The sequence below is a fragment of the Anomaloglossus baeobatrachus genome, chromosome 2 (genome assembly GCF_048569485.1).
Source record: "Anomaloglossus baeobatrachus isolate aAnoBae1 chromosome 2, aAnoBae1.hap1, whole genome shotgun sequence".
NCBI classification, from domain to species: domain Eukaryota; kingdom Metazoa; phylum Chordata; class Amphibia; order Anura; family Aromobatidae; genus Anomaloglossus; species Anomaloglossus baeobatrachus.
The window spans coordinates 23,467,180-23,539,268 of record NC_134354.1 but is presented as its reverse complement, the minus strand read 5'-3'; positions in this window follow the sequence as shown (position 1 = coordinate 23,539,268).

Sequence of the window (72,089 nt, the reverse complement as noted above, 5' to 3'; positions counted from 1 at the left end):
CTCCATTTGCAAATGGCATCGATGTTCATTTGGAGATACTCCTGTATCATCCTCTCCAGCCGTTGACTATGTGTCAGACTTGTTGTCTCTGGTGGCCTTGCAAAGGAGGGTCTAAAAAAATTATGAAAAGATTCCATAAAATTGCTGTTACCAGCACCAGATACGGTCCTACTGGTACGGGTAGACTGTTGAAGATGACGAGACCGTCCCATGTTTGTCAAGTTACAACTGGGAGAATCATTCCCTGCACCTGCACGGTTGTTTGGTGGAAAAGCCGAGCTAAGATCGAGTAACAGCTTCTGCTGATACTCCTGCATACGTGCGTCCTTTTCTATGGCTGGAATTATGTCACAAAATTTGGACTTGTACCGGGGATCTAATACTGTGGCAATCCAGTAGTCATCATCACTTCGAATTTTGACAATACGAGGGTCATGTTGGAGGTAGTGCAACAAGAAGACACTCATGTGTCTTGTGCAGCCATGCGGACCAAGTCCACGCTGTGTTTGTGGCATAGAGGTGCTAACCGTTCTTTCTTCCTCTAACATCTCCCCCCAACCTCTTTCAACAGAAATTTGACCAAGGTCTCCCTCATCCGCTGAGTCTTCCATGTCCTTGGACAGTTCGTCCTCCATTTCTTCATGTTCTCCTGCACCTTCCTCAACATTTAGCCTGCTACCATGTGCCCTTGTTGATCCCTGTCCCCCATGGTCCCATGCCTGCCGCGTTGGTGATGATGAACGTCTGGACCTTGGTGATGTTGTTGTCCCTTGCGCATATGAATCCTCCTGTAGTTCCTCCCCTTCCTGTTGTCCCACCCCCTGACTCCGAAAAGTGTTTAGCGTGTTATCCAGCATGTAAATGACTGGAAACATATTCGTCGCCATGTCGAAACTGTGCAGAAGGGTGCATAGGTCCTTGATCTGAGACCACTCCATCAGGGTGATCTGCCCCACCTCTGCATCTCGTTGGCCCAGGCTATACGTCATGACGTATTGCACCAGGGCTCGGCGGTGCTGCCACAGTCGCTGTAACATGTGGAGAGTTGAATTCCAGCGTGTCGCCACATCGCATTTCAGGCGATGAACCGGCAGGCCGAAAGACTTCTGGAGCGATGCAAGTCGCTCAGCTGCGGCGCTTGAACTGCGGAAGTGAGCAGACAGTTTTCGTGCCCTGTTCAGAAGGCCATCTAGGCCGGGATAGTGTGTTAAGAATTGCTGGACAACAAGGTTCAACACGTGAGCCATACAAGGCACGTGTGTCACCTTGCCCAGGCGAAGGGCCGCACCCAGGTTTGCAGCATTGTCGCACACGGCCTTACCAGGCTGCAGGTTGAGCGGAGACAACCATTTATTAAACTCGGACCGCAGAGCTGACCACAACTCCTCAGCTGTGTGACTCTTATTCCCAAGACATGTCAAGCTAAAGACCGCCTGATGCCGTTGCGCTCTGCTGCCAGCATAGTAATGAGGCGTGCGTGATTCCTTCTGCGCAGTGAGAACGCTGGTGGCCTGACCAGGCAGGCTTGGGGCGGAGGTGGAGGACCCAGATGAGGTGGAGGAGGCAGAAGCAGTGGCGGAACTTGGACAGACAGAGGATTGACACACAAGTCGTGGGGACGGCAAGACTTGTGCAGCAGACCCTTCAACATCTATCACCATAGTTACCCAGTGCCCAGTCAGCGACATGTAACGTCCCTGTCCATGCTTACTGGTCCAAGTATCGGTGGTGAAATGCACCCGTTCACACACAGAGTTTCTCAAGGAAGCGGTGATGTTGTGTGCGACATGCTGGTGTAGCGTGAGCACACCTTTCTTAGAGAAGTAGTGGCGACTGGGCATCTGGTACTGGGGCACAGCGACAGACATAAGGTCTCTAAAATCCTGTGTGTCCACTAGGCTTAAAGGCAGCATTTCGGTAGCCAAGAGCTTACAGAGGGATAGAGTCAACCTCTTAGCTTTGTCATGGGTCGCAGGAAGTGGCCTTTTATTTGACCACATCTGAGGGACAGAGATCTGGCTGCTGTGTGTAGACGGTGTTGAGTAGGGTGTCCCTGGAAAAATGCAGGTTTGTGAGGAAAGTGCAGACGGAGACATGATGTTGCCTTCATCCAACGTTGGTGCTATCGATGTCTGAGAGAGCTGTACACACGAACTTGTTTCCCCTTCCAAACCAACTGACGACCTACCAAGCAAACTGCCTGTTGCGGTTACAGTGGTGGAAGTTGTGCGTGGAAAAACAGGTGTGACAGCTGTCCCCACAGTCATAGAAGATGAAGAGCGCGCGGATGCACTGGAAGGGGCAGGCGGTAGATGGTTCGCTCCGCTAGGCCGCATTGCAGCAAGGTGAGCTTCCCACCGGGACATATGATATTTATTCATGTGACGATTCATGGAAGAAGTTGTCAAACTGCTGAGGTTTTGACCTCTACTAATAGAACCATGACAAATTTTACAGATCGCATAATTTGGGCGATCTTTTGCTATGTGAAAAAAGGACCAGGCTAGGCAAGGCTTAGAGGGCATGCGACCTGTTGATCCACCCCGACTAGTGCTCAGAGGCAGAGTGGTGGCTGAGGATGCAGTTGTAGACGTGCTACCAGTACTCCGACTCTGTCCAGGAAGGCGCAAGGTAACTTCGTCATCAGTTGCATCCTCCTCCACCACCTCTGTTGACCTCCTCGAGTGCCTGACTGTGGGTTGACAGTAGGTGGGATCTAGAACTTCATCATCAATTGTTGTGTTTGCACTCCCCTCCCCCTCAGACCGAGCCTCTTCTTCCCCTGACCGAATATTTAAGTTGTCATCCCAATCGGGTATCTGCGTCTCATCTTCATCAGTATGTTCCTCATTGTCTATAACCACAGGTGTTATAGTTTGTGACAAAGGGTCAACATTATGCTCAGAAACTTGGTCCTCGCGGCCTGAATCAGAGTCACAAAGGTTCTGGGCATCACTGCAGACCATTTCATGTTCTGTACTCACTGTAGCTTGGGAGCAGACCTCTGATTCCCAGGCTATAGTGTGACTGAACAGCTCTGCAGACTCAGCCATCTCATTTCCACCATACTGTGCAGGGCTGATGGAGACTTCAGAGCTGGGAGAAAGCAAGTTTGATTGGGATGACAACTCAGAGGACTGGTGTTTTTTGGATGCGGTAGATGAGGTGGCGGAGAGGGCACTTGTTGGACCACTTGAGATCCATTCAAGCATTTTCCTTTTTTGGCCATCATCTACCTTTGTTCCTGTTGTTCATGTCCGTAAAAAAGGGAGCACATCGGATTGTCCACGGTAAGTACTAGACATCTTACTTTTGCTGGTAGATGGTCTATCTTCAGCAGATGATAATGGAGCTTTGCCACCTTCCCCACGGACAAACCCTTTTTTTCCTTTTCCACCACGCCTCTTCCCCTTTCCACCAGCATCTGTCATTTTGCCACTCATGTTGATTGCGACAAGATTGTGCACTTAAAATGTGGTAGTAAAAATTGAGAGGTGGTGTAGATTGCAGCGGTGGTCTAGCTTTATTAACAGCAGAATAATAAAGAATAAATATCCCTGACAATGCAACTACGGCCCTTAAACTGGCAGCATAAATTGCTAGTATAATGGCTTAGTTATAATGAGTTGGAGTGTGCAATGCAGGCAGACGTGCTGCAAATATCTTTGCACTAGTGGGACTAGACAAAAGTCCAATAGCCACGTTTAGGATGACACTAGGTACACTGAGTGTTTGCTAGTATAATGGCTTAGTTACAATGAGTTGGAGTGTGCAATGCAGGCAGACGTGCTGCAAATATCTTTGCACTAGTGGGACTAGACAAAAGTCCAATAGCCACGTTTAGGATGACACTAGGTACACTGAGTGTTTGCTAGTATAATGGCTTAGTTATAATGAGTTGGAGTGTGCAATGCAGGCAGACGTGCTGCAAATATCTTTGCACTAGTGGGACTAGACAAAAGTCCAATAGCCACGTTTAGGATGCCACTAGGTACACTGAGTGTTTGCTAGTATAATGGCTTAGTTATAATGAGTTGGAGTGTGCAATGCAGGCAGACGTGCTGCAAATATCTTTGCACTAGTGGGACTAGACAAAAGTCCAATAGCCACGTTTAGGATGACACTAGGTACACTGAGTGTTTGCTAGTATAATGGCTTAGTTATAATGAGTTGGAGTGTGCAATGCAGGCAGACGTGCTGCAAATATCTTTGCACTAGTGGGACTAGACAAAAGTCCAATAGCCACGTTTAGGATGCCACTAGGTACACTGAGTGTTTGCTAGTATAACGGCTTAGTTATAATGAGTTGGAGTGTGCAATGCAGGTAGAGGTGCTGCAAATATCTTTGCACTAGTGGGACTAGACAAAAGTCCAATAGCCACGTTTAGGATGCCACTAGGTACACTGAGTGTTTGCTAGTATAATGGCTTAGTTATAATGAGTTGGAGTGTGCAATGCAGGTAGAGGTGCTGCAAATATCTTTGCACTAGTGGGACTAGACAAAAGTCCAATAGCCATGTTTAGGATGCCACTAGGTACACTGAGTGTTTGCTAGTATAATGGCTTAGTTATAATGAGTTGGAGTGTGCAGAGGACAGGAGGGTACAGTGCCAGGGTTGTGGGGCTCTGGGTAGAGGAATGGAAGCCTGCCTTTCTATTCCCTCCTAATGGGGAAATGCAGCGACGAAATCCCTGACCTTAGCTACACAGATGCTGTCTCTGTTTTCAGGACCTGTCACCTATGGCTCTGACCCTGCCGGTATGAGCCCTTAAAAGGAAATATAGAAAGTGCTATCCCTAAGCTTTCCAGCGCTGTGTATGGAGCGCATACAGCAGTATCGGCGATAGGACAAAGGACGGAGCTGCGCCAGTGATGTCTGACACCAAGGACGCAGAAGAGATAATGGCGTCCGGACGGGCAGATACTCGTTTTTATAATGCAGGGACATGTGACATGGACATCCTATCACACATGCCGTTGCTTCTCTGGCTAAAAGTACACTTAGCTGTGTGTGTGTCTGGGATTGGCTGCCATAATGGCCCTCCCCACTACACGCGCGCGCTTAGGGAAGGAAGACAAGGAAAAAAAAAAAAATTGGCGATCGCCATTATACAAACAGCAGTGATCTGAAGGCGCTGTTCACGCACACTATACACTGAAATGTCATAATAGTGTGAGTCACAGAGTGACTTACACTATTACAGCGGAAAGCCAGCTAGGAATTAGCTGTTTCATTGCTGTTAGAACCATTATCGAACGTTTCTAGAACTATCGAGCTTTTGCAAAAAGCTCGAGTTCTAGTTCGATCTAGAACAGGCCCCAAAATCACTCGAGCCTAGAACTGGAGAACCTCGAACCTAGAACCGCGCTCAACTCTACTCCTTACCTCTCCAGATTGCACCAATGATCTGTCCGCTCCTAGCCAAGGCTAAACAAGCAGTCCTTCTGCAGTTAATGCAAAGTAAATATAGTATTACATGAAGACCTTTTTGTTGATAGCTTTTTAGACTAATGGCTATGCCTAAACAGTGGGTCTGCACTGTAAAAACATATTTTTGCTGTTTTAGAAGCTTTTTGACCTCAACCTTAGGTTTGGCCTCCCATTGAATGCAATGGGGTTCAAAATCGCTTGACGAACTGCATGGTGAACATCGGGAAGATTGGCAAACTGAACTTTGAAAGGTTCGCTCATCTCTAGCTGTAACTTGTAGGATTGCTTGATTAAAAGAAGGCCAAATGTGTTATGGCATACAGAAAGAAAAGAATACTGAACTCCTCCGGGATTAGGTTTTTTTTAAAGAAAAACATTTTAAAAAAAATTAAAATGCCATCCTGAATACTGCGTTGTATTGCTTCATAATATGGTGCCCATTAGATTCTATGGAAAGATGCTGTTTTTTGTTTTACTCCCAGATCATTGCTTTTAGGAGAGGATATATTGCCCAGGGCCGGATTATAGAAAGGGCATATGGGGCATCAATTAGGCTTCTTCCAATGACTATGGACTGGTAAAATCACAACTGGATCATGAGGACTGGTAATCTGATAGGTGCAAATTAGTCCCCAATTCCAATGTTACAATGATGATGAGTGTCATTGTGCCCATCTGTTTGTTGCCTCCAAAGAATCCATGGATTTTATTATTGATCTGCCTTCGTTTTCGAGAAAGACTGTAGTTTTGGTAGTTGTGGATAGTTTCAGTAAGATGGCGTATTTCATCCCGTTACCAGCACCTCCAAATGCCAAAACTCTGGCTCAGGTATTCATCCATGAGATCGTGAAGCTTCACGGGGTTCCTTCTGATGTGGTCTCAGATCGGGAAACCCAGATTGTTTCCAAATTTTGGAAAGTCTTTAGTGCTCGACTGGGGGGCGGTTGTCTTTCTCTTCTGCTTTCCTTCCTCAATCGAATAGGTAGACCGAGCACACAAATAAAAATTTGAAACCTTAACTCGGTGACGGTGTTTTGTCTCCGAGAACCAGGAGTATTGGGCATCTTATTTACTATTTGCTAAATTTAAATAATCATCACCAGGAGTCTACTGGCAAGTCACCATTCTTTGATACATGTGTTTTTTATCCGCAGTTTGGTACCTTTAGTGGTAGGAGTGCTTCCTGAGGAGGAGCATTTTGTCTCATCAAACTCTTCTGCATGGCAAGGGTTCAGAGTAATTTGAAGCTCATGGGAGAGAGATACAAATGTATGGCTGATAAAAAAAACGCTTGGCAGGTCCGGACCTAAGTGTAAATGACTATGTCTGCTACCAGGAACATAAAGTTGAAAATTCGTTCCTGGAAGCTGGGGCCTAGGTTAATCGGTCCCTATAAAATAACCGCCGTCATTAAAGGGAACCTGTCAGGTCACCTATGCACCTAAACCCCCGAGCTGTTCTGTTTGCATATTGCTAATCCCTGTCTAACTGTCCCTGTATCTAGTAGCAATATAAGCATAAGGATCGGCACTCACAAAACAATTCTTTATAGTTGAAGAATTTATTCCATATCTTTCAATCCATTTTCATTCTATTTTCTTTCAAAAATTAAATGCAAGATGACGCACGTTTCGGTCTAGAGATGCAGACCTTTTTGAAATCATATAGATATATGGATTTCGTTGGTGGGGGTCCCTGGGCAGAAAATCTGGTGGGGGCCCCATAACGTTGACATTTTTAGCCATAACAGTAGAGCGCGAACTGTAGCATTTAGATATAAATCCAATGAGCATGTATCTTATCCTGTTCTGCTACATTCAGATTTACAGTACTACAATACAGATACAGTCCAGGATAACTCAAAGCCATCCACTTATACACAGAAAGTAGAGTTACTAACATATTTTTTATTGATCCCAATGTTAAGTCTGTGAGGGCCGGCTCCAAGTTTTTGTGGCCCCGGGTGAGTCTCAGTGGGCCCTATCCACACACAGACACGCACATGCAGGGATACATACATATACATATTTGAAGACAAATTCACAAAAATACATATAAACAGACAAATATATGCACAGTCATATACACTGACATATATGCAGACACAGATGCATTACAGGTATTAATATGGGGAAGTTGCCAGCAGCCTCACTCACCTCTCCCGCTTGTTCACGTCCAGCTCCTCCAGGACATGTGACTGTGTTGCATGAGGGTCGTCGCTAACAGACATGAATACACACCGTGCACACTGACACAGCATTGCTGTATATACATCACAGGAGGGGCTGGGGGGCTACAATATATACATTACAGGAGGGGCAGGGGGCATAGACATTACTGTGGGGGGGTATAGATGTTACTGAAGTGGCAAACAGCTCTGGTGGCCTACACATTACTGGGATGGGTGGCATAGTGCTCTGGGGGACCCATATAGTTCTGGGGGGCCACAAAGACTGCTCTGATTCATACACTCACACAGCTCCGACAAACGCGCACGCACACACACACACACACACACACACACACACACACAAACAGCTCTGACACACACACACAAACAGCTCTAGTTATCGCCTTTTTTATCTCCTTTTTATACAAAAGCTTTAACATGTTGGGGGCAGCTGCGATATGTGCACACATGGCTCTGGGGGGCAACACACACAGCTCTATGGGACAGCACATACAGTTCTGAGGGGCCAGCACACCACCGGAAGGCAGCGCTGTGTTGGAAGACGTGGGCTGGCGCTGCGGCTCCTCTTCATCTGTGGGACTCAAGCACACTGTGCGGTAGCCCCGCCCACAGATGAACTTCAAACCAGGAGCGTGCAGCGAACGCTGTGGACTGCGTGCCATTGTGGGTTAAAAGGACGGATGCCGCACTTTCCTGCCGAGCTCTGCGGTCCCCGGAACTCGGCCCAGGGGCTGCAGAACTGACTGGCCCAAGGCTGTTCAGGGCCATGGCACTAGTTAATAAAATGGCGGCCACACAGATGGTGGTGGGTAGGGCCGTATTTGGCCTTCATGCTGCCCTAGGTACTGTAAGTGGTCGCGCCCCTCACTGACAACATAAAACTACGAGTCTGTGCACACGACATTATTTAAGGCGGATCTTCTCTGTAACGCACTTGAAAAAGTGGTAAAATGGTAAATGAATGAAGATCAGCACTTGCTGCGCACACGTTTATAGGTTTTTAGGCTTCTTTCAACAGCTTCAGGTTTTCAAAGACACTATGTGGTTAAAACAGGCAACCAAACCATTTTTCAGGCTCCCGGGATGTGACTGACTAGTACAAAATACAATTTCAACTTAAGAAAACAAACAGAAAGCAAAAAAAAACCACTGGCGAGTCCTCGTAGCACACAATGAGCGCACTGGGAGGATTCACAAATCGAGTGACACAGAGTGACTGCAGACGTATCATTCTAGATCAGACAACCCTTTTAAAATTTGCTTCAAAATATATTTTTAATATGCAAACGAGGTGGCTTTGATGCACCAAAGCAAAGACCCCACCAGCGATGCACTAAAGCGCCCTCATTTGCATGTTAAATAAAAGTAGAATTTTTTTAGCAAATATTATGGACGCATTCTGGTCATTTTCTCCCTTGAAACTGTGTAAATGTTAGTGCAGTGTAATGTCTGTGATAATACTCACCGATCGCTGATTTTTCATGTGCTGGACTCCATAATGACGTCACATCCACAGCTCGTCTCTGCAGACTTCCCTCTTCTCAAACTTCCTTATTCTGCAGCACATCTCAATATTGTGCCCTGAAAAATAACATTGTCATTATAATGTTCCTGAATAAAACAGCCACTAATGCTGTGTATTAATAAGTCCTATGCTGTGACCCTGAAAAAAATAATTGCACCTCACTGTTCTCCCTGTAAAACGAAAATAACACTACCCCACACTGTGCCTCTTAATGTACATGGCCTCCACGCTATCCTCTCCTATAAAATATTCCCACCACACAGTCCCCCCATATATACTATGACCGCCACACCGTCCATCCTTACATACTATGACCGCCACACCGTCCACCCTTGTGTACTATGTCCACCACACCGTCTGCCCTTGTGTACTATGACCGCCACACCATCCGCCCTTGTGTACCATGACCGCCACACGGTCCGCCCTTGTGTACTATGACCGTCACACTGTCCCCTATTATACTAAAACGCCACAATGTCCCCATTATATACTATAACCGCCACCCTTATAAGTTATACCAACTACACCTTCCTCAATTATGAAATATGATCTGCACACTGTCCTCACTTAATGCTGCCCCCTCCTCACAATATCCCATGCATGCTGATTCATCTCCATATGGACCCCTCACACTGCCCCTCTCCATACTGAACCTCCCATGCTTCCCCTTCTCCATGATGGGACCTCCATGCTGCCCCACTCAATATACTTAGACCACCACACTACCTCATGCCTTATGCTAAGAGCCCCCACACACTACCCCTCTTTTCATACTGAGTCTCCTATATTGCTCCCCTCCATACTGAGTCCACACATGCTGCCCCATTTCCATACTGAGTCTTCCCACTGCCCCTCTCCATATTGAGCCCCATGCTGCCCCTTCTCCATAATGAGCTCCCAATGCTGCCCCCTTTTTCCATACTGAACCCCCAACATACTAAGTCCTTATAGTTTTCCCCATTAGTTTTGTCCCTTGCACTATCCCTCACTCTAGAAGCCCCCCTAAACCCACCCCCTACAGCAATAGCCCCTCTAAAACCATTTCCTACAGCCATCTAAACCTCATGTTCTCTAATAGCCCCCTTCCCCGTCTGTCTCCCCCTCCCCACACATACTGTCTGCAGCATTAGTCTGTCACCCCCTCCTTACATGACCAATCTGCTGCATTAGTCTGTCACCCCCCTCCCCACACATGCACAGTGTGCAGCATTAGTCTGTCACCCCCCTCCCCACACAACCACAGTGTGCAGCATTAGTCTGTCACCCCCCTCCCCACATGCTGCACAGTGTGCAGCATTTGTCTCTCACCCCTCCACGCCGTGGAACTCCTCACCCAAGTCCCCGCGTGTAGCGCCACCTCCCTTGCAGAGCGATGTGACCCCCGAGTCCGTGAGAGGCTCGAGCCACCACCCGCAGTACGAGCACGGATCCGAGCGGCTCGGTGGTCGCAGCCGAGCCCGCGGGGCGGTACAGAGGTCTATACATGTACAGTAATGGAAGAAGCTGAACAGAGGTCCATATGTTGCGGGCGGAGGGGTGGGAACGCCGCTCGCCTGGGATCGCTGGCACTCGGATCCGGTGCTTCTGCTCCTCGGTGGCTCGAGCACGGGGCCAGACCCGGGGCTCGAGCAGCGCCTCCTCGCCCACGAGTGAAAAGGGGAGGTTTTTGGTGGAGATTTGAGGATGTCGGTCATGACGCCACCCACGGGTTGTGGTGATGGTGTACACCACCGCTGCTCGTGACAGGGAATCCCGGGAACGATGGCGGAGAGCAGCTGAGGTGTTGGCCCCTCCGTGGGTAGGGGGCTGTTGGTCCCGGGGCCCCGGTTGGAGAGTAGGGAGGAGGTATAGGTGCAGGTGCCGATGCGGGGAGGCAGTGTGGGCACGGGTGCAATGTTGCGGTGCCGGATGGCACTGTTGTACTCACTCAGACACAGAAGGACAGAGTCTCTGGTAAACCAAATGGCTGGATGGACGGGGCCCACAGCCGGCTGCGGTGTTCTGACTCTCCCCGGACGGGTTGATGGTGGCTGTCGTTTTCCTGCACCTGTGTAAGTGTGTTTGACTCCTATGGCTTCCCACAGGTAGTCCGCTCCCCGGCGTGTACGTGTCGGGAGAGCCCATTTGCCCGCAGGCGCTGGCCCTTGGATCTCTGGCCCTTAGCGGTGGCACTTATCCGGACGGGTTGGACTGTTGCCTTCTGACAGGACTTGGTTGGGAATGAATCCCTGAGGTCCAGACTGCAATCAGATAATTTGACCTTTACGGCGGCTCCTAGCCTGGTCGGGGTCTGAGTACCCTGCCTTGGTGTTTGGCTTCAATCTGCTCCCTGGTTCGGTACTGGCGGGCCACCGCCCGACCCCGGTCCTACGGTTCCGCTGACCTACGCCAACTCCTGCAGACGGCCACCACCGTCTGCCGACCTTGCTGAACGTGCCTGGGCTCCAACCCAGACACTAACAGTTTTCACTCCTCTCACTTTCACTGTCTAACACAAACTACTGTCTTTTCCCGCCTCCAGGCCTGTGAACTCCTCGGTGGATGGGGTCAACCGCCTGGCTCCGCCCCACCTGGTGTGGACATCAAGCCTGGAGGTTTTATTTTCTGAAAAGATAATTAACAGGGAAAAACAAACAAACAGTATGCATTTTCCTTTCTCGACTTTTCATTGGGGGACACAGACAGTGGGTTCTATGGTGTCTCCAGGGGAGGCTTTACACTAGGTTTAAAAAAGAGTTAGCTCCTCCTCCCACAGCATATAACCCCAGCTAGGCGGGAACTAGCTCAGTTTCTTTTAGTGTCAGCAGGGAGGCTGACACGTCTGGCCTGAGCCCCAGGCCAGCTCATGTTTTCCTAGCTTCCATATACATTCAAGATGCTTATTTACATATTCCCATATGTGTCTCTCATCAACAGTTCCTTCGCTTTGCCGTAGGACACCATCATTTCCAATTCAGGGCCCTCCCCTTTGGGCTGGCCACTGCGCCTTGGGTCTTCACAAAGGTCATGGCGACCGTCATGTCCATTTTACACCCCAGAGGCATCCTGGTCGTTCCCTATTTGGACGACCTTCTTGTCAAAGGGAGCTCTCTTCACGTTTGCTCAGAAAGCGTGCAGATTTGCCTAGACACGCTGTCAAGGCTAGGGTGGCTTATCAACTTCAAAAAGTCATCCCTCATTCCTCATCAGCGCATCACCTTTCTAGGTATGCTGATAGACACGGCTCAGTCCCGGGTTTTTCTTCCAGAGGACAAGAGGTCTTCCCTGATCCGGGCCGCCCAATCCCTCCGCTCTCGCCGTCACACATCCCTTCGGAATGGAATGAGAGTGTTAGGCAAGATGGTGGCGGTCATAGAAGCCGTGTCCTTTGCCCAATTCCATCTGCGCCCTCTACAACTGGATCTTCTATCCTCCTGGGACAAGAATCCAGCTTCCCTGGACCGGTCAGTCCGCCTATCTCGGTCTGCGCTCAGGTCCCTCGTCTGGTGGACTCAAGCCTTATCCCTATCTCAAGGGAAGTCCTTCCGCCCGGTCCACTGGCAGGTAGTCACGACGGATGCCAGCCTGATAGGCTGGGGGGCGGTGTTTCTCCACCACACTGTTCAGGGACTCTGGTCTCCTTCCGAGTGCTCTCTGCACATCAATGTTCTGGAGATCAGAGCCATATTTTTGGCCCTTCAGAATTTTCAACTCCTACTATTGGGCCTCCCTGTTCGGATCCAGTCAGACAATGCCACGGCCGTGGCTTACATCAACCGTCAGGGAGGAACTCGCAGCAAGGCAGCGATGAAGGAGGTATCCAAGATTCTTCTTTGGGCAGAGAAGCACATCCCCATTATTTCAGCTGTCCATATCCCAGGGGTAGACAACTGGGCCGCAGACTTTCTCAGCAGGCGACCTAGCGGCAGGGGAATGGTCCCTCCACGACAAGAGTGTTCCATCAGATCACTCTTTGTTGGGGACTCCCGGATGTGGACCTCATGACGTCTCGAATGAATGCCAAAATACGTCCCTTCATATCTCGGTCGAGAGACCCGCTAGCGCTCGGCTCCGACGCCCTAGTCTTTCCATTGTCGCAGTTTCGCCTGCCCTACATCTTCCCTCCGTTTCCTCTCATTCCGAGAGTAATCAAGAAAATCAAAGCGGAGGGAATCCCGGTGATCCTCGTGGCCCCGGACTGGCCCAGGAGAGCCTGGTATCCAGAGCTCCTCCAACTTCTCAGCGACACTCCCTGGCGTCTTCCCGACTGCCCGGATCTTCTGTCGCAAGGTCCAATATTCCACCGGAATACAGCACAGCTGCATTTGACGGCGTGGCGCTTGAATCCCTGATTCTAGCCAAATCAGGTCTTTCTTCCAGGGTAGTTCATACCATGCTTAATGCTCGGAAGCCTTCCTCTGCCAGCATTTACCACAGGACCTGGAAGACCTATCTTTCCTGGTGTGACCGTCATAATCGGTCGCCCCTGACCTTTTCAATCCCTAATGTTCTTGCTTTTCTGCAAGACGGTCTGGACTCGGGTCTTGCTCTCAGTACCCTTAAAGGACAAGTTTCTGCCTTGTCGATTTTTTTTCCAGAAGCGGCTGGCTTCTCGCCCTCAGGTCCGTACCTTTCTTCAAGGGGTAGCGCATTTGGTCCCTCCTTATCGCCACCCCTTAGATCCCTGGGATCTGAATCTGGTTCTGGGAGTCCTTCAACTTCCTCCTTTCGAACCTCTGAGAGAAATCTCTCTTCAATGACTGTCTTGGAAAGTTGCCTTTTTAGTTGCTATTACCTCTATCAGGCGAGTGTCCAAACTGGCAGCTCTTTCCTGTCGCTCACCTTACCTGATATTCCATCATGATAAGGTGGTCCTTCGGCCTTACCCGCCTTCCTTCCGAAGGTCGTATCCTCTTTCCACCTGAACGAGGACATTGTGTTGCCGTCATTCTGCCCGGCCCCGGTCCACTCCTTTGAGAAAGCCCTTCACACTCTCGATCTTGTCAGGGCTCTGCGGATCTACATCTCCAGAACAGCGCCGTTGCGCAAGTCCGATGCCCTCTTTGTCCTCCCAGTAGGACACAAAAAGGGCAACCCGGCGTCTAAATCCACGATTTCTCGATGGATCAGGACTGCCATCTGTGAGGCATACAAAGCACGAGGTGCCATTCCCCCTCAATCTGTGCGGGCCCACTCAACACAAGCAGTGGGTGCCTCCTGGGCTATCCGCCATCAGGCTTCGGCGGCCCAACTTTGCAAGGCCGCTACCTGGTCCAGTGTGCACACGTTCACAAAATTCTACAGAGTGCATACGCATGCCTCCGCGGATGCTGCTCTTGGAAGACAAGTCCTTCAGGCGGCAGTGGCCCATTTATAAGTGGCCACTGCTCGGTTCTTGACAGTGTTTTGATATGAGTTCACTGCAGTTGCAGTTGTTAGTCAGCTCTTAGTCTGATGTTATACGTTATACACTGTTAATAGTTCAGTTCCCACCCAGGGACTACTTTGGGACGTCCCACTGTCTGTGTCCCCCAATGAAAAGGCGAGAAAGGAAAGGACATTTTTGTGTACTCACCGTAAAATGTCTTTCTTGGAGCCTTTCATTGGGGGACACAGCTCCCGCCCTTGTGGTTTTGGTTATCCTTTTCCTACTGCTTTTACACCAAACTGAGCTAATTCCCGCCTAGCTGGGGTTATATGCTGTGGGAGGAGCTAACTCTTTTTTTTAAACCTAGTGTCAAGCCTCCCCTGGAGACACCATATAACCCACTGTCTGTGTCCCCCAATGAAAGGCTCCAAGAAAGACATTTTACGGTGAGTACACAAAAATGTCCTTTTTTCAAATCTTCCCTGACGGGAGGCATGTTACTTCAAACGCTACCAATGGTAGTAAACATTTTTAATAACAACGGACGGGTCCCAGTTCTTCTGCTTTCCCACCCAAACAACCTAAACCTTTAAGCTGCCCCTAAGAAGCGGGCAGCACCCCTTTTCCCCAGTCCAGAAAACAGAACCTGGTTCAGGTTGCCCAAGCGGGATTGGGTACGGTGTCTCACACCCGACTGTCATTCAGTGAGCCCCACGTCCAGGGGGACCCCTGACCCCGGAGGATGGTCACCGGTCCTGGTGGTGACCGGACCCCAGCCTGCTCTGCTGCGGGTCCTACCTCCAACCTGCCTCTCCGGAGGCGGTTAACGGGACTCCAGCCCGGAATTATTTACAAGCCCACCAGTTTGTGGGTGGCCTGTTAGTTCTCGGCCATGTTCATGATTTCTCATGTGGAAAGGGCTGTTAGGGTTTAAGAAAACATAACTTAGGGTCCCAACGGGGGACAACAGTTCTGCAACGGGGGTCCGCTGCCTTTACTGCTCATCCTCATACTCCTCGCCTGGCTCTGGGCGAAGAATCACATCCTCCAACCCCTCCAGCACACGGCAGGTGCGGCGGGAGAGGGCCGCCCGACACCCGTTGTTCCCGCTCCGTGGGATGTAGGTGGCCTCCATATCATACAGGCCGAATACTCCCTCCTCCTCTGAGACAGGCTCTATGTCAGTCCCTGAGCTGCTATCATCTGACTTCAAGTGGCTGGTGGCGGGGCCCAGCAAATCTGTTACGGTTTCCAGCTGGGCCCAGAACAGCGGCTCCTCTGCGGCAGGCGGGTCATCGTCAGTTGTAGCACAGGGGCCCACCCTCGGCACCGCTGAACTAACCGCTCCTGCGGCCTGCACGGGGGCTTCAGTGCTCTGCTGGCTGGCGATCTCTCTGACATCCGGGCCCCGGCGGGGCAACATCACGGACTCCGCTTCCGACGTTGAGGGCAGTGGGCTGAGCGGGGAAGCAGGGGCAGCCAATATGGACGGTGGGGGAGACCATATAAGGGCCGGGAGCAGACCGGGCTCTTCAGCCGCAGCGGCCGGTCCCTCAGGGACATAAGGACGTGGGTCAATTACCAGCTCCTCTAAAATGGTCTCCACTCCATGCGCCCCGCACGACCGCAGCCAGCTTCTCCACTTCAGCGGTCCATCGGTCTAGCAAGAGACACACTTGGGCCCGGTTGCGGCAGCACAGCAACATCACTTGGGTCTTCATCCACGCCGCTGTTCTGGGCGCGGGCTCTGGGGACTTACGCTTTTCTGATGGGGCGGACATGCTGTATGCTTGGGTCCCAGTACCAAAACGACTGGCAGAGTCCTGGCGTCCCTGCCCATTATCCCTTCGGTTACATGAGACAGGCCTTCACCCGCCCCCCTTGGTTCTCTCTGGTACCTCCTTCTCATGGGGGCGGGGCTTCACCTTCACGCCTTCCCTGCTCTGGGAAGATGACTCGAGCGGGAACTTCCGCGCCCAAGATGGCGGACTTTCAAATTTTTCGGCCGGACAACGCCGGCGGGGACTGCAAGGCGCACTTCTACTAGTAAGTAGACGGGTAGGATCCTGTTTGTGAAGCCAAGTTGTCGCGGGCGGAGGGGTGGGAACGCCGCTCGCCTGGGATCGCTGGCGCTCGGGTCCGGTGCTTCTGCTCCTCGGTGGCTCAAGCACGGGGCCGGACGCGGGGCTCGAGCAGCGCCTCCTCACCCACGAGTGAAAAGGGGAGTTTTTTGGTGGATATTTGAGGATGTCGGTCGTGACGCCACCCACGGGTTGTGATGGCGGGCACCACCGCTGCTGGTGATGGGGAATCCCGGGAGCGATGGCGGAGAGCAGCTGAGGTGTTGGCCCCTCCGTGGGTAGGGGGCTGTTGGTCCCGGGGCCCCGGTTGGAGAGTAGGGAGGAGGTATAGGTGCAGGAGCCGATGCGGGGAGGCAGCGTGGGCGCGGGTGCAACGTTGCGGTGCAGCGCGGTGCCGGATGGCACTGTTGTACTCACTCAGACACAGAAGGACAGAGTCTCTGGTAAACCAAACGGCTGGATGGACGGGGCCCACAGCCGGCTGAGGTGTTCTCACTCTCCCCGGACGGGTTGATGGTGGCTGTTGTTTTTCCTGCACCTGTGTAAGTGTGTTTGACTCCTATGGCTTCCTACGGGTAGTCCACTCCTTAGCGGTGGCACTTATCCGGACGGGTTGGGCTGTTGCCTTCTGACGGGACTTGGTTGGGAATGAACCCCTGAGGTCCAGACCGCAATCAGATAATTTGACCTTTACGGCGGCTCCTAGCCTGGTCAGGGTCTGAGTACCCTGCCTTGGTGCTTGGCTTCAATCTGCTCCCCGGTTCGGTACCGGTGGGCCACCGCCCGACCCCGGTCCCAAGGTTACGCTGACCTACGCCAACTCCTGCAGACGCCCACCACCGTCTGCCGACCTTGCTGAATGTGCCTGGGCTCCAACTCAGACACCAACAGTTTTCACTCCTCTCACTTTCACTGTCTACCACAAACTACTGTCTTTTCTCGCCTCCAGGCCTGTGAACTCCTCGGTGGGTGGGGTCAACCGCCTGGCTCCACCCTACCTGGTGTGGACATCAAGCCTGGGGGGTGGCAACAAGGATTTTGATTGACTGGTGTCACCTCACCAGGGAAGGGGGTGTGTGTGTGTGATGTTAGTGTACTGTGAACCCTGGGGGTCCAGGGCGTCACACATACATGTACAGTAATGGAAGAAGCTGAACAGAGGTCCCTACATGTACAGTAATGGAAGAAGCTGAACAGAGGTCCCTACATGTACAGTAATGGAAGAAGCTGAACAGAGGTCCCTACATGTACAGTAATGGAAGAAGCTGAACAGAGGTCCCTACATGTACAGTAATGGAAGAAGCTGAACAGAGGTCCCTACATGTACAGTAATGGAAGAAGCTGAACAGAGGTCCATACATGTACAGTAATGGAAGAAGCTAAACAGAGGTCCATACATGTACAGTAATGGAAGAAGCTGAACAGAGGTCCATACATGTACACTAATGGAAGAAGCTGAACAGAGGTCCATACATGTACACTAATGGAAGAAGCAGAACAGAGGTCCATACATGTACAGTAATGGAAGAAGCAGAACAGAGGTCCATACATGTACACTAATGGAAGAAGCTGAACAGAGGTCCAAACGTGACGCCCTGGACCCTACGGGTCACAGGTAACAACACCTACCACATTACACACACACCCCCATCCCTTGTGAGGACACACACAGTCACCCGAAAGGGACACCTGATGCCTCCCTCAGGGCCACTAGGGCACACCAGGTGGGAGGAGTCAGGCGGAAAGGTTCGCCCACCGAGGAGACTACTGTCCTGAGGCAGGAGATACAAAGAGTCTAGTGAGAGATTAGTTGTAGAGTGACAGAGACAGGAGGTGTGGAGGAGCAGAGCTGTCAGAGACCTGGGTTTGAGCCTGAGATCCCCGTAACGTCAGGCAGGCAGACGGTGGTGGCCGCCTGCAGGAGTACCGGTACAGCAACCGGCGGAACCGTAGGGACCGGGCCAGGGTTGGAGCCCGCCGGCCCTGAAGCGGGGAGTCAACCATTTACCGGACCACTAGAAACCGAGTACTCAGACCCTGTCCTAGCTTAGAAGCCACTGAGTTTAGGCAAATTAACTGATTGCAGTCTGAACCTCACCCAAAGTCCCGAAAGAAGGCAAAAGCCCACCGATACCGGGTGAGAGTCACTGCCAAGGGCCAAACATCCGACTGGCCAGCGCCTGCGGGCAACCGAGGGCTCCTCCGGCAGCTAAACGCCGGGGAACGGGCTACCACTGTCCAGGCAGGGAAGCCGAAAACCACAACAAGAGGTGCAAGGGAAAGGGGCCACCATCAGCCTCACAAGGGACACAAGCAGCCGGCTGCAGGACCCGACTATACCCGAACTTTGGTTTACCAGTGACTCTGAGTGTGAATTAATCTTGAGTACACCAGTGCCATCCGGGCACGACACCGCACCGAACACGGCACCCTGTACCCCGACAACCACACCGTCGCCAGCCCCCTGGAAGAAACTGAACAGAGGTCTTTACATGTACAGTAATGGAAGAAGGTGAACAGAGGTCTTTACATGTACAGTAATGGAAGAAGCTGAACAGAGGTCCATACATGTACAGTAATGGAAGAAGCTGAACAGAGGTCCCTACATGTACAGTAATGGAAGAAGCTGAACAGAGGTCCATACATGTACAGTAATGGAAGAAGCTGAACAGAGGTCCCTACATGTACAGTAATGGAAGAAGCTGAACAGAGGTCCATACATGTACACTAATGGAAGAAGCTGAACAGAGGTCCATACATGAACAGTAATGGAAGAAGCTGAACAGAGGTCCATACATGTACAGTAATGGAAGAAGCTGAACAGAGGTCCATACATGTACAGTAATGGAAGAAGCTGAACAGAGGTCCATACATGTACACTAATGGAAGAAGCTGAACAGAGGTCCATACAAAAACAGTAATGGAAGAAGCTGAACAGAGGTCCATACATGAACAGTAATGGAAGAAGCTGAACAGAGGTCCATACATGTACACTAATGGAAGAAGCTGAACAGAGGTCCATACATGTACAGTAATGGAAGAAGCTGAACAGAGGTCCATACATGTACAGTAATGGAAGAAGCTGAATAGAGGTCAGTAGCCAAGGCCATACTTGTAGTGTAGGTTGTCCAACATCAAAAACCTGTTTACAATGCGTTCTGTTACTATGCCTGTTAGGCTGTCTGTGGGGGTGCAACACCCTCAGTGATGCTCAAACTAAAATTCGTAACAAATTCCAGTCATGTTAGAAGAAGAAAAGGTTGGCAAGAAGTTGGGACCTGTTGAAGCGTGAGGACACGCGCAAACGGCCGCCATTGTTTAGAGCACCCCACATTCTCCTTCCCACTGACTTTCAACAGATGAAATAAAGGACTGATTTTATAGCCAGTGAGATCCAACCTTTTCTTCTTCTAGCATGCCAAGGCCATACACCTGTTAGCTAGTGGAAGTGTCATCTTAGGAATGGACAGGTGTTATCGTATAGAAATCTGGGGAGTGAAGGAGGATTTATGCCAAGGTGTTAAGGGGGCTTTACACGCTACGATATCGTTAATGTTTTGTCGTCGGGGTCAAGTTGTTAGTGACGCACATCCGGCGTCATTAACGATATCGCAGCGTGTGACACTGACCAGCAACCTTAAGCGACCTCAAAAATGGTGAAAATCGTTCACCATGGAGAGGTCGTCCCAAACTCAAAAATCGGTAAGGGTTGTTTATCCAGGTAGTTCATCGCTCATGCGGCAGCACACATCGCTATGTGTGACACCGCAGGAGCGAGGAACGTCTCCTTACCTGCCGCCGGCCGCAATGAGGAAGGAAGGAGGTGGGCGGGATGTTACGTCCCGCTCATCTCTGCACCTCCGCTTTGATTGGCCGGCCGCTTAGTGACGTTGCGGTGACGTCGCTGTGATGCCGAACGTCCCTCCCCCTTGAAGGAGGCATTGTTCGGCAGTCACAGCGACGACGCCGACCAGGTAAGTACGTGTGACGCTGCCGTAGCGATAATGTTCGCTACGGCAGCGATCACAAACAATCGCATGCGCGACGGGGGCGGGTACTTACACGCTCGATATCACTACAAATTGCTAGCGATATCGCTACCGTGTAAAGCCCCCTTTACTCCCTGCTTGACCTTTTATGAATAAAACAAAATAATAGAAGACATTTTTGAAAACTGTAGCCAGGAAGAGTGAAGCAGTGAGCGATAATCACCAGGAGCTCAGCCTGACGTGTACCTGCACTTTACACCTTTATCTATAACAGCTGGAATTGCTGTACCTGTAACCACTTAAAACTATAGCACTTACATATTATCTCTCCTGCACAAATGAACACCCCCCCAAAACACCAGAAAATCATTTGTTCCTTTCTTCACCCCTCCAAAATCAGATTTAAAAATTGACTAGTTTGATATAATCCAAAATGGTACCAATGAAAAGTGGATACACGTTACCACCACATTACATGCACCCCATGCTCTTAAGGGGTGGAATGTAAAATACTTATCCATGAAGATACAAAATAAATCTACTACTACTAGCACATGATGGTGAATGGTTTTGTTTATTGCTGGTAAATATCTTTTTAAATTCTTAGGTTCCTCTCTGCCACTAGTCGTGTGAGCTCCACCGAGGGCAAAAGGACTATAAGTTGCCATTTTCTTGTTGTATTTATCCATCGGCACTCAGGAGAGGAAAAACCCCCGTGGGGAAACCTCTAGGGAACCATGGCCTACGGATAAGTGCCCTTCCCTGGGGGCACAAGGCAACATGTTGTCTTGTAGTGCCGGTCCACGGTCATATTATTGACTCCTGGTAGGATTTTCATGGTGTACAGCTCCATGGCTTAAGGATAAGAGCCCTTCCCTGGGGTCCCAAGTCAACATGTTGTCTTGTAGTGCTGGTCCACGGTCATATTATTGACTCCTGGTAGGATTGTCATGGTCTACAGCTCCATTGCCTAAGGATAAGTGCCCTTTCCTGTGGGAACAAGGCAACATGTTGTCGTGAAATGCTGGTCCACGGTCATATTATTGACTCCTGGTAGGATTGTCATGGTCTACAGCTTTATGGCCTAAGGATAAGTGCCCTTTCCTGTGGGAACAAGGCAACATGTTGTCGTGAAATGCTGGTCCACGGTCATACTATTGACTCCTGGTAGGATTTTTATGGTCTTCAGCTTCTTCTTGTATTTGGACTCTGCAGATGCAGCAACAACCCCTAGCCCTGATTATGGCAGGGCGTAGGAGTGGATATGGCTACACTGCAGGTCATGGCCCTCAGGATACTCCTAGTGCTGGTGGAATAGGAACCGGTGAACAGCATTTCTCAGAGCTGTTCACTTCCAGGATTTTATCCTCCTCCAGATCCTGTGGAAAGCGTCCTTCAAAATACTGCCAAATGTCCTGCCGGGAGAGATAATAGGTTAGAAATAATTGTTATATGCCAATAGGATACATAAATTGGGACTGTCCTAAAGGGATAACATGTAAGTGGCAGTCAGTAAGAGGCTTCCACACTACACTCTGCTGACAGATGCATAGAATAAGAGATGGGCCTTAAAAAGTCCCCTTATCCCCATCCCATTTACACTGACTCACCTGCGATGGGGTTTTACAGATCTTCGATTAGATCTTACAGGCTTTGGTATTGATTTTATGACCTTCCATCCGTCATTGGCAAACGTGAATCCACAGAGTAGTTTTTGATCTGTTTCGGCTATTGGTGGATGAAAGGCTTCAGTGTAGGACAGGACGTCTTTCATTGTATCTGATGTCATCACTGGTGGCTGCGGGGAGAAGATACAAGAGTGAGATGTTCATAAAAAGAAACAACAGAAATGTACTGCTGCCACCATCTTCTCTGGGTCATATACTTACAGGGGATAGCTGGAATGGAGGACATGATCTGGCTTCCTCTATATCTGTCCAGTTGATCTCCTTAAAGAATGGATGATCTCTTATGTTGTCCACAAATTTCTGTCGACTCTCTGGTGACTTATCCAAGAGCTGGGAACATATAATGAAGATGATTATTCAGTCTCTAGTCGACCTCCATTTTCATTGTTTATTTAATTAAATACAGTATATCTGCTGTATTACTGAGATGTGTCTTTATACTCACCCCCTCAATGATGGATTTGAGTTGGGGATCCAATCCCTTTGGAAAGAGAGGATCATCATTGATTATTGTCTCAATGATGGTCTCAATAAATTTACCTTCATAGAATGGATACCTGCCAGTAGCCATCTGGTATATCACCACACCAGCAGAGAACCAGTCCACTGCCGTGTTGTAGGGCTCCTCTTGAAGAATCTGTGAAGACATGAACAAGACAATAAGAACATTGTCTAGCCAGCAGAAGACATGGAGATGTCCAGCCTTGTACACAGTGATCACTCAGGGACATGTAGATGATTCCTTACCTCAGGAGCCATGTAGAAAAGGCTTCCGACACAATCTGAAGTTTTTGTATCGCCAAAGATGTTCATTACTGCGAGACCGAAATCAGCAATCTTCAAGTGACCGTTGCTGTCCAGTAAAATGTTCCCCGGTTTTATGTCTCTGGAAAGAGTTTACAAAATGCCATAATGTAATTATTATATTAGCCTGGCTGATGACATATTATGGCCTGAGATATCAAATGTCTACAGGGGGCATGAGGATGAGGGTATGAGTTTATATACCAGGTCTAGACAGTGGAAGACGTGCTACACCTACCTGTGTATGATGCCTCTAGAGTGGAGAAACTGCAGCCCACAGATCAGCTCAGCTGCAATAAATCTAATGAGAAAAAAAACAACAGAAAACCATCAATATCCAACATTTCATCAACTAAACTAAGAAACTAATAATGAAGTAAAGCCAGATGAGCCTGACAACCATTATCTTCATCTAATATATCCATGATATGTCTTACCTGGTGACTGCAGTGGGAAATGGGGCATTGGTTGACATGATGTTTCGAAGGTCTCCTCCACTGAGATATTCCATGACATAGAATAAGTAGTCCTGTGATAAAACAGAGGAGATAATAGGTGTTACTGGTATAGTCTAGATATGAGATACTGGTGGTAATGTTATAATACATGTAATACTATGATAGTGGCCTAGAAGAACATTGCACACAGATGGCCATATAGACAGGCATTCATATAATATATTGAAGACCCAGAGCTGTTAGATCCTCAGCCTCTTACCTGGGACTGGAAGGTGGAAAAAGCCTGAGAAATGAATGGACTCTTCCTAGTCATCTCCAGGACCTGTCTCTCTATCAGGACATCATCTTTTAAGTTCTCAAGTAGGAACCTCTTCTTTACCATCTTCACTGCCACTTGTTGTTGTGAGGCTTGATGTGTGGCCAATATTACCTGTAGGATACAGAGCATTAGAACTGAAGGAAAGGCCCATCCTGCCATGAGATGTGACGAGAAGATATGAAGCAGAGATGTTTCTAGAGTCATATTACTGCTCTGCTCCACATCATACACATGAAGTAGACGTCACCACAATTCCTAATACTTACTTTACCAAATCCGCCTTTTCCAATGATTTTATGGAAGGTGAAGCTCTCCAGTCCAGTCACAATGATGGGGGATTCAGCTGGGGTTGTACCTGATGGAGAGATAAGATGTATTATTCCAATATAATGCTAATGTGGCCTCTTATAGCAATTACAACATGGGGTTGAACAATATTAGAGCAGGGGTGGGATTCAGCCGATTCTGTCCGGTTCGGGAGAACCGGTTGTTAAAATAGCAGCCGGTTCCCAGAACCGGCAAGAAACAGCTTCGGCGATATGGTTCCTCCCTGTATTCATTTGTGTTAGTGTCTCTAAGACTCTAACACAAATGAATCCCCGTACCTCCACGCTGCACTTCCGGGTTGAGTGGAGCCTGTCTCCCTGACCCGGCGTGCAGCAACGCGCTGACACTGCAGAGGTCACGGCAGCGTGGAGAGGTAGCTCCTCCTACTGCCATCTGTCAGCGTGCCTGCAGAGTGCCACGGAGGAGGACAGAAGACAGAGGAGAAGCCGCCGATGCTTGGAGCAGGTAAGAGCTCAGGAGCCGAAGATGCAGGGAGAGGGGCTGTACAAGAGGGCAGCTATATGGGGAGAGGGGCCACATAAGATGGCAGCTATATGTGGATATATGGGGAGAGGCGCCACATAAGAGGGGAGCTATATGGGGAGAGGGGCCACATAAGATGGGAGCTATATGTGGCTATATGGGTAGAGGAGGCCACATAAGATGGGAGCTATATGTGGCTATATGGGGAGAGGAGGCCATATAAGATGGGAGCTATATGGGGAGTGGGGCCACATAAGATGGGAGCTATATGTGGCTATATGGGGAGAGGGGCCACATAAGAGGGGAGCTATATGGGGAGAGGGGCCACATAAAATGGCAGCTTTATGTGGCTATATGGGGAGAGGGGCCACATAAGAGGGGAGCTATATGTGGCTATATGGGGAGAGGAGGCCATATAAGATGGGAGCTATATGGGGAGAGGGGCCACATAAGATGGGAGCTATATGTGGCTATATGGGTAGAGGAGGCCACATAAGATGGGAGCTATATGGGGAGAGGGGCCACATAAGATGGGAGCTATATGTGGCTATATGGGTAGAGGAGGCCACATAAGATGGGAGCTATATGTGGCTATATGGGGAGAGGGGCCACATAAGATGGGAGCTATATGTGGCTATATGGGGAGAGGGGCTTCATAAGATGGGAGCTATATGTGGCTATATGGGGAGAGGGGCCACATAAGATGGGAGCTATATGTGGCTATATGGGGAGAGGAGCTGCATAGGATGGGAGCTATATGTGGCTATATGGGGAGAGGAGCTGCATAAGATGGGAGCTACATGGGAAAAGGAGCCATATGGGACAGGATCTGCAGTGGAAAAGGAGCACTGGGATGGGATCTGCAGGGGGAAAGAGGCCATAATGGGATGGGATCTGCAGGGGGAAAGAGGCCATAATGGGATGGGATCTGCAAGGGAAAGAAGCCATAATAGGATGGTATCTGCAGGGGGAAAGGGGCCATAAAGCTATGGGATCTGTAGGGGGAAAGAGGCCATAAAGCTATGGGATCTGCAGGGGGAAAGAGGCCATAATGGGATGGGATCTGCAGGGGGAAAGAGGCCATAATGGGATGGGATCTGCAAGGGAAAGAGGCCATAATGGGATGGGATCTGCAGAGGAAAGAGGCCACATGGGATGGGATCTGTATGGGGAAGGTCACCCATTCCAATTTTAGCAGGGCTCCTTTAGTAATAATTTTTAAAAACATCTGGTGCTGGACAGGAGAGGGAAGGTATAGAAGGGGAAAGAGATTAGACTTTAAATTACTTGTATTTTTTGAATGAGGAAAGTGCGTGAAAATGGGTGTGGTTACTGAATGGGTGTGGTTTTCAAATGGGCGGGGTTTTCCGAGAATCTGTTGTTAAAATTTTGAATCCCACCCCTGTATTAGGGGGTATCAAAGAGAAATGACACAACAATCATAATAAGTGGGGTATTGTAAAGGTTCACAATCCTGTCAAATACTACTTTGTGGGCTATGGACTCTTTGGGTCTTAGATCTGCACTCACCTGACAGCTGCTCAGTGTCAGCTTTGGGGGACACGCTGGATCCATCATCAGCTTTGTCCCCCATCGCTTCTCCCCTTTTCATCTTGTTCACGATACTCTCCTGTATCGGGCTTCCAGGTCTTTTTGAAGCCTTGATAATGGTTTTTTTGGTGCCATCTTTTTCACCCTCTGATGTTTCTATTCTTTTTTTTGGCACCTCATCTATGCTCTCTCTCTTTCTCAAACTCTCCATATTCAATTCAGGGATAGCTTTGGGGGACACGCTGGATCCATCATCAGCTTTTTCTCCCATCACTTTTCCCCTTTTACTCTTGCTCACGATACTCTCCTGTATCGGGCTTCCAGGTCTCTTTGAAGGCTTGATAAGGCTTTGGTTGGTGCCATCTTTTTCACCCTCTGATGTTTCTTTTCTCCTTTTTCTTGGCACCTCATCTCTTCTCTCTCTCTCTCTCTTTCTCTTTCTCAAACTCTTCATATTTAGTTCAGGGTTAGCTTTGGGGGACCCACTGGATCTATCATCAGCTTTTTCTCCCATCACTTTTACCCTTTTACTCTTGCTCACGATACTATCCTGTATCGGGCTTCTAGGTCTTTTTAAAGCCTTGATAAGGCTTTGGTTGGTGCCATCTTTGTCACCCTTTGATGTTTCTTTTCTTCTTTTATTTGGCACCTCATCTCTTCTCTCTCTCTCTCTCTTTCTCTTCCTCAAACTCTCCATATTCAGCTCCATAGATGAAATTCTGGGCTGAGGAAGGTCCTGTCCACCTCTAGAGCGCTCTCGGATAGCGTCTGGAACTGCTCTTCTAACAGGCCTTCTATTATTCAGTATTATATTTTATATAACACCAAGATTTGCTAAGCGCAAGTAAAAATCGCCTTCACCCACTAAGTGATGAACACAAATGGACGATAGTAAAACTGCAGCAACATTCTGATGATTGTTCTATGACATCACAAAGGGCTTTGTGACATCATCACATTCTAAAGGTCACATGACAGGACCAAAGCCAAAGGTCAAATGACATCACAGAGAGACCAGTGACATCATCTGTCGCTGCAGGGGAACTTGCAGTAGAATATCTGTGTCTGCCTGTAGCTTCTCCCTCTCTCCATAGAACTATTTGTGCACTAACTGTCATCTCCTAACTCAGTAATGGCAAAATCTGTACAAACTGGACTCAAAGTCATTGAGGAGTTTTTGCCAGCATTTTCATGTAAACATTTTTAAAATGTCATAAATGTTTTATGCAACTCTTAGTTGCACAAATGTTTTATAATTTTTTTTTCTGTCCTAGTTGTACAAATGTGGACAGAGCTTGGGAGGATCGGTGCAAGCTCATGGCTGCCAGACACATTCATCATAACTTGCTTGAAAAAAGTGGCACATTTTTTGCTAGAAATGTACTCCAATCACTGACTGGAGTATACCCCTGGCTGCACACATGGCAGTTGTAAGTTACGGCAAATCCATTGAAAGGTGCACGCCTTTTATTGGATTTGGCGCATCTTACTTCAGCTGTGCTACACTGTGATTTTCAATCATTTTTATTGTATTTTAAATTTGAATAAATAAAACAGAATTAATTTCATTAATAAATTTGTTCGACTACATTATGAATAAGTATACTTACAGTAACCATTTAGTATATATAGGGGTAAGGAAGGCGGGGTTAGGGAGGATAAATTAGGGAAGAACAACTTTATTGGGGCAAACCTAGGAAAAAAGGTGGGAAGGGTAAGTAGTAAAAGGGAGAATTAACCTTAAGTAATGAAGGAGGGGGAAAAAAATATTATGTTGTAAAGAAAAGAAGGAAAGGAGAAAAGATAGAAAGAGAGAGAGGGTTGGGTAGTGAGGAACAGAGGTTTTTGTATCTTTGGAGTAGAGTCTCTTTGAGAAAATCTATAAATTTATAAGACTGTCAGAGAGTAGTAGAAGTCAACCTATATATTTGGGATTCAATAATCATCCAGTATCTATTAAATTGTCTAACCATACACCCCATCTTTTATGGTAAGAGCCGAATGAGTTATTAAATGTACCATGTTTCCTTTCCAATTTGTGATGTAGTATCAGCTTGTTGTTAATTTCTATTATATTTGGTATATTGTCACTATTCCAATTTGCTACAATGGAATTTTTTGTTATGAGGAGAATATGTATAATAATTGAAGTATGACAAGGGTTAATGGATTCTAGGTCCATTTACTGTGTGTAAATGATATCTGTGAATTGAGAGTGAAAGATCAGTCCACGAGGAGGAAGAAGCAGATTTCTCTGATATATATTAAGATATATAAAGTTTCTTATTTTCATTTGTAGTAATAATTTATGAAAAGAATAAGAAATTCATAAATACAATGATAGTGACTCTTTAAGAAATGACAGCTGTGCTGTGATCCCAGTTATTTCTTAGTGATTTCCCATAGAAACCTATTACGTCTCTCTGCTGAGGGATGACAACAATTGAAAGCAGCAGTGGCCGGCTCCCCATTCATACAGCTGATTTCACTGCAGACAGCCAAGGCCGCTGGTGGGCACAGACGACAAAAGACCCTTGTGCAAGAACAGGATATGGGCCCTTTACAGTCCAATAAGGTATCATAATCCACAATTACACCTGCTTTGGAGGTCAAAATGGGCCTTCTTACCTCTCCAGATTGCACCAATGATCTGTCCGCTCCTGGCCAAGGCTAAACAAGCAGTCCTTCTGCGGTTAATGCAAAGTAAATATAGTATTACATGAAGACCTTTTTGTTGATAGTCTAAAAAGCTAATGGCTATGCCTATGTGAAGCCCCACAGGTGCAGTGTCGGAGCATTACCTTCAGGGACTCCACTCGGCTGGATCTTGTCACAGGTAGGAAATCTTCTATTTGTCGTGACGCCACTCTCAGAATTGCGGTCAGTGGGGACCGCCGCTGCAAATTAAGGGATGCCTGGGGCTGATGGTGGGTGCAGTCGGTTGTAGTAGCCTCCTGAGAGTGAGGCAAGCCCCAGGGCCCTGTGTAGGTGTGTAGAACCACAAGGCGCAGAATAACTCCACACAAGCAGAATGTCTTTCAGGGGTTTTACTCACAGAAGGTGGCAGAGTGAGTAACCCGGGCGTAGCTGGGATGAACCAGGCTGGAACCAGGTATCCTTCAGGCTGACTGATGAGGGTGACTACCGACTCGCCTTCCTTAGCCCTTTGCGTTTTGGGGTAACCCCGACTTTTAGTCCCTATGGGGGTCACCCAGGGAAGTTGCTGAAGCCTCTCTCCCCTTCGTTTTGTCCGTTTGCTTGTAGCCTGGACCAGGACACTCCGGCTGCTTGCCTCCTGTGAACTATGGGCCCTAACTGTGGCGACGTGGCTGCGGACTTTTTAGTGTGTTCTTGGGGGTGTAAAGTACCCCCTCAAGCAGGTTTGGCAAGGAAAGGTGGATCTATCCCTGCACTGGGACCTACTACCCGTTTGGGCCTGGTAACTCCCTAGCAGTCTCCTTACTTCCCACTCCGTTGCTCTCTCTTTAGCTGAAGATGGATTTCGGGTAGCACTACTAGGTGACCGTTCTCCCCCGTCGGTAGCCACTGCGCGGACGCTGTCAGACTGCCACAGCCCCAGGGGTCTGCTCCTGACGTCTGCTCCCCCTGAACTGCACACTGAACCGGCTCACTGCTCCTCCTCTCCTGTTCTTGCCTACGCCACCTAGCAACCAGGCTCTCCACCACACCCCTTGAGTGGAGATGGAGGCTTTTTACCCCCTCCACTATTCCAGTGGAGGTGAAGGTTTTGCCCCCTCCTGGGATCCCCAGGGGTCCTCTCAAAGGTACATGTGTGAGACCTGATCACTATGCGCCTGTGTAGTCACACCTCGGTCAGCCTTCTGGATTACCTGTTTGTACTGTCCCCAGCATGGGTGCAGTACTCAGTGGTGCCTGACCAGGTCAGGGGCGCCACATTCCCCCTTAGTTATCACCAGCACGTCCTCGGGCTGCAAGACAACATTTTAAAATGCATAAAACAGTAAAACATGGTAAAACATTTTAAAACCACCAGGTACCATACATCACCACCCTCCACCCACAAGTCCGTTAACCCACCCAAACCCTTTCAGGAGGCAGGTCACCGGTCCTTTTGGTAACCAGATCTGGGCCATCTACTTCCCCAGACCTTTCCTCCAATCTGCCTCTCCCGTTGGCCGCGCCTTCAGCCACTTCTGGCAGGATGTAGAGGCGGCTTCCAGGGTCTGGTGGTTTTCAGGGTATACCTGGCCTGGTAGATCCGCGCCTTCAGCCTCTTCTGGCAGGATGTAGAGGCGGCCTCCACAGTTGGTGCTGACCAGGTACCCTCTTTGTGGTGGAGAGCCAGGCCCCATAAACAGGCATGCTCCCTGGTTGCAGGCGAGCCAAGGCCCCATAAACGGACGTGCTCCCTGGTTGCAGGTGAGCCAAGCCCCTAAACAGGCTGGCTCTGGTGGTGGTACCTCTGGGGTAACTATTTACACTGCGAGAGTTTGTGGCTATAGCCAGTTCATAGCCTTAAGGTTCATTTCTCACATTAGTTTATGTGGGCACATGCTTAAACTTATAAACGTTGCAAAAACTTCAAACTGGTCAAAACAGTAACTTGTTGTACTTCTGACTTTACTTTCCTCTACTCCTCCATACCAGGGCTTGGGCCTGTAGGGCTGCGGCACCTGTTGGTTTCTCGATCTCTTTCATCGTCCGTGGTGGTCTCATCAGTGGGTTCTTTATCTCTCCTTTCTTCTTCTGTGTCTGTTTCTTTTGCAGGACTGCTGTAAGGCTTTCTGGTACATGGGGTAACATCCAATGCATACCAGCCTCTTTCTCCCTGGTGCATGGTAAATTCCACTGAGTCTCCTGTTCGCAGATTTCTGCCTGGATGTCCTCTGGGCAAATGAGCTCTAACGTCTCTTCTATTCACGAATATGCCTTCTTTCATACCAGGAGCTACTATAAAACCATATCCACTCTTCAAACTGAAGTCTTCCACAACTCCACGACAAAGTGGACCTCTAACCTGGGATTTGGCCCTTCTCAGGAACCGTTTCTCCTCCAGGTCTCTGGCCGTGACTTCATCTCTATTCTCTGGAGACTGCGGTGCAGGGGAAAACTTGGTTCTACTGCGACGCCGTGTTTTGCGGGCTTGATTCTGCTGGGTGGCTGCTTCACTGCTGGCAGGCTCCCAGGTGAGGTTGCTGGACAAATCTTCCTCTTCATCCCAGCGGGAATACGGCAGCATCTCTGGCTCTGGGCATGGATCCACTGCTGATGGCTCCGGGGTCAGCTCCTCAGCTTCCTGGCCTCCTCTCCCCCTTAGTTCTTCTGAGCACTCCTTTGGTGGCAGTGCTGGGGATGAGTGTTCATCAGCTGGCCCGGGCGGTGGACTTTTTGGCGTGGACATCTCCAGAGTCTTCTGAGGGGTATGTGGAGGGAGCAGATACCGGTCCACCATCTCCTTTGGGAACTGGGCCTCTAGGTCAGCCTTCAGCTTCTGGTATTCGGGGTCCTCACCCAGCGTAGACTTCCTAGCAGGGACCTCCTTGGACTGGGGAGCGGTGTCTGCTCTGGCCTGGCAGGCCAGGGTAAATGGTGATACAACCTTGTCTTGGCGGGCCGCGCCTGACATGGCGGCGGCCTGGATCAGCGTCGCTGTTGCGGCTGAAGTCTTAGCGGGCATCGCTACTGTAGCCGGTTCTTGGCGGGCCGGGCAGGGCATCGCTGCGGCGGCCTGAATTGGCGTCGCAGCTGCGATGGGATCTGTGCAGGCTGGGCTGGGCGTCGCTGCAGCGACCGGAGCTTGGCGGGCCGCACCTGGCGTGGCTGCGGCCTGGTCCAGCACCTCACTTGCGGCGCGGACGGGCGTCGCTGCTGCGGTGGGGTCTTGGCGGGCCGGGCCTAGCATGGCGGCGGCCTGGGTCAGCGTCGCACCTGCGGCGTGGAGGAGGGTTGCGGTGGCAGCCGGATCTTTACGGGCCGGGCAGAGCATCTCTGCGGCGGCCTGGGCTTGGCGGGCCGCACCTGGCGTGGCTGCGGCCTGGTTCAGCGTCGCCGCGGCGGGCGCCTCTTCGGGGACTACGGGCGTGGCAGCAGGGGTCGGGGCACTCGTGCTGGCAGGGGCAACACTGGACTCACCCATCGGTAGCAGCATCGGGGTCTGAGTCGTCGCCGCTCGGTCTGGCACTCGTCGCGTGGCCCTCTCCTCGTAGGCCTGTACCGCCGTAGCCATCCCCAGGAGCTCCTTGCGTCCCTCGCTGAGCTGCCGTAGAACCCTGGTTTCTAGTTGGTTGCAGCACTGAGCAAGCTCTCGGGCCCACCAGGCAGCGGAGCCTGGCTCGGGATCTCTGCATCCAGACGCCATTTCCTCTAACAGCAGGCTTCTGGCTCCCTTTCTGTCCCGACGTCTCTGAACGCCTCCGCTTTCTTCACTGGCGAGGTCAGGACTCTGCAGGGGATCTCTGGGTAGCCACACCTCTTCGTGGGCGGTAACTTCTCCCAGCGCGGGCTGCTGTTGTTTTTCAGCGCGCTTTTCATGGTGGCAATATGGCGGCGCTTCCAATTTTTCAAGCGGACCGCCCAGGCACATTGTCACCTGTCTGAACAGGTCTAGTCCTTATCCTGTTCGTGACGCCAGATGTGAAGCCCCACAGGTGCAGTGTCGGTGCATTACCTTCAGGGACTCCACTCGGCTGGATCTTGTCACAGGTAGGAAATCTTCTATTTGTCGTGACGCCACTCTCAGAATTGCGGTCAGTGGGGACCGCCGCTGCAAATTAAGGGATGCCTGGGGCTGATGGTGGGTGCAGTCGGTTGTAGTAGCCTCCTGAGAGTGAGGCAAGCCCCAGGGCCCTGTGTAGGTGTGTAGAACCACAAGGCGCAGAATAACTCCACACAAGCAGAATGTCTTTCAGGGGTTTTACTCACAGAAGGTGGCAGAGTGAGTAACCCGGGCGTAGCTGGGATGAACCAGGCTGGAACCAGGTATCCTTCAGGCTGACTGATGAGGGTGACTACCGACTCGCCTTCCTTAGCCCTTTGCGTTTTGGGGTAACCCCGACTTTTAGTCCCTATGGGGGTCACCCAGGGAAGTTGCTGAAGCCTCTCTCCCCTTCGTTTTGTCCGTTTGCTTGTAGCCTGGACCAGGACACTCCGGCTGCTTGCCTCCTGTGAACTATGGGCCCTAACTGTGGCGACGTGGCTGCGGACTTTTTAGTGTGTTCTTGGGGGTGTAAAGTACCCCCTCAAGCAGGTTTGGCAAGGAAAGGTGGATCTATCCCTGCACTGGGACCTACTACCCGTTTGGGCCTGGTAACTCCCTAGCAGTCTCCTTACTTCCCACTCCGTTGCTCTCTCTTTAGCTGAAGATGGATTTCGGGTAGCACTACTAGGTGACCGTTCTCCCCCGTCGGTAGCCACTGCGCGGACGCTGTCAGACTGCCACAGCCCCAGGGGTCTGCTCCTGACGTCTGCTCCCCCTGAACTGCACACTGAACCGGCTCACTGCTCCTCCTCTCCTGTTCTTGCCTACGCCACCTAGCAACCAGGCTCTCCACCACACCCCTTGAGTGGAGATGGAGGCTTTTTACCCCCTCCACTATTCCAGTGGAGGTGAAGGCTTTGCCCCCTCCTGGGATCCCCAGGGGTCCTCTCAAAGGTACATGTGTGAGACCTGATCACTATGCGCCTGTGTAGTCACACCTCGGTCAGCCTTCTGGATTACCTGTTTGTAATGTCCCCAGCATGGGTGCAGTACTCAGTGGTGCCTGACCAGGTCAGGGGCGCCACACCTAAACAGTGGGTCTGCACTGTAAAAACATATTTTTGCTGTTTTAGAAGCTTTTTGACCTCTACCTTAGGTTTGGCCTCCTATTGAATCCAATGAGGTTCAGAATCGCTTGACGAACTGCTTGGTGAACATCGGGAAATTTGGGATCTGAACTTTGAAAGGTTCGCTCATCTCTAGCTGTAACTTGTAGGATTGCTTGATTAAAAGAAGGCCAAATGTGTTATGGCATACAGAAAGAAAAGAATACTGAACTCCTCCGGGATTAGGGTTTTTTTTTAAAGCAAAACATTTTAAAAAAAAATAAAATGCCATCCTGAATACTGCGTTGTATTACTTCATAATATGGTGCCCATTAGATTGTATGGAAAGATGCTGTTTTTTGTTTTACTCCCAGATCATTGCTTTTAGGAGAGGATATATTGCCCAGGGCCGGATTATAGAAAGGGCATATGAGGCATCAATTAGGCTTCTTCAATGACTATGGACTGGTAAAATCACAACTGGATCATGAGAACTGGTAGTCTGATAGGTGCAAATTAGTCCCCAATTCCAATGTTACAATGATGATGAGTGTCATTGTGCCCATCTGTTTGTTGCCTCCAAAGAATCCATGGATTTTATTATTGATCTGCCTTCGTTTTCGAGAAAGACTGTAGTTTTGGTAGTTGTGGATAGTTTCAGTAAGATGACATATTTCATCCCGTTGCCAGCACCTCCAAATGCCAAAACTCTGGCTCAGGTGTTCATCCATGAGATCGTGAAGCTTCACGGGGTTCCTTCTGATGTGGTCTCAGATCGGGAAACCCAGATTGTTTCCAAATTTTGGAAAGTCTTTAGTGCTTGACTAGGGGGTGGTTGTCTTTCTCTTCTGCTTTCCTTCCTCAATCGAATAAGTAGACCGAACACACAAATAAAAATTTGAAACCTTAACTCGGTGACGGTGTTTTGTCTCCGAGAACCAGGAGTATTGGGCATCTTATTTACTACTAGCTAAATTTAAATAATCATCACCAGGAGTCTACTCGCAAGTCACCATTCTTTGATACATGTGGTTTTTATCCGCAGTTTGGTACCTTTAGTGGTAGGAGTGCTTCCTGAGGAGCATTTTGTCTCATCAAACTCTTCTGTATGGCAAGGGTTCAGAGTAATTTGAAGCTCATGGGAGAGAGATACAAATGTATGGCTGATAAAAAAAACGCTTGGCAGGTCCGGACCTAAGTGTAAATGACTATCTCTGCTACCAGGAACATAAAGTTGAAGATTCGTTCCTGGAAGCTGGGGCCTAGGTTAATCGGTCCCTATAAAATAACCGCCGTCATTAAAGGGAACCTGTCAGGTCACCTATGCACCTAAACCCCCGAGCTGTTCTGTTTGCATATTGCTAATCCCTGTCTAACTGTCCCTGTATCTAGTAGCAATATAAGCATAAGGATCGGCACTCACAAAACAATTTTTTATAGTTGAAGAATTTATTCAATATCTTTCAATCCATTTTCATTCTATTTTCTTTCAAAAATTAAATGCAAGATGACGCACGTTTCGGTCTAGAGATGCAGACCTTTTTGAAATCATATACATATATGGATTTCGTTGGTGGGGGTCCCTGGGCAGAAAATCTGGTGGGGGCCCCATAACGTTGACATTTTTAGCCATAACAGTAGAGCGCGAACTGTAGCATTTAGATATAAATCCAATGAGCATGTATCTTATCCTGTTCTGCCACATTCAGATTTACAGTACTACAATACAGATACAGTCCAGGATAACTCAAAGCCATCCACTTATACACAGAAAGTAGAGTTACTAACATATTTTTTATTGATCCCAATGTTAAGGCTGTGAGGGCCGGCTCCATGTTTTTGTGGCCCCGGGTGAGTCTCAGTGGGCCCTATCCACACACAGACACGCACATGCAGGGATACATACATATACATATTTGAAGACAAATTCACAAAAATACATATAAACAGACAAATATATGCACAGTCATATACACTGACATATATGCAGACACAGATGCATTACAGGTATTAATATGGGGAAGTTGCCAGCAGCCTCACTCACCTCTCCCGCTTGTTCACGTCCAGCTCCTCCAGGACATGTGACTGTGTTGCATGAGGGTCGTCGCTAACAGACATGAATACACACCGTGCACACTGACACAGCATTGCTGTATATACATCACAGGAGGGGCTGGGGGGGCTACAATATATAGATTACAGGAGGGGCAGGGGGCATAGACATTACTGTGGGGGGGTATAGATGTTACTGAAGTGGCAAACAGCTCTGGTGGCCTACACATTACTGGGATGGGTGGCATAGTGCTCTGGGGGACCCATATAGTTCTGTGGGGCCACAAAGACTGCTCTGATTCATACACTCACACAGCTCCGACAAACGCGCACACACACACACACACACACACACAGCTGTGACACACACACACAAACAGCTCTAGTTATCGCCTTTTTTATCTCCTTTTTATACAAGAGCTTTAACATGTTGGGGGCAGCTGAGATATGTGCACACATGGCTCTGGGGGGCCACACACACAGCTCTATGGGACAGCACATACAGTTCTGAGGGGCCAGCACACCACCGGAAGGCAGCGCTGTGTTGGAAGACGTGGGCTGGCGCTGCTGCTCCTCTTCATCTGTGGGACTCAAACACACTGTGCGGTAGCCCCGCCCACAGATGAACTTCAAACCAGGAGCGTGCAGCGAACGCTGTGGACTGCGTGCCATTGTGGGTTAAAAGGACGGAAGCCGCACTTTCCTGCCGAGCTCTGCGGTCCCCGGAACTCGGCCCAGGGGCTGCAGAACTGACTGGCCCAAGGCTGTTCAGGGCCATGGTACTTGTTAATAAAATGGCGGCCACACAGATGGTGGTGGGTAGGGCCGTATTTGGCCTTCATGCTGCCCTAGGTACTGTAAGTGGTCGCGCCCCTCACTGACAACATAAAACTACGAGTCTGTGCACACGACATTATTTAAGGCGGATCTTCTCTGTAACGCACTTGAAAAAGTGGTAAAATGCTAAAAGAATGAAGATCAGCACTTGCTGCACACACGTTTATAGGTTTTTAGGCTTCTTTCAACAGCTTCAGGTTTTCAAAGACACTATGTGGTTAAAACTGGCAACCAAACCATTTTTCAGGCTCAAGGGATGTGACTGACTAGTACAAAATACAATTTCAATTTAAGAAAACAAACAGAAAGCAAAAAAAAACCACTGGCGAGTCCTCGTAGCACACAATGAGCGCACTGGGAGGATTCACAAATCGAGTGACACAGAGTGACTGCAGACGTATCATTCTAGATCAGACAACCCCTTTAAAATTTGCTTCAAAATATATTTTTAATATGCAAACGAGGTGGCTTTGATGCACCAAAGCAAAGACCCCACCAGCGATGCACTAAAGCGCCCTCATTTGCATGTTAATAAAAGTAGAATTTTTTTAGCAAATATTATGGACGCATTCAGGTCATTTTCTCCCTTGAAACTGTGTAAATGTTAGTGCAGTGTAATGTTTGTGATAATACTCACCGATCGCTGATTTTTCATGTGCTGGACTCCATAATGACGTCACATCCACAGCTCGTCTCTGCAGACTTCCCTCTTCTCAGACTTCCTTATTCTGCAGCACATCTCAACATGGTGCCCTGAAAAATAACATTGTCATTATAATGTTCCTGAATAAAACAGCCACTAATGCTGTGTATTAATAAGTCCTATGCTGTGACCCTGAAAAAAATAATTGCACCTCACTGTTCTCCCTGTAAAACGAAAATAACACTACCCCACACTGTGCCTCTTAATATACATGGCCTCCACGCTATCCTCTCCTATAAAATATTCCCACCACACAGTCCCCCCATATATACTATGACCGCCACACCGTCCATCCTTACATACTATGACCGCCACACCGTCCACCCTTGTGTACTATGTCCGCCACACCGACCGCCCCCGTGTACTATGTCCACCACACCGTCTGCCCTTGTGTACTATCACCGCCACACCATCCGCCCTTGTGTACTATGACCGCCACACGGTCCGCCCTTGTGTACTATGACCGTCACACTGTCCCCTATTATACTAAAACGCCACACTGTCCCCCTTATATACTATAACCGCCGCCCTTATAAGTTATACCAACTACACCTTCCTCAATTATGAAATATGATCTGCACACTGTCCTCACTTAATGCTGCCCCCTCCTCACAATGTCCCATGCATGCTGATCCCTCTCCATATGGACCCCTCACACTGCCCCTCTCCATACTGAACCTCCCATGCTTCCCCATCTCCATAATGGGACCTCCATGCTGCCCCACTCAATATACTTAGACCACCACACTACCTCATGCCTTATGCTAAGAGCCCCCACACACTACCCCTCTTTTCATACTGAGTCTCCTATATTGCTCCCCTCCATACTGAGCCCACACATGCTGCCCCATTTCCATACTGAGTCTTCCCACTGCCCCTCTCCATATTGAGCCCCATGCTGCCCCTTCTCCATAATGAGCTCCCAATGCTGCCCCCTTTTTCCATACTGAACCCCCAACATACTGAGTCCTTATAGTTTTCCCCATCAGTCTTGTCCCTTGCACTATCCCTCACTCTAGAAGCCCCCCTAAACCCACCCCCTACAGCAATAGCCCCCCTAAAACCATTTCCTACAGCCATCTAAACCTCATGTTCTCTAATAGGCCCCTTCCCCGTCTGTCTCCCCCTCCCCACACATACTGTCTGCAGCATTAGTCTGTCACTCCCTCCTTACATGACCAATCTGCTGCATTAGTCTGTCACCCCCCTCCCCACACATGCACAGTGTGCAGCATTAGTCTGTCACCCCCCCTCCCCACACAACCACAGTGTGCAGCATTAGTCTGTCACCCCCCTCCCCACATGCTGCACAGTGTGCAGCAATTGTCTGTCACCCCTCCACGCCGTGGAACTCCTCACCCAAGTCCCCGCGTGTAGCGCCACCTCCCTTGCAGAGCGATGTGACCCCCGAGTCCGTGAGAGGCTCGAGCCACCACCCGCAGTACGAGCACGGATCCGAGTGACTCTGCGATCGCACCCGAGCCCGCGGGGCGGTACAGAGGTCTATACATGTACAGTAATGGAAGAAGCTGAACAGAGGTCCATACAGTTAGGTCCAGAAATATTTGGACAGTGACACAAGTTTTGTTATTTTAGCTGTTTACAAAAACATGTTCAGAAATACAATTATATTTATAATATGGGCTGAAAGTGCGCACTCCCAGCTACAATATGAGAGTTTTCACATCCAAATCGGAGAAAGGGTTTAGGAATCATAGCTCTGTAATGCATAGCCTCCTCTTTTTCAAGGGACCAAAAGTAATTGGACAAGGGACTCTAAGGGCTGCAATTAACTCTGAAGGCGTCTCCCTCGTTAACCTGTAATCAATGAAGTAGTTAAAAGGTCTGGGGTTGATTACAGGTGTGTGGTTTTGCATTTGGAAGCTGTTGCTGTGACCAGACAACATGCGGTCTAAGGAACTCTCAATTGAGGTGAAGCAGAACATCCTGAGGCTGAAAAAAAAGAAAAAATCCATCAGAGAGATAGCAGACATGCTTGGAGTAGCAAAATCAACAGTCGGGTACATTCTGAGAAAAAAGGAATTGACTGGTGAGCTTGGGAACTCAAAAAGGCCTGGGCGTCCACGGATGACAACAGTGGTGGATGATCGCCGCATACTTTCTTTGGTGAAGAAGAACCCGTTCACAACATCAACTGAAGTCCAGAACACTCTCAGTGAAGTAGGTGTATCTGTCTCTAAGTCAACAGTAAAGAGAAGACTCCATGAAAGTAAATACAAAGGGTTCACATCTAGATGCAAACCATTCATCAATTCCAAAAATAGACAGGCCAGAGTTAAATTTGCTGAAAAACACCTCATGAAGCTAGCTCAGTTCTGGAAAAGTATTCTATGGACAGATGAGACAAAGATCAACCTGTACCAGAATGATGGGAAGAAAAAAGTTTGGAGAAGAAAGGGACCGGCACATGATCCAAGGCACACCACATCCTCTGTAAAACATGGTGGAGGCAACGTGATGGCATGGGCATGCATGGCTTTCAATGGCACTGGGTCACTTGTGTTTATTGATGACATAACAGCAGACAAGAGTAGCCGGATGAATTCTGAAGTGTACCGGGATATACTTTCAGTCCAGATTCAGCCAAATGCCGCAAAGTTGATCGGACGGCGCTTCATAGTACAGATGGACAATGACCCCAAGCATACAGCCAAAGCTACCCAGGAGTTCATGAGTGCAAAAAAGTGGAACATTCTGCAATGGCCAAGTCAATCACCAGATCTTAACCCAATTGAGCATGCATTTCACTTGTTCAAATCCAGACTTAAGACGGAAAGACCCACAAACAAGCAAGACCTGAAGGCTGCGGCTGTAAAGGCCTGGCAAAGCATTAAGAAGGAGGAAACCCAGCGTTTGGTGATGTCCATGGGTTCCAGACTTAAGGCAGTGATTGCCTCCAAAGGATTCGCAACAAAATATTGAAAATAAAAATATTTTGTTTGGGTTTGGTTTATTTGTCCAATTACTTTTGACCTCCTAAAATGTGGAGTGTTTGTAAAGAAATGTGACAATTCCTACAATTTCTATCAGATATTTTTGTTCAAACCTTCAAATTAAACGTTACAATCTGCACTTGAATTCTGTTGTAGAGGTTTCATTTCAAATCCAATGTGGTGGCATGCAGAGCCCAACTCGCGAAAATTGTATCACTGTCCAAATATTTCTGGACCTAACTGTATGTTGCGGGCGGAGGGGTGGGAACGCCGCTCGCCTGGGATCGCTGGCACTCGGGTCCGGTGCTTCTGCTCCTCGGTGACTCGAGCACGGGGCCGGACCCGGGGCTCGAGCAGCGCCTCCTCGCCCACGAGTGAAAAGGGGAGGTTTTTGGTGGAGATTTGAGGATGTCGGTCATGACGCCACCCACGGGTTGTGGTGATGGTGGGCACCACCGCTGCTCGTGACAGGGAATCCCGGGAGCGATGGCGGAGAGCAGCTGAGGTGTTGGCCCCTCCGTGGGTAGGGGGATGTTGGTCCCGGGGCCCCGGTTGGAGAGTAGGGAGGAGGTATAGGTGCAGGTGCCGATGCGGGGAGGCAGCGTGGGCACGGGTGCAATGTTGCGGTGCCGGATGGCACTGTTGTACTCACTCAGACACAGAAGGACAGAGTCTCTGGTAAACCAAATGGCTGGATGGACGGGGCCCACAGCCGGCTGCGGTGTTCTCACTCTCCCCGGACGGGTTTATGGTGGCTGTCGTTTTCCTGCACCTGTGTAAGTGTGTTTAACTCCTATGGCTTCCCACGGGTAGTCCGCTCCCCGGCGTGTACGTGTCGGGAGAGCCCATTTGCCCGCAGGCGCTGGCCCTTGGATCTCTGGCCCTTAGCGGTGGCACTTATCCGGACGGGTTGGGCTGTTGCCTTCTGACAGGACTTGGTTGGGAATGAACCCCTGAGGTCCAGACTGCAATCAGATAATTTGACCTTTACGGCGGCTCCTAGCCTGGTCGGGGTCTGAGTACCCTGCCTTGGTGTTTGGCTTCAATCTGCTCCCTGGTTCGGTACCGGCGGGCCACCGCCCGACCCCGGTCCTACGGTTCCGCTGACCTACGCCAACTCCTGCAGACGGCCACCACCGTCTGCCGACCTTGCTGAACGTGCCTGGGCTCCAACCCAGACACCAACAGTTTTCACTCTCACTTTCACTGTCTAACACAAACTACTGTCTTTTCCCGCCTCCAGGCCTGTGAACTCCTCGGTGGATGGGGTCAACCGCCTGGCTCCGCCCCACCTGGTGTGGACATCAAGCCTGGAGGTTTTATTTTCTGAAAAGATAATTAACAGGGAAAAACAAACAAACAGTATGCATTTTCCTTTCTCGCCTTTTCATTGGGGGACACAGACAGTGGGTTCTATGGTGTCTCCAGGGGAGGCTTTACACTAGGTTTAAAAAAGAGTTAGCTCTTCCTCCCACAGCATATAACCCCAACTAGGCGGGAACTAGCTCAGTTTCTTTTAGTGTCAGCAGGGAGGCTGACACGTCTGGCCTGAGCCCCAGGCCAGCTCATGTTTTCCTAGCTTCCATATACGTTCAAGATGCTTATTTACACATTCCCATATGTGTCTCTCATCAACAGTTCCTTCGCTTTGCCGTAGGACACCGTCATTTCCAATTCAGGGCCCTCCCCTTTGGGCTGGCCACTGCACCTTGGGTCTTCACAAAGGTCATGGCGACCGTCATGTCCATTTTACACCCCAGAGGCATCCTGGTCGTTCCCTATTTGGACGACCTTCTTGTCAAAGGGAGCTCTCTTCACGTTTGCTCAGAAAGCGTGCAGATTTGCCTAGACACGCTGTCAAGGCTAGGGTGGCTTATCAACTTCAAAAAGTCATCCCTTATCCCTCATCAGCGCATCACCTTTCTAGGTATGCTGATAGACACGGCTCAGTCCCGGGTTTTTCTTCCAGAGGACGAGAGGTCTTCCCTGATCCGGGCCGCCCAATCCCTCCGCTCTCGCCGTCACACATCCCTTCGGAATGGAATGAGAGTGTTAGGCAAGATGGTGGCGGTCATAGAAGCCGTGTCCTTTGCCCAATTCCATCTGCGCCCTCTACAACTGGATCTTCTATCCTCCTGGGACAAGAATCCAGCTTCCCTGGACCGGTCAGTCCGCCTATCTCGGTCTACGCTCAGGTCCCTCGTCTGGTGGACTCAAGCCTCATCCCTATCTCAAGGGAAGTCCTTCCGCCCGGTCCACTGGCAGGTAGTCACGACGGATGCCAGCCTGATAGGCTGGGGGGCGGTGTTCCTCCACCACACTGTTCAGGGACTCTGCTCTCCTTCCGAGTGCTCTCTGCACATCAATGTTCTGGAGATCAGAGCCATATTTTTGGCCCTTCAGAATTTTCAACTCCTACTATTGGGCCTCCCTGTTCGGATCCAGTCAGACAATGCCACGGCCGTGGCTTACATCAACCGTCAGGGAGGAACTCGCAGCAAGGCAGCGATGAAGGAGGTATCCAAGATTCTTCTTTGGGCAGAGAAGCACATCCCCATTATTTCAGCTGTCCATATCCCAGGGGTAGACAACTGGGCCGCAGACTTTCTCAGCAGGCAATGTCTAGCGGCAGGGGAATGGTCCCTTCAAGACAAGAGTGTTCCATCAGATCACTCTTTGTTGGGGACTCCCGGATGTGGACCTCATGACGTCTCGAATGAATGCCAAAATACGTCCCTTCATATCTCGGTCGAGAGACCCGCTAGCGCTCGGCTCCGACGCCCTAGTCTTTCCATTGTCGCAGTTTCGCCTGCCCTACATCTTCCCTCCGTTTCCTCTCATTCCGAGAGTAATCAAGAAAATCAAAGCGGAGGGAATCCCGGTGATCCTCGTGGCCCCGGACTGGCCCAGGAGAGCCTGGTATCCAGAGCTCCTCCAACTTCTCAGCGACACTCCCTGGCGTCTTCCCGACTGCCCGGATCTTCTGTCGCAAGGTCCAATATTCCACCGGAATACAGCACAGCTGCATTTGACGGCGTGGTGCTTGAATCCCTGATTCTAGCCAAATCAGGTCTTTCTTCCAGGGTAGTTCATACCATGCTTAATGCTCGGAAGCCTTCCTCTGCCAGCATTTACCACAGGACTTGGAAGACCTATCTTTCCTGGTGTGACCGTCATAATCGGTCGCCCCTGACCTTTTCAATCCCTAATGTTCTTGCTTTTCTGCAAGACGGTCTGGACTTGGGTCTTGCTCTCAGTACCCTTAAAGGACAAGTTTCTGCCTTGTCGATTTTTTTTCCAGAAGCGGCTGGCTTCTCGCCCTCAGGTCCGTACCTTTCTTCAAGGGGTAGCGCATTTGGTCCCTCCTTATCGCCACCCCTTAGATCCCTGGGATCTGAATCTGGTTCTGGGAGTCCTTCAACTTCCTCTTTTCGAACCTCTGAGAGAAATCTCTCTTCAATGACTGTCTTGGAAAGTTGCCTTTTTAGTTGCTATTACCTCTATCAGGCGAGTGTCCGAACTGGCAGCTCTTTCCTGTCGCTCACCTTACCTGATATTCCATCATGATAAGGTGGTCCTTCGGCCTTCCCCCGCCTTCCTTCCGAAGGTCGTATCCTCTTTCCACCTGAACGAGGACATTGTGTTGCCGTCATTCTGCCCGGCCCCGGTCCACTCCTTTGAGAAAGCCCTTCACACTCTCGATCTTGTCAGGGCTCTGCGGATCTACATCTCCAGAACAGCGCCGTTGCGCAAGTCCATTACCCTCTTCGTCCTCCCAGTAGGACACAAAAAGGGCAACCCGGCGTCTAAATCCACGATTTCTCGATTGATCAGGACTGCCATCTGTGAGGCATACAAAGCACGAGGTGCCATTCCCCCTCAATCTGTGCGGGCCCACTCTACACGAGCAGTGGGTGCCTCCTGGGCTATCCGCCATCAGGCTTCGGCGGCCCAACTTTGCAAGGCCGCTACCTGGTCCAGTGTGCACACGTTCACAAAATTCTACAGAGTGCATACGCATGCCTCCGCGGATGCTGCTCTTGGAAGACAAGTCCTTCAGGCGGCAGTGGCCCATTTATAAGTGGCCACTGCTCGGTTCTTGACAGTGTTTTGATATGAGTTCACTGCAGTTGCAGTTGTTAGTCAGCTCTTAGTCTGATGTTATACGTTATACACTGTTAATAGTTCAGTTCCCACCCAGGGACTGCTTTGGGACGTCCCACTGTCTGTGTCCCCCAATGAAAAGGCGAGAAAGGAAAGGACATTTTTGTGTACTCACCGTAAAATGTCTTTCTTGGAGCCTTTCATTGGGGGACACAGCTCCCGCCCTTGTGGTTTTGGTTATCCTTTTCCTACTGCTTTTACACCAAACTGAGCTAATTCCCGCCTAGCTGGGGTGATATGCTGTGGGAGGAGGAGCTAACTCTTTTTTTTAAACCTAGTGTCAAGCCTCCCCTGGAGACACCATATAACCCACTGTCTGTGTCCCCCAATGAAAGGCTCCAAGAAAGACATTTTACGGTGAGTACACAAAAATGTCCTTTTTTCAAATCTTCCCTGACGGGAGGCATGTTACTTCAAACGTTACCAATGGTAGTAAACATTTTTAATAACAACGGACGGGTCCCAGTTCTTCTGCTTTCCCACCCAAACAACCTAAACCTTTAAGCTGCCCCTAAGAAGCGGGCAGCACCCCTTTTCCCCAGTCCGGAAAACAGAACCTGGTTCAGGTTGCCCAAGCGGGAACGGGTACGGTGTCTCACACCCGACTGTCATTCAGGGAGCCCCACGTCCAGGGGGACCCCTGACCCCGGAGGATGGTCACCGGTCCTGGTGGTGACCGGACCCCAGCCTGCTCTGCTGCGGGTCCTACCTCCAACCTGCCTCTCCGGAGGCGGTTAACGGGACTCCAGCCTGGAATTATTTACAAGCCCACCAGTTTGTGGGTGGCCTGTTAGTTCTCGGCCATGTTCATGATTTCTCATGTGGAAAGGGCTGTTAGGGTTTAAGAAAACATAACTTAGGGTCCCAACGGGGGACAACAGTTCTGCAACGGGGGTCCGCTGCCTTTACTGCTCATCCTCATACTCCTCGCCTGGCTCTGGGCGAAGAATCACATCCTCCAACCCCTCCAGCACACGGCAGGTGCGGTGGGAGAGGGGCGCCCGACACCCGTTGTTCCCGCTCCGCGGGATGTAGGTGGCCTCCATATCATACAGGCCGAAGACTCCCTCCTCCTCTGAGACAGGCTCTATGTCAGTCCCTGAGCTGCTATCATCTGACTTCAAGTGGCTGGTGGCGGGGCCCAGCAAATCTGTTACGGTTTCCAGCTGGGCCCAGAACAGCGGCTCCTCTGCGGCAGGCGGGTCATCGTCAGTTGTAGCACGGGGGCCCACCCTCGGCACCGCTGAACTAACCGCTCCTGCGGCCTGCACGGGGGCTTCAGTGCTCTGCTGGCTGGCGATTTCTCTGACATCCGGGCCCCGGCGGGGCAACATCACGGACTCCGCTTCCGACGTTGAGGGCAGTGGGCTGAGCGGGGAAGCAGGGGCAGCCAATATGGACGGTGGGGGAGACCATATAGGGGCCGGGAGCAGACCGGGCTCTTCAGCCGCAGCGGCCGGTCCCTCAGGGACATAAGGACGTGGGTCAATTACCAGCTCCTCTAAAATGGTCTCCACTCCATGCGCCCCGCACGACCGCAGCCAGCTCCTCCACTTCAGCGGTCCATCGGTCTAGCAAGAGACACACTTGGGCCCGGTTGCGGCAGCACAGCAACATCACTTGGGTCTTCATCCACGCCGCTGTTCTGGGCGCGGGCTCTGGGGACTTACGCTTGTCCGATGGGGCGTACATGCTGTATGCTTGGGTCCCAGGAACAAAACGACTGGCAGAGTCCTGGCGTCCCTGCCCATTATCCCTTCGGTTACATGAGACAGGCTATCACCCGCCCCCCCTTGGTTCTCTCTGGCACCTCCTTCTCATGGGGGCGGGGCTTCACCTTCACGCCTTCCCTGCTCTGGGAAGATGACTCGAGCGGGAACTTCCGCGCCCAAGATGGCGGACTTTCAAATTTTTCGGCCGGACACCGCCGGCGGGGACTGCAAGGCGCACTTCTACTGGTAAGTAGACGGGTAGGATCCTGTTTGTGAAGCCAAGTTGTCGCGGGGCGGAGGGGTGGGAACGCCGCTCGCCTGGGATCGCTGGCGCTCGGGTCCGGTGCTTCTGCTCCTCGGTGGCTCGAGCACGGGGCCGGACGCGGGGCTCGAGCAGCGCCTCCTCGCCCATGAGTGAAAAGGGGAGGTTTTTGGTGGATATTTGAGGATGTCGGTCGTGACGCCACCCACGAGTTGTGATGGTGGGCACCACTGCTGCTGGTGATGGGGAATCCCGGGAGCGATGGCGGAGTGCAGCTGATGTGGTGGCCCCTCCGTGGGTAGGGGGCTGTTGGTCCCGGGGCCCCGGTTGGAGAGTAGGGAGGAGGTATAGGTGCAGGTGCCGATGCGGGAGGCAGCGTGGGCGCGGGTGCAACGTTGCGGTGCAGCGCGGTGCCGGATGGCACTGTTGTACTCACTCAGACACAGAAGGACAGAGTCTCTGGTAAACCAAACGGGTGGATGGACGGGGCCCACAGCCGGCTGAGGTGTTCTCACTCTCCCCGGACGGGTTGATGGTGGCTGTTGTTTTTCCTGCACCTGTGTAAGTGTGTTTGACTCCTATGGCTTCCCACGGGTAGTCCACTCCCCGGCGTGTTCGTGTCGGGAGAGCCCGTTTGCCCGCAGGCGCTGGCCCTTGGATCTCTGGCCCTTAGCGGTGGCACTTATCCGGACGGGTTGGGCTGTTGCCTTCTGACGGCACTTGGTTGGGAATGAACCCCTGAGGTCCAGACCTCAATCAGATAATATGACCTTTACGGAGGCTCCTAGCCTGGTCAGGGTCTGAGTACCCTGCCTTGGTGCTTGGCTTCAATCTGCTCCCCGGTTCGGTACCGGTGGGCCACCGCCCGACCCCGGTCCTAAGGTTCCGCTGACCTACGCCAACTCCTGCAGACGCCCACCACCGTCTGCCGACCTGGCTGAACGTGCCTGGGATCCAACCCAGACACCAACAGTTTTCACTCCTCTCACTTTCACTGTCTACCACAAACTACTGTCTTTTCTCGCCTCCAGGCCTGTGAACTCCTCGGTGGGTGGGGTCAACCGCCTGGCTCCGCCCTACCTGGTGTGGACATCAAGCCTGGGGGGTGGCAACAAAGATTTTGATTGACTGGTGTCACCTCACCAGGGAAGGGGGTGTGTGTGTGTGATGTTAGTGTACTGTGAACCCTGGGGGTCCAGGGCGTCACACATACATGTACTGAACAGAGGTCCATAAATGTACACTAATGGAAGAAGCTGAACAGAGGTCCATACATGTACACTAATGGAAGAAGCTGAACAGAGATCCATACATGTACAGTAATGGAAGAAGCTGACCAGAGGTCCCTACATGTACAGTAATGGAAGAAGCTGAACAGAGGTCCATACATGTACACTAATGGAAGAAGCTGAACAGAGGCCCATACATGTACAGTAATGGAAGAAGCTGACCAGAGGTCCCTACATGTACAGTAATGGAAGAAGCTGACCAGAGGTCCCTACATGTACACTAATGGAAGAAGCTGAACAGAGGTCCATACATGTACACTAATGGAAGAAGCTGAACAGAGGTCCATACATGTACACTAATGGAAGAAGCTGAACAGAGGTCCATACATGTACACTAATGGAAGAAGCTGAACAGAGGTCCATACATGTACAGTAATGGAAGAAGCTGAACAGAGGTCCATACATGTACACTAATGGAAGAAGCTGAACAGAGGTCCATACATGTACAGTAATGGAAGAAGCTGAACAGAGGTCCATACATGTACACTAATGGAAGAAGCTGAACAGAGGTCCATACATGTACAGTAATGGAAGAAGCTGAACAGGACTGATTTTATAGCCAGTGAGATCCAACCTTTTCTTCTTCTAGCATGCCAAGGCCATACCCCTGGTAGCCAGTGGAAGTGTCATCTTAGGAATGGACAGGTGTTATCGTATAGAAATCTGGGGAGTGAAGGAGGATTTATACCAAGGTGTTAAGGGGGCTTTACACGCTACGATATCGTTAATATTTTGTCGTCGGGGTCAAGTTGTTAGTGACGCACATCCGGCGTCATTAACGATATCGCAGCGTGTGACACTGACCAGCGACCTTAAGCGACCTCAAAAATGGTGAAAATCGTTCACCATGGAGAGGTCGTCCCAAACTCAAAAATCGGTAAGGGTTGTTTATCCAGGTAGTTCATCGCTCATGCGGCAGCAGACATCGCTATGTGTGACACCGCAGGAGCGAGGAACGTCTCCTTACCTGCCGCCGGCCGCAATGAGGAAGGAAGGAGGTGGGCGGCATGTTACGTCCCGCTCATCTCTGCATCTCCGCTTTGATTGGCCGGCCGCTTAGTGACGTTGCGGTGACGTCGCTGTGATGCCGAACGTCCCTCCCCCTTGAAGGAGGGATTGTTTGGCAGTCACAGCGACGCCGCCGACCAGGTAAGTATGTGTGATGCTGCCGTAGCAATAATGTTCGCTACGGCAGCGATCACAAACAATCGCATGCGCGACGGGGGCGGATACTTACACGCTCGATATCGCTACAAATTGCTCGCAACCGTGTAAAGCCCCCTTTACTCCCTGCTTGACCTTTTATGAATAAAACAAAATAATAGAAGACATTTTTGAAAACTGTAGCCAGGAAGAGTGAAGCAGTGAGCGATAATCACCAGGAGCTCAGCCTGACGTGCACCTGCACTTTACACCTTTATCTATAACAGCTGGAATTGCTGTACCTGTAACCACTTAAAACTATAGCACTTACATATTATCTCTCCTGCACAAATGAACACCCCCCCAAAACACCAGAAAATCATTTGTTACTTTCTTCACCCCTCCAAAAACAGATTTAAAAATTGACTAGTTTGATATAATCCAAAATGGTACCAATGAAAAGTGGATACACGTTACCACCACATTACATGTACCACATGCTCTTAAGGGGTGGAATGTAAAATACTTATCCATGAAGATACAAAATAAATCTACTACTACTAGCACATGATGGTGAATGGTTTTGTTTATTGGTAGTAAATATCTTTTTAAATTCTTAGGTTCTTCTCTGCCACTAGTCGTGTGAGCTCCACCGAGGGCAAAAGGACTATAAGTTGCCATTTTCTTGTTGTATTTATCCATCGGCACTCAGGAGAGGAAAAACCCCCGTGGGGAAACCTCTAGGGAACCATGGCCTACGGATAAGTGCCCTTCCCTGGGGGCACAAGGCAACATGTTGTCTTGTAGTGCCGGTCCACGGTCATATTATTGACTCCTGGTAGGATTTTCATGGTGTACAGCTCCATGGCTTAAGGATAAGAGCCCTTCCCTGGGGTGCCAAATCAACATGTTGTCTTGTAGTGCTGGTCCACGGTCATATTATTGACTCCTGGTAGGATTTTCATGGTGTACAGCTCCATGGCTTAAGGAAAAGAGCCCTTCCCTGGGTCCGAAGTCAACATGTTGTCTTGTAGTGCTGGTCCACGGTCATATTATTGACTCCTGGTAGGATTGTCATGGTCTACAGCTCCATTGCCTAAGGATAAGTGCCCTTTCCTGTGGGAATAAGGCAATATGTTGTCGTGAAATGCTGGTCCACGGTCATATTATTGACTCCTGGTAGGATTTTCATGGTGTACAGCTCCATGGCTTAAGAATAAGAGCCCTTCCCTGGGGTCCGAAGTCAACATGTCTTGTAGTGCTGGTCCACGGTCATATTATTGACTCCTGGTAGGATTGTCATGGTCTACAGCTCCATTGCCTAAGGAAAAGTGCCCTTTCCTGTGGGAACAAGGCAACATGTCGTGAAATGCTGGTCCACAGTCATATTATTGACTCCTGGTAGGATTTTTATGGTCTTCAGCTTCTTCTTGTATTTGGACCCTGCAGATGCAGCAACAACCCCTAGCCCTGATTATGGCAGGGCGTAGGAGTAGATATGGCTACATTGCAGGTCATGGCCCTCAGGATACTCCTAGTGCTGGTGGAATAGGAACCGGTGAACAGCATTTCTCAGAGCTGTTCACTTCCAGGATTTTATCCTCCTCCAGATCCTGTGGAAAGCGTCCTTCAAAATACTGCCAAATGTCCTGCCAGGAGAGATAATAGGTTAGAAATAATTGTTATATGCCAATAGGATACATAAATTGGGACTGTCCTAAAGGGATAACATGTAAGTGGCAGTCAGTAAGAGGCTTCCACACTACACTCTGCTGACAGATGCATAGAATAAGAGATGGGCCTTAAAAAGTCACCTTATCCCCATCCCATTTACACTGACTCACCTGCGATGCGGTTTTACAGCTCTTCGATTAGATATTACAGGCTTTGGTATTGATTTTATGACCTTCCATCCGTCATTGGCAAACGAGAATCCACAGAATAGTTTTTGATCTGTTTCGGCTATTGGTGGATGAAAGGCTTCAGTGTAGGACAGGACGTCTTTCATTGTATCTGATGTCATCACTGGTGGCTGCGGGGAGAAGATACAAGAGTGAGATGTTCATAAAAAGAAACAACAGAAATGTACTGCTGCCACCATCTTCTCTGGGTCATATACTTACAGGGGATAGCTGGAATGGAGGACGTGATCTGGCTTCCTCTATATCTGTCCAGTTGATCTCCTTAAAGAATGGATGATCTCTTATGTTGTCCACAAATTTCTGTCGACTCTCTGGTGACTTATCCAAGAGCTGGGAACATATAATGAAGATGATTATTCAGTCTCTAGTCGTCCTCCATTTTCATTGTTTATTTAATTACATACAGTATATCTGCTGTATTACTGAGATGTGTCTTTATACTCACCCCCTCAATGATGGCTTTGAGTTGGGGATCCAATCCCTTTGGAAAGAGAGGATCATCATTGATTATTGTCTCAATGATGGTCTCAATAAATTTACCTTCATAGAATGGATACCTGCCAGTAGCCATCTGGTATATCATCACACCAGCAGAGAACCAGTCCACTGCCGTGTTGTAGGGCTCCTCTTGAAGAATCTGTGAAGACATGAAAAAGACAATAAGAACATTGTCTAGCCAGCAGAAGACATGGAGATGTCCAGCCTTGTACACAGTGATCACTCAGGGACATGTAGATGATTCCTTACCTCAGGAGCCATGTAGAAAAGGCTTCCGACACAATCTGAAGTCTTTGTATCGCCAAAGATGTTCATTACTGCGAGACCGAAATCAGCAATCTTCAAGTGACCGTTGCTGTCCAGTAAAATGTTCCCCGGTTTTATGTCTCTGGAAAGAGTTTACAAAATGCCATAATGTAATTATTATATTAGCCTGGCTGATGACATATTATGGCCTGAGATATCAAATGTCTACAGGGGGCATGAGGATGAGGGTATGAGTTTATATACCAGGTCTAGACAGTGGAAGAAGTGCTACACCTACCTGTGTATGATACCTCTAGAGTGGAGAAACTGCAGCCCACAGATCAGCTCAGCTGCAATAAATCTAATGAGAAACAAAACCAACAGAAAACCATCAATATCCAACATTTCATCAACTAAACTAAGAAACTAATAATAAAGTAAAGCCAGATGAGCCTGACAACCATTATCTTCATCTAATATATCCATGATCTGTCTTACCTGGTGACTGCAGTGGGAAATGGGGCATTGGTTGACATGATGTTTCGAAGGTCTCCTCCACTGAGATATTCCATGACATAGAATAAGTAGTCCTGTGATAAAACAGAGGAGATAATAGGTGTTACTGGTATAGTCTAGATATGAGATACTGGTGGTAATGTTATAATACATGTAATACTATGATAGTGGCCTAGAAGAACATTGCACACAGATGGCCATATAGACAGGCATTCAGATAATATATTGAAGACTCAGAGCTGTTAGATCCTCAGCCTCTTACCTGGGACTGGAAGGTGGAAAAAGCCTGAGAAATGAATGGACTCTTCCTAGTCATCTCCAGGACCTGTCTCTCTATCAGGACATCATCTTTTAAGTTCTCAAGTAGGAACCTCTTCTTTACCATCTTCACTGCCACTTGTTGTTGTGAGGCTTGATGTGTGGCCAATATTACCTGTAGGATACAGAGCATTAGAACTGGAGGAAAGGCCCATCCTGCCATGAGATGTGACGAGAAGATATGAAGCAGAGATGTTTCTAGAGTCATATTACTGCTCCACATCATACACATGAAGTAGACGTCACCACAATTCCTAATACTTACTTTACCAAATCCGCCTTTTCCAATGATTTTATGGAAGGTGAAGCTCTCCAGTCCAGTCACAATGATGGGGGATTCAGCTGGGGTTGTACCTGATGGAGAGATAAGATGTATTATTCCAATATAATGCTAATGTGGCCTCTTTTAGCAATTACAACATGGGGTTGAACAATATTAGAGCAGGGGTGGGATTCAGCCGATTCTGTCCGGTTCAGGAGAACCGGTTGTTAAAATAGCAGCCGGTTCCCAGAACCGGCAAGAAACAGCTTCGACGATCTGGTTCCTCCCTGTATTCATTTGTGTTAGTGTCTCTAAGACTCTAACACAAATGAATCCCCGTACCTCCACGCTGCACTTCCGGGTTGAGTGGAGCCTGTCTCCCTGACCCGGCGTGCAGCAACGCGCTGACACTGCAGAGGTCACGGCAGCGTGGAGAGGTAGCTCCTCCTACTGCCATCTGTCAGCGTGCCTGCAGAGTGCCACGGAGGAGGACAGAAGACAGAGGAGAGGCCGCCGATGCTTGGAGCAGGTAAGCGCTCATTGAGCCGAAGATGCAGGGAGAGGGGCTGTATAAGAGGGCAGCTATATGGGGAGAGGGGCCACATAAGATGGCAGCTATATGTGGATATATGGGGAGAGGCGCCACATAAGAGGGGAGCTATATGGGGAGAGGGGCCACATAAGATGGCAGCTATATGTGGCTATATGGGGAGAGGGGCCACATAAGAGGGGAGCTATATGTGGCTATATGGGGAGAGGAGGCCATATAAGATGGGAGCTATATGGGGAGAGGGGCCACATAAGATGGGAGCTATATGTGGCTATATGGGTAGAGGAGGCCACATAAGATGGGAGCTATATGTGGCTATATGGGGAGAGGGGCCACATAAGATGGGAGCTATATGTGGCTATATGGGGAGAGGGGCTTCATAAGATGGGAGCTATATGTGGCTATATGGGGAGAGGGGCCACATAAGATGGGAGCTATATGTGGCTATATGGGGAGAGGAGCTGCATAGGATGGGAGCTATATGTGGCTATATGGGGAGAGGAGCTGCATAAGATGGGAGCTACATGGGAAAAGGAGCCATATGGGACAGGATCTGCAGTGGAAAAGGAGCACTGGGATGGGATCTGCAGGGGGAAAGAGGCCATAATGGGATGGGATCTGCAGGGGGAAAGAGGCCATAATGGGATGGGATCTGCAAGGGAAAGAAGCCATAATAGGATGGTATCTGCAGGGGGAAAGGGGCCATAAAGCTATGGGATCTGCAGGGGGAAAGAGGCCATAAAGCTATGGGATCTGCAGGGGGAAAGAAGCCATAATGGGATGGGATCTGCAGGGGGAAAGAGGCCATAATGGGATGGGATCTGCAAGGGAAAGAGGCCATAATGGGATGGGATCTGCAGAGGAAAGAGGCCACATGGGATGGGATCTGTATGGGGAAGGTCGCCCATTCCAATTTTAGCAGGGCTCCTTTAGTAATAATTTTTAAAAACATCTGGTGCTGGACAGGAGAGTGAAGGTATAGAAGGGGAAAGAGATTATACTTTAAATTACTTGTATTTTTTGGTTGAGGAAAGTGCGTGAAAATGGGTGTGGTTACTGAATGGGTGTGGTTTTCAAATGGGCGGGGTTTACCGAGAATCTGTTGTTAAAAATTTGAATCCCACCCCTGTATTAGGGGGTATCAAAGAGAAATGACACAACAATCATAATAAGTGGGGTATTCTAAAGGTTCACAATCCTGTCAAATACTACTTTGTGGGCTATGGACTCTTTGGGTCTTAGATCTGCACTCACCTGACAGCTGCTCAGTGTCAGCTTTGGGGGACACGCTGGATCCATCATCAGCTTTGTCCCCCATCGCTTCTCCCCTTTTCATCTTGTTCACGATACTCTCCTGTATCGGGCTTCCAGGTCTTTTTGAAGCCTTGATAATGGTTTTTTTGGTGCCATCTTTTTCACCCTCTGATGTTTCTATTCTTTTTTTTGGCACCTCATCTATGCTCTCTCTCTTTCTCAAACTCTCCATATTCAATTCAGGGTTAGCTTTGGGGGACACGCTGGATCCATCATCAGCTTTTTCTCCCATCACTTTTCCCCTTTTACTCTTGCTCACAATACTCTCCTGTATCGGGCTTCCAGGTCTCTTTGAAGCCTTGATACGGCTTTGGTTGGTGCCATCTTTTTCACCCTCTGATGTTTCTTTTCTCCTTTTTCTTGGCACCTCATCTCTTCTCTCTCTCTCTCTCTTTCTCTTTCTCAAACTCTTCATGTTTAGTTCAGGGTTAGCTTTGGGGGACCCGCTGGATCTATCATCAGCTTTTTCTCCCATCACTTTTACCCTTTTACTCTTGCTCACGATACTATCCTGTATCGGGCTTCTAGGTCTTTTTAAAGCCTTGATAAGGCTTTGGTTGGTGCCATCTTTGTCACCCTTTGATGTTTCTTTTCTCCTTTTATTTGGCACCTCATCTCTTCTCTCTCTCTCTCTCTTTCTCTTCCTCAAACTCTCCATATTCAGCTCCATAGATGAAATTCTGGGCTGAGGAAGGTCCTGTCCACCTCTAGAGCGCTCTCGGATAGCGTCTGGAACTGCTCTTCTAACAGGCCTTCTATTATTCAGTATTATATTTTATATAACACCAAGATTTGCTAAGCGCAAGTAAAAATCGCCTTCACCCACTAAGTGATGAACACAAATGGACGATAGTAAAACTGCAGCAACATTCTGATGATTGTTCTATGACATCACAAAGGGCTTTGTGACATCATCACATTCTAAAGGTCACATGACAGGACCAAAGCCAAAGGTCAAATGACATCACAGAGAGAGCAGTGACATCATCTGTCGCTGCAGGGGAACTTGCAGTAGAATATCTGTGTCTGCCTGTAGCTTCTCCCTCTCTCCATAGAACTATTTGTGCACTAACTGTCATCTCCTAACTCAGTAATGGCAAAATCTGTACAAACTGGACTCAAAGTCATTGAGGAGTTTTTGCCAGCATTTTCATGTAAACATTTTTAAAATGTCATAAATGTTTTATGCAACTCTTAGTTGCACAAATGTTTTATGATTTTTTTTCTGTCCTAGTTGTACAAATGTGGACAGAGCTTGGGCGGAACGGTGCAAGCTCATGGCTGCCAGACACATTCATCATAACTTGCTTGAAAAAAGTGGCACATTTTTTGCTAGAAATGTACTCCAATCACTGACTGGAGTATATCCCTGGCTGCACACATGGCAGTTGTAAGTTACGGCAAATTCATTGAAAGGTGCACACCTCTTATTGGATTTGGCGCATCTTACTTCAGCTGTGCTACACTGTGATTTTCAATCATTTTTATTGTATTTTAAATTTGAATAAATAAAACAGAATTAATTTCATTAATAAATTTGTTCGACTACATTATGAATAAGTATACTTACAGTAACCATTTAGTATATATAGGGGGTAAGGAAGGCGGGGTTAGGGAGGATAAATTAGGGAAGAACAACTTTATTGGGGCAAACCTAGGAAAAAAGGTGGGAAGGGTAAGTAGTAAAAGGGAGAATTAACCTTAAGTAATGAAGGAGGGGGAAAAAAATATTATGTTGTAAAGAAAAGAAGGAAAGGAGAAAAGATAGAAAGAGAGAGAGGGTTGGGTAGTGAGGAACAGAGGTTTTTGTATCTTTGGAGTAGAGTCTCTTTGAGAAAATCTATAAATTTATAAGACTGTCAGAGAGTAGTAGAAGTCAACCTATATATTTGGGATTCAATAGTCATCCAGTATCTATTAAATTGTCCAACCATACTCCCCATCTTTTATGGTAAGAGCCGAATGAGTTATTAAATGTACCATGTTTCCTTTCAAATTTGTGATGTAGTATCAGCTTGTTGTTAATTTCTTTATATTTGGTATATTGTCACTATTCCAATTTGCTACAATGGAATTTTTTGTTATGAGGAGAATATGTATAATAATTGGAGTATGACAAGGGTTAATGGATTCTAGGTCCATTTACTGTGTGTAAATGATATCTGTGAATTGAGAGTGAAATCAGTCCACGAGGAGGAAGAAGCAGATTTCTCTGATATATATTAAGATATATAAAGTTTCTTATTTTCATTTGTAGTAATAATTTATGACAAGAATAAGAAATTCATAAATACAATGATAGTGACTCTTTAAAAAATGACAGCTGTGCTGTGATCCCAGTTATTTCTTAGTGATTTCCCATAGAAACCTATTACGTCTCTCTGCTGAGGGATGACAACAATTGAAAGCAGCAGTGGCCGGCTCCCCATTCATACAGCTGATTTCACTGCAGACAGCCAAGGCCGCTGGTGGGCACAGACGACAAAAGACCCTTGTGCAAGAACAGGATATGGGCCCTTTACAGTCCAATAAGGTATCATAATCCACAATTACACCTGCTTTGGAGGTCAAAATGGGCCTCCTTACTAGAGATGAGCGAACCGGTCCCGGTTCGGCTCGAGGTCGGTTCGCCGAACGGAGCTCCCGTTCGAGTTCGGTTCGTCGAACGTTCGATGAACCGAACTCGAACCGCATAGGAAACAATGGCAGGTATTCACAAACACATAAAAACACCTAGAAAAGACCCTCAAAGGTGTCCAAAATTTGACAAACAGCTCACAACACAACACAAACACATGGGAAAGTGACAAGGACATATACTCATGCGAAAACAAAAGAGCAGGACAAGGAAAAAGTGGAGGACACACAGATATAGGCATGGCATGCCCTTCTAAAATCATGTAAAACACCGCAAGGTGACTCCAAGCGGAGTCTCCCTTTTTTCCAAAAATTGGGCCCCACACACACCCACCCCTTCAGTGGCAGCAGTTGTGCCCCAGTTGTACACTTCACAGCTAGATTTGCATCAAGCACATTCAAAAATACGCCATAATTAACCGTCCCCAGGATGACACCGGGGTAGGTAGCAAAGTCTTTCCTGATCCCAGCTCTGTTCATCTTGGCTCCTTTTTAAAAACACAGCAAGCAAGGGTTACTCCAAGCGGAGTCTCCCTTTTTTCCAAAAATTGGGCCCCACACACACCCACCCCTTCAGTGGCAGCAGTTGTGTCCCAGTTGTACACTTCACAGCTAGATTTGCATCAAGCACATTCAAAAATACGCCATAATTAACCGTCCCCAGAATGACACCGGGGTAGGTAGCAAAGTCTTTCCTGATCCCAGCTCTGTTAATCTTGGATCCTTTTAAAAAACACAGCAAGCAAGAGTTACTCCAAGCGGAGTCTCCCTTTTTTCCAAAAATTGGGCCCCACACACACCCACCCCTTCAGTGGCAGCACTTGTGCCCTAGTTGCAAACAGGATGTTTTGATTTGCATCAAGCACATTCAAAAATACGCTATTCTTAACCGTCCCCAGGATGACACCGGGGTAGGTAGCAAAGTCTTTCCTGATCCCAGTTCTGTTCATCTTGGATCATTTATAAAAAACACAGCAAGCAAGGGTTACTCCAAGCGGAGTCTCCCTTTTTTTCCAAAAATTGTGCCCCACACACACCCACCCATTCAGTGGCAGCACTTGTGCCCTAGTTGCAAACAGGATGTTTTGATTTGCATCAAGCACATTCCAAATCCACAAGCATTTACTCTCCCCAGGATGACACAGGGGTAGTAAATTCCTTCTGGATCCATGACTTGTTCATTTTGATGAACGTCAGTCTTTCCACATTGTCACTGGACAGAGGCGTGCGCTTATCTGTCAGCACACACCCAGCAGCACTGAAGACACGTTCAGAGACAACGCTGGCAGCTGGACACGACAAAATCTCCAAGGCGTAACTGGATAGCTCTGGCCATTTTTCTAGATTTGAAGCCCAAAATGAGCAAGGCTCCATTTGCAAATGGCATCGATGTTCATTTGGAGACACTCCTGTATCATCCTCTCCAGCCGTTGACTATGTGTCAGACTTGTTGTCTCTGGTGGCCTTGCAAAGGAGGGTCTAAAAAAATTATGAAAAGATTCCATAAAATTGCTGTTACCAGCACCAGATACAGTGCCACTGGTACGGGTAGACTGTTGAAGATGACGAGACCGTCCCATGTTTGTCAAGTTACAACTGGGAGATTCCCTCCCTGCACCTGCACGGTTGTTTGGTGGAAAAGCCGAGCTAAGATCGAGTAACAGCTTCTGCTGATACTCCTGCATACGTGCGTCCTTTTCTATGGCTGGAATTATGTCACAAAATTTGGACTTGTACCGGGGATCTAATAGTGTGGCAATCCAGTAGTCATCATCACTTCTAATTTTGACAATACGAGGGTCATGTTGGAGGTAGTGCAACAAGAAGGCACTGATGTGTCTTGCGCAGCCATGCGGACCAAGTCCACGCTGTGTTTGTGGCATAGAGGTGCTAACCGTTCTTTCTTCCTCTAACATCTCCCCCCAACCTCTTTCAACAGAAATTTGACCAAGGTCTCCCTCATCTGCTGAGTCTTCCATGTCCATGGACAGTTCGTCCTCCATTTCTTCATGTTCTCCTGCACCTTCCTCAACATTTAGCCTGCTACCATGCGCCCTTGTTGATCCCTGTCCCCCATGGTCCCATGCCTGCCGCGTTGGTGATGATGAACGTCTGGACCTTGGTGATGTTGTTGTCCCTTGCGCATATGAATCCTCCTGTAGTTCCTCTCCTTCCTGTTGTCCCACCCCCTGACTCCGAATAGTGTTTAGCGTGTGCTCCAGCATGTAAATGACTGGAATTGTCATGCTGATAATGGCATTGTCAGCGCTAAACATATTCGTCGCCATGTCGAAACTGTGCAGAAGGGTGCATAGGTCCTTGATCTGAGACCACTCCATCAGGGTGATCTGCCCCACCTCTGCATCTCGTTGGCCCAGGCTATACGTCATGACGTATTGCACCAGGGCTCGGCGGTGCTGCCACAGTCGCTGTAACATGTGGAGAGTTGAATTCCAGCGTGTCGCCACATCGCATTTCAGGCGATGAACCGGCAGGCCGAAAGACTTCTGGAGCGATGCAAGTCGCTCAGCTGTGGCGCTTGAACGGCGGAAGTGAGCAGACAGTTTTCGTGCCCTGTTCAGAAGGCCATCTAGGCCGGGATAGTGTGTTAAGAATTGCTGGACAACAAGGTTCAACACGTGAGCCATACAAGGCACGTGTGTCACCTTGCCCAGGCGAAGGGCCGCACCCAGGTTTGCAGCATTGTCGCACACGGCCTTACCAGGCTGCAGGTTGAGCGGAGACAACCATTTATTAAACTCGGACCGCAGAGCTGACCACAACTCCTCAGCTGTGTGACTCTTATTCCCAAGACATGTCAAGCTAAAGACCGCCTGATGCCGTTGCGCTCTGCTGCCAGCATAGTAATGAGGTGTGCGTGATTCCTTCTGCGCAGTGAGAACGCTGGTGGCCTGACCAGGCAGGCTTGGGACGGAGGTGGAGGACCCAGATGAGGTGGAGGAGGCAGAAGCAGTGGCGGAACTTGGACAGACAGAGGATTGACACACAAGTCGTGGGGACGGCAAGACTTGTGCAGCAGACCCTTCAACATCTATCACCATAGTTACCCAGTGCCCAGTCAGCGACATGTAACGTCCCTGTCCATGCTTACTGGTCCAAGTATCGGTGGTGAAATGCACCCGTTCACACACAGAGTTTCTCAAGGAAGCGGTGATGTTGTGTGCGACATGCTGGTGTAGCGCGGGCACACCTTTCTTAGAGAAGTAGTGGTGACTGGGCATCTGGTACTGGGGCACAGCGACAGACATAAGGTCTCTAAAATCCTGTGTGTCCACTAGGCTTAAAGGCAGCATTTCGGTAGCCAAGAGCTTACAGAGGGATAGAGTCAACCTCTTAGCTTTGTCATGGGTCGCAGGAAGTGGCCTTTTATTTGACCACATCTGAGGGACAGAGATCTGGCTGCTGTGTGTAGACGGTGTTGAGTAGGGTGTCCCTGGAAAAATGCAGGTTTGTGAGGAAAGTGCAGGCGGAGACATGATGTTGCCTTCATCCAACGTTGGTGCTATCGATGTCTGAGAGAGCTGTACACACGCACTTGTTTCCCCTTCCAAACCAACTGACGACCTACCAAGCAAACTGCCTGTTGCGGTTACAGTGGTGGAAGTTGTGCGTGGAAAAACAGGTGTGACAGCTGTCCCCACAGTCATAGAAGATGAAGAGCGCGCGGATGCACTGGAAGGGGCAGGCGGTGGATGGTTCGCTCCGCTAGGCCGCATTGCAGCAAGGTGAGCTTCCCACCGGGACATATGATATTTATTCATGTGACGATTCATGGAAGAAGTTGTCAAACTGCTGAGGTTTTGACCTCTACTAACAGAATCACGACAAATTTTACAGATCACATAATTTGGGCGATCTTTTGCTATGTCAAAAAAGGACCAGGCTAGGCAAGGCTTAGAGGGCATGCGACCTGTTGATCCACCCCGACTAGTGCTCAGAGGCAGAGTGGTGGCTGAGGATGCAGTTGTAGACGTGCTACCAGTACTCCGACTCTGTCCAGGAAGGCGCAAGGTAACTTCGTCATCAGTTGCATCCTCCTCCACCACCTCTGTTGACCTCCTCGAGTGCCTGACTGTGGGTTGACAGTAGGTGGGATCTAGAACTTCATCATCAATTGTTGTGTTTGCACTCCCCTCCCCCTCAGACCGAGCCTCTTCTTGCCCTGACCGAATATTTAAGTTGTCATCCCAATCGGGTATCTGCGTCTCATCTTCATCAGTATGTTCCTCATTGTCTATAACCACAGGTGTTACAGTTTGTGACAAAGGGTCAACATTATGCTCAGAAACTTGATCCTCACATCCTGAATCAGAGTCACAAAGGTTCTGGGCATCACTGCAGACCATTTCATGTTCTGTACTCACTGTAGCTTGGGAGCAGACCTCTGATTCCCAGGCTATAGTGTGACTGAACAGCTCTGCAGACTCAGCCATCTCAGTTCCACCATACTGTGCAGGGCTGATGGAGACTTCAGAGCTGGGAGAAAGCAAGTTTGATTGGGATGACAACTCAGAGGACTGGTGTTTTTTGGATGTGGTAGTTGAGGTGGCGGAGAGGGCACTTGTTGGACCACTTGAGATCCATTCAAGCATTTTCCTTTTTTGGCCATCATCTACCTTTGTTCCTGTTGTTCGTGTCCATAAAAAAGGGAGCACATCGGATTGTCCACGGTAAGTAGTAGACATCTTACTTTTGCTGGTAGATGGTCTATCTTCAGCAGATGATAATGGAGCTTTGCCACCTTCCCCACGGACAAACCCTTTTTTTCCTTTTCCACCACGCCTCTTCCCCTTTCCACCAGCATCTGTCATTTTGCCACTCATGTTGATTGTGACAAGATTGTGCACTGAAAATGTGGTAGTAAAAATTGAGAGGTGGTGTAGATTGCAGCGGTGGTCTAGCTTTATTAACAGCAGAATAATAAAGAATAAATATCCCTGACAATGCAACTACGGCCCTTAAACTGGCAGCATAAATTGCTAGTATAATGGCTTAGTTATAATGAGTTGGAGTGTGCAATGCAGGCAGACGTGCTGCAAATATCTTTGCACTAGTGGGACTAGACAAAAGTCCAATAGCCACGTTTAGGATGCCACTAGGTACACTGAGTGTTTGCTAGTATAATGGCTCAGTTATAATGAGTTGGAGTGTGCAATGCAGGCAGACGTGCTGCAAATATCTTTGCACTAGTGGGACTAGACAAAAGTCCAATAGCCACGTTTAGGATGACACTAGGTACACTGAGTGTTTGCTAGTATAATGGCTTAGTTATAATGAGTTGGAGTGTGCAATGCAGGCAGACGTGCTGCAAATATCTTTGCACTAGTGGGACTAGACAAAAGTCCAATAGCCACGTTTAGTATGCCACTAGGTACACTGAGTGTTTGCTAGTATAATGGCTTAGTTATAATGAGTTGGAGTGTGCAATGCAGGCAGACGTGCTGCAAATATCTTTGCACTAGTGGGACTAGACAAAAGTCCAATAGCCACGTTTAGGATGCCACTAGGTACACTGAGTGTTTGCTAGTATAATGGCTTAGTTATAATGAGTTGGAGTGTGCAATGCAGGCAGACGTGCTGCAAATATCTTTGCACTAGTGGGACTAGACAAAAGTCCAATAGCCACGTTTAGGATGCCACTAGGTACACTGAGTGTTTGCTAGTATAATGGCTTAGTTATAATGAGTTGGAGTGTGCAATGCAGGCAGACGTGCTGCAAATATCTTTGCACTAGTGGGACTAGACAAAAGTCCAATAGACACGTTTAGGATGCCACTAGGTACACTGAGTGTTTGCTAGTATAATGGCTTAAGGCTACTTTACACACTGCGATATCGGTCCCGATATCGCTAGTGTGGGTAGCTGCCCCCATCTGTTGCGCGACACGGGCATATCGCTGCCCGTGCCGCACAACATCGCCCACAGCCGTCACACATACTTACCTGTCCGGCGACGTCGCTGTGACCGGCGAACCGCCTCCTTTCTAAGGGGGCGGTCCGTGCGGCGTCACAGCGACATCACTGAAACGTCACTGAACCGCCGCCCAATAGCAGCGGAGGGGCGGAGATGAGAGGGACGTAACATCCCGCCCACCTCCTTCCTTCCGCATAGCGGCCGGGAGGCAGGTAAGGGGAGCCTCCTCGTTCCTGCGGCGTCACACGCAGCGATGTGTGCTGCCGCAGGAACGAGGAACAACCTCGTTACTGCTGCAGTAACGAGATTTGGGAATGGACCCCCGTGTCGCCGATTAGCGATTTTGCACGTTTTTGCAACGATGCAAAATCGCTTAACGGTGTCACACGCAACGGCATCGCTAATGCGGCCGGATGTGCGTCACGAATTCCGTGACCCCAACGACTCCGTATTAGCGATGTCGCAGCGTGTAAAGCCCGCTTTAGTTATAATGAGTTGGAGTGTGCAATGCAGGCAGACCTGCTGCAAATATCTTTGCACTAGTGGGACTAGACAAAAGTCCAATAGCCACGTTTAGGATGACACTAGGTACACTGAGTGTTTGCTAGTATAATGGCTTAGTTATAATGAGTTGGAGTGTGCAGAGGACAGGAGGGTACAGTGCCAGGGTTGTGGGGCTCTGGGTAGAGGAATGGAAGCCTGCCTTTCTATTCCCTCCTAATGGGGAAATGCAGCGATGAAATCCCTGACCTTAGCTACACAGACGCTGTCTCTGTTTTCAGGACCTGTCACCTATGGCTCTGACCCTGCCGGTGTGAAGCCCCTCCAGTGTTGTGTCGGTGCATTACCTTCAGGGACTCCACGTAGCTGGATCCTGTCACAGGTAGGAGATCTTCTTTTAGGATTGTCGTGACGCCACTCTCAGAATTGCGGTCAGTGGGGACCGCCACTGCAGGTTAAGGGATGCCTGGGGCTGATGGTGGGTGCAGCCAGTTGTAATAGCCTCCTGAGAGTGAGGCAAGCCCCAGGGCCCTGTGTAGGTGTGTAGAACCACAAGGCGCAGAATAACTCCACACAAGCAGAATGTCTTTCAGGGGTTTTACTCACTGTTGATGGCAGGGTGAGTAACCCGGGCGTAGCTGGGATGAACCAGGCTGGAACCAGGTATCCTTCAGGCTGACTGATGAGGGTGGCTACCGACTCGCCTTCCTTAGCCCTTCTGTGGTTTGTGGTAACCCCGACTTTTAGTCCCTATGGGGGTCACCCAGGGAAGTAGCTGCTCCCCTCGTTTGTTTGCCGTTTGCTTGTCGCCTGGACCAGATCACTCCAGCTGCTTGCCTCCTGTGAACTATGGGCCCTAACTGTGGCTACGTAGCTGCGGCTTTTGTGGTGTTGTGGCGTGGGCTTTAAGGGCCCCACACCGGCAGGTTTAGCAAGGAAAGGTGGATCTATCCCCGCATCGGGATCTGCCGCCCGTTTGGGCCTGGTACTCCCTGACAGTCTCCTTACTTTCCACTACACTGCTCTCTCTCCAGCTGTGTGTGGTGTTCGGGCAGCACGACCAGGTGACCGTTCTCCCCCGTCGGTAGTCACTGCGCGGACGCTGTTAGACTGTAACAGCTCCAGGGTCTGCTTCTGCTCTTCCTGAGCTGCACACTAAACTGGCTCACTCGTGGGGCCTGCACTGCTGCTCCTGTCTGAGCTCCACTTCCATGCTCCTCACTCCTCCACACTCTGCTTCAGACTGTTTACTCCTCCTTCTCTTTTCCCTTTGTGCCTGCCTACGCCACCTAGCAACCAGGCTCTCTACCACACCCCTTGAGTGGAGATGGAGGCTTCGCCCCCTCCACTCCTCAAGTGGAGGTGAAGGCTTTTACCCCCTCCTGGGATCCCCAGGGGTCCTCCCAAAGGTACATGTGTGAGACCTGATCACTATGCGCCTGTGTAGTCACACCTCGGTCAGCCTTCTGGATTACCTGTATTGTACTGTCCCCAGCATGGGTGCAGTACTCAGTGGTGCCTGACCAGGTCAGGGGCGCCACATTCCCCCTTAGTTATCTCCAGCACGTCCTCGGGCTGCAAGACAACATTTTAAAATGCATAAAACATTAAAACATGGTAAAACATTTTAAAACCACCAGGTACCATACATCACCACCCTCCACCCACAAGTCCGTTAACCCACCCAAAACCCTCTCACGTTGGCCGCGCCTTCAGCCACTTCTGGCAGGATGTAGAGGCGGCTTTCATGGTCTGGTGGTTTCAGGGTATACCTGGCCTGGTGGATCCGCGCCTTCAGCCTCTTCTGGCAGGATGTAGAGGCGGCCTCCACAGTTGGTGCCGACCAGGTACCCTGTTTGTGGTGGAGAGCCAGGCCCCATAAACAGGCATGCTCCCTGGTTGCAGGCGAGCCAAGGCCCCATAAACGGACGTGCTCCCTGGTTGCAGGTGAGCCAAGCCCCTACACAGGCTGGCTCTGGTGGTGGTACCTCTGGGGTAACTATTTACACTGCGAGAGTTTGTGGCTATAGCCAGTTCATAGCCTTAAGGTTCATGGGTTTCTCACACTAGTTCATGTGGGCACATGCTTAAACTTATAAACGTTGCAAACTGGTCAAAACTGTAACTTGCTGTACTTCTTTCTTTACTTTACATAGATTCCTCCTTACCAGGGCTTGGGCCTGTAGGGCTGCGGCACCTGTTGTTTTCTTCATTTCTCTCATCATCGGAGGTAGTCTCATCAGTGGGTCCTTTATCTTTCCTTTCTTCTTCTGTATCTGTTTCTTTTTCTTGTGGTATGGAGACAACTGGGTTGCTATAGGAATCTCTGGTACATGGCGTAACGTCAAGTGCATACCATCCTCTTTCTCCCTGATGCATTGTGAATTCCACTGTATCTCCCATCTGTAAGTTCCTTCCCGGATGTCCTCTGGGCAAATGGGCTCTAACATCCCTTCTATTCACAAATATGCCTTCTTTTATACCAGGAGCTACTATGAAACCATATCCACTCTTCAAACTGAAATCCTCTACTACACCACGACAAAGTGGACCTCTAACCTGGGATTTGGCCCTTCTCAGGAACCGTTTCTCTTCCAAGTCTCTGGCCATGACTTCGTCTTTCTGCTCTGGAGACTGCGGTGCAGGGGAAAGCTTGGTTCTGCTACGGCGCCGTGTCCTACGGGCTGGGTTCTGCTGGGTTGTTACTTCACTGCCTGCAGGCCACCAGGTGAGGTTTCTAGGCAACTCTTCCTCTTCATCCCAGCGGGAATACGGCAGCATCTCTGGCTCTGGGCATGGATCCACTGCTGATGGCTCCGGGGTCAGCTCCTCAGCTTCCTGGCCTCCTCTCCCCCTTAGTTCTTTGGAGCACTCCTGTTGTGGCAGCGCCGGGGATGGGTGGTCATCAGCAGGCCCGGGCTGGGGACTCTTTGGCGTGGTTGCTGCAGAAGTCGCCTTGGGGGTGTGCGGAGGGAGCAGATACCGATCCACCATCTCTTGTGGGAACTGGGCCTCTAGGTCAGCCTTCAGCTTCCAGTATTCGGGGTCCTCTCCTATCAGGGACTTCCTAGCAGGGACTTCCTTAGACTGGGGAGCGGTGCCTGCTCTGGCCTTGCAGGCCGGGGTAAACAGTGGTACATTCTTGTCTTGGCGGGCCGCGCCTGACATGGCGGCGGCCTGGTCTTGGCGGGCCGCGCCTGACATGGTGGCGGCCTGGATTGGCGTCGCAGCTGCGATGGGATCTATGCAGGCTGGGCTGGGCGTCGCTGCAGCGATCGGAGCTTGGCGGGCCGGGCTGGGCGCTTCTGCGGCCTGGACTTGGCGGGCTGCACCTGGCGTTGCTGCGGCCTGGGTCAGCGTCACACCTGCGGCGTGGAGGAGGGTCGCGGCTGCGGAGGGATCTTGGCGGGCCGGGCTGGGCGCTTCTGCGGCCTGGACTTGGCGGGCTGCGCCGGGCGCTTCTGCGGCCTGGTTCAGCGTCGCCGCGCCGGGCATCTCTCCTGGGACTGCGGGCATGGCAGCAGGGGTCGGGGCACTCGCGCTGGCAGGGGCAACACCGGACTCACCCATCAGTAGCATCATCGGGGTCGGAGTCGTCGCCGCTCGGTCTGGCACTCGTCGCGCAGCTTTTTCCTCATAGGCCTTCACCGCGGCAGCCATCTCCAGAAGCTCCATGCGTTCCTCTCTGATCTGCTCCACGACCCGGGTCTCCAGTCGGTCGCAGAACTGGGCAAGCTCCCGATACCACCAGGCAGCGGAGCCTGGTTCTGGGTTTCTGCGTTCAGACGCCATTTCCTCTGCGCCTTCTTCTGCACGATTTCCCAGCAGTGGACTCGTCGCTGCCTCCAGTTGCAGGCTCTTCAGTTTCTGCTCTGCCTCTTCCAGCAGCAGGCTTCTGGCTCCCTTTCTGTCCCGACGTCTCTGAACGCCTCCGCTCCCATCACTTGCGAGGTCAGGACTCTGCAGGGGATCTCTGGGTAGCCACACCTCTTCGTGGGCGGTAACTTCTCCCAGCGCGGGCTGCTGTTGTTTTTCAGCGCGCTTTTCATGGTGGCAATATGGCGGCGCTTCCAATTTTTCAAGCGGACCGCCCAGGCACATTGTCACCTGTCTGAACAGGTCTAGTCCTTATCCTGTTCGTGATGCCAGATGTGAAGCCCCTCCAGTGTTGTGTCGGTGCATTACCTTCAGGGACTCCACGTAGCTGGATCCTGTCACAGGTAGGAGATCTTCTTTTAGGATTGTCGTGACGCCACTCTCAGAATTGCGGTCAGTGGGGACCGCCACTGCAGGTTAAGGGATGCCTGGGGCTGATGGTGGGTGCAGCCAGTTGTAATAGCCTCCTGAGAGTGAGGCAAGCCCCAGGGCCCTGTGTAGGTGTGTAGAACCACAAGGCGCAGAATAACTCCACACAAGCAGAATGTCTTTCAGGGGTTTTACTCACTGTTGATGGCAGGGTGAGTAACCCGGGCGTAGCTGGGATGAACCAGGCTGGAACCAGGTATCCTTCAGGCTGACTGATGAGGGTGGCTACCGACTCGCCTTCCTTAGCCCTTCTGTGGTTTGTGGTAACCCCGACTTTTAGTCCCTATGGGGGTCACCCAGGGAAGTAGCTGCTCCCCTCGTTTGTTTGCCGTTTGCTTGTCGCCTGGACCAGATCACTCCAGCTGCTTGCCTCCTGTGAACTATGGGCCCTAACTGTGGCTACGTGGCTGCGGCTTTTGTGGTGTTGTGGCGTGGGCTTTAAGGGCCCCACACCGGCAGGTTTAGCAAGGAAAGGTGGATCTATCCCCGCATCGGGATCTGCCGCCCGTTTGGGCCTGGTACTCCCTGACAGTCTCCTTACTTTCCACTACACTGCTCTCTCTCCAGCTGTGTGTGGTGTTCGGGCAGCACGACCAGGTGACCGTTCTCCCCCGTCGGTAGTCACTGCGCGGACGCTGTTAGACTGTAACAGCTCCAGGGTCTGCTTCTGCTCTTCCTGAGCTGCACACTAAACTGGCTCACTCGTGGGGCCTGCACTGCTGCTCCTGTCTGAGCTCCACTTCCATGCTCCTCACTCCTCCACACTCTGCTTCAGACTGATTACTCCTCCTTCTCTTTTCCCTTTGTGCCTGCCTACGCCACCTAGCAACCAGGCTCTCTACCACACCCCTTGAGTGGAGATGGAGGCTTCGCCCCCTCCACTCCTCAAGTGGAGGTGAAGGCTTTTACCCCCTCCTGGGATCCCCAGGGGTCCTCCCAAAGGTACATGTGTGAGACCTGATCACTATGCGCCTGTGTAGTCACACCTCGGTCAGCCTTCTGGATTACCTGTATTGTACTGTCCCCAGCATGGGTGCAGTACTCAGTGGTGCCTGACCAGGTCAGGGGCGCCACACCGGTACGAGCCCTTAAAAGGAAATATAGAAAGTGCTATCCCTAAGCTTTCCAGCGCTGTGTATGGAGCGCATACAGCAGTATCGGCGATAGGACAAAGGACGGAGCTGCGCCAGTGATGTCTGACACCAAGGACGCAGAAGAGATAATGGCGTCCGGACGGGCAGATACTCGTTTTTATAATGCAGGGACATGTGACATGGACATCCTATCACACATGCCGTTGCTTCTCTGGCTAAAAGTACACTTAGCTGTGTGTGTTTCTGGGATTGGCTGCCATAATGGCCCTCCCCACTACACGCGCGCGCTTAGGGAAGGAAGACAAGGAAAAAAAAAAAAATGGCCAAACAGCAGTGATCTGAAGGCGCTGTTCACGCACACTATACACTGAAATGTCATAATAGTGTGAGTCACAGAGTGACTTACACTATTACAGCGGAAAGCCAGCTAGGAATTAGCTGGTTTTTTGCTGTTAGAACCATTATCGAACGTTTCTAGAACTATCGAGCTTTTGCAAAAAGCTCGAGTTCTAGTTTGATCTAGAACAGGCCCCAAAATCACTCGAGCCTAGAACTGGAGAACCTCGAACCTAGAACCGCGCTCAACTCTACTCCTTACCTCTCCAGATTGCACCAATGATCTGTCCGCTCCTGGCCAAGGCTAAACAAGCAGTCCTTCTGCAGTTAATGCAAAGTAAATATAGTATTACATGAAGACCTTTTTGTTGATAGCTTTTTAGACTAATGGCTATGCCTAAACAGTGGGTCTGCCCTGTAAAAACATATTTTTGCTGTTTTAGAAGCTTTTTGACCTCTACCTTAGGTTTGGCCTCCCATTGAATGCAATGGGGTTCAAAATCGCTTGACGAACTGCATGGTGAACATCGGGAAGATTGGCAAACTGAACTTTGAAAGGTTCGCTCATCTCTAGCTGTAACTTGTAGGATTGCTTGATTAAAAGAAGGCCAAATGTGTTATGGCATACAGAAAGAAAAGAATACTGAACTCCTCCGGGATTAGGTTTTTTTTAAAGAAAAACATTTTAAAAAAAATTAAAATGCCATTCTGAATACTGCGTTGTATTGCTTCATAATATGGTGCCCATTAGATTCTATGGAAAGATGCTGTTTTTTGTTTTACTCCCAGATCATTGCTTTTAGGAGAGGATATATTGCCCAGGGCCGGATTATAGAAAGGGCATATGGGGCATCAATTAGGCTTCTTCCAATGACTATGGACTGGTAAAATCACAACTGGATCATGAGGACTGGTAATCTGATAGGTGCAAATTAGTCCCCAATTCCAATGTTACAATGATGATGAGTGTCATTGTGCCCATCTGTTTGTTGCCTCCAAAGAATCCATGGATTTTATTATTGATCTGCCTTCGTTTTCGAGAAAGACTGTAGTTTTGGTAGTTGTGGATAGTTTCAGTAAGATGGCGTATTTCATCCCGTTGCCAGCACCTCCAAATGCCAAAACTCTGGCTCAGGTGTTCATCCCTGAGATCTTGAAGCTTCACGGGGTTCCTTCTGATGTGGTCTCAGATCGGGAAACCCAGATTGTTTCCAAATTTTGGAAAGTCTTTAGTGCTCGACTGGGGGGTGGTTGTCTTTCTCTTCTGCTTTCCTTCCTCAATCGAATAGGTAGACCGAGCACACAAATAAAAATTTGAAACCTTAACTCGGTGACGGTGTTTTGTCTCCGAGAACCAGGAGTATTGGGCATCTTATTTACTATTTGCTAAATTTAAATAATCATCACCAGGAGTCTACTGGCAAGTCACCATTCTTTGATACATGTGGTTTTTATCCGCAGTTTGCTACCTTTAGTGGTAGGGGTGCTTCCTGAGGAGGAGCATTTTGTCTCATCAAACTCTTCTGTATGGCAAGGGTTCAGAGTAATTTGAAGCTCATGGGAGAGAGATACAAATGTATGGCTGATAAAAAAAACGCTTGGCAGGTCCGGACCTAAGTGTAAATGACTATGTCTGCTACCAGGAACATAAAGTTGAAGATTTGTTCCTGGAAGCTGGGGCCTAGGTTAATCGGTCCCTATAAAATAACCGCCGTCATTAAAGGGAACCTGTCAGGTCACCTATGCACCTAAACCCCCGAGCTGTTCTGTTTGCATATTGCTAATCCCTGTCTAAATGTCCCTGTATCTAGTAGCAATATAAGCATAAGGATCGGCACTCACAAAACAATTCTTTATAGTTGAAGAATTTATTCCATATCTTTCAATCCATTTTCATTCTATTTTCTTTCAAAAATTAAATGCAAGATGACGCACATTTCGGTCTAGAGATGCAGACCATTTTGAAATCATATACATATATGGATTTCGTTGGTGGGGGTCCCTGGGCAGAAAATCTGGTGGGGGCCCCATAACGTTGACATTTTTAGCCATAACAGTAGAGCGCGAACTGTAGCATTTAGATATAAATCCAATGAGCATGTATCTTATCCTGTTCTGCCACATTCAGATTTACAGTACTACAATACAGATACAGTCCAGGATAACTCAAAGCCATCCACTTATACACAGAAAGTAGAGTTACTAACATATTTTTTATTGATCCCAATGTTAAGGCAGTCAGGGCCGGCTCCAAGTTTTTGTGGCCCCGGGTGAGTCTCAGTGGGCCCTATCCACACACAGACACGCACATGCAGGGATACATACATATACATATTTGAAGACAAATTCACAAAAATACATATAAACAGACAAATATATGCACAGTCATAAACACTGACATATATGCAGACACAGATGCATTACAGGTATTAATATGGGGAAGTTGCCAGCAGCCTCACTCACCTCTCCCGCTTGTTCACGTCCAGCTCCTCCAGGACATGTGACTGTGTTGCATGAGGGTCGTCGCTAACAGACATGAATACACACCGTGCACACTGAC